This window comes from Natator depressus, chromosome 24, assembly GCF_965152275.1.
Source record: "Natator depressus isolate rNatDep1 chromosome 24, rNatDep2.hap1, whole genome shotgun sequence".
Lineage (NCBI taxonomy): Eukaryota > Metazoa > Chordata > Testudines > Cheloniidae > Natator > Natator depressus.
Window position 1 is genome coordinate 14,900,288 of NC_134257.1, and position 70,145 is coordinate 14,970,432.

At 59.3% G+C, this 70,145-nt stretch overlaps 2 protein-coding genes across 2 annotated transcripts; both read left to right on the top strand.

Moving 5' to 3' along the window:
- The first annotated feature begins 3,088 nt into the window (after window positions 1-3,088).
- FBL (fibrillarin) lies at window positions 3,089-6,944 on the top strand. The gene is made up of 9 exons (XM_074938165.1): window positions 3,089-3,148; window positions 3,645-3,701; window positions 4,023-4,202; window positions 4,564-4,658; window positions 4,890-5,060; window positions 5,271-5,403; window positions 5,836-5,948; window positions 6,451-6,596; window positions 6,791-6,944. The coding sequence occupies exons 1-9, from the start codon at window positions 3,139-3,141 to the stop codon at window positions 6,813-6,815; spliced, it is 930 nt and encodes a 309-aa protein (XP_074794266.1). The 5' UTR covers window positions 3,089-3,138; the 3' UTR covers window positions 6,816-6,944.
- A 2,303-nt stretch (window positions 6,945-9,247) lies between these two features.
- Window positions 9,248-55,414, top strand: LOC141977614 (dual specificity tyrosine-phosphorylation-regulated kinase 1B-like). Its single transcript, XM_074939147.1, is given in 12 exon segments — window positions 9,248-9,419; window positions 9,422-9,457; window positions 29,658-29,809; window positions 30,168-30,287; window positions 30,570-30,758; window positions 46,781-46,928; window positions 47,236-47,522; window positions 48,266-48,412; window positions 48,936-49,076; window positions 49,875-50,178; window positions 51,771-51,877; window positions 53,986-55,414. Coding segments are annotated over 12 exon segments (2,223 nt in total). The 3' UTR covers window positions 54,406-55,414.
- The last annotated feature ends 14,731 nt before the right edge of the window (window positions 55,415-70,145 follow it).

A 70,145-nucleotide genomic window follows, 5' to 3' on the forward strand; every position in this document is an offset into this window, starting at 1 on the left:
AAGCTTATACGAGTTCGTCAATTTAACAAAGAAATTGATATGTACCAGGCTTGTTATCCCAAGGGGAGTCTCTGACTCACTTCAAACCAAATGCACTGCTTCAGGTAGAATAAACAAACAAATTCATTAGCTACAAAAGAGATTTTAAGTGATTATAAGTCAAAGTACAACAAGTCGGATTTGGTCAAATGAAATAAAAGCAAAACGCATTCTAAGCTGATCTTAACACTTTCAGGGCCCTTACAAACTTAGATGCTTCTCACCACAGGCTGGCTGGTTGCCCTTCAGCCAGGCTCTCCCCTTTGATCAGCGCTTCAGTTGTTTGGTGGTGATGTCTGTAGATGGAGGTGGAAGAGAGAGGAAGAGCATGGCAAACTCTCTGCCTTTTATCATGTTCTTTCTTCCCTCTTGGCTTTGCTCCCCCTTTTCAGAGTCAGGTGAGCATTACCTCATCGCAGTCCCTAGCTGACCAAAGGAAGGGAGGTGACTCACTGGAGAGCCCAACAGATCCTTTGTTGCTGCCTAGGCCAGTGTCCTTTGTTCCTGTGAGGCTGGGCTGGGTTTGTCCCATCCATGCCCTGATGAGGTGTGAACTGCCCCTCTGCTTTTGGAGAGTTTTTGCCTGGGCTTGTTTTAAGCCTGAGGACACATTTTTAGCCTCATAACAATATACATGAAATTACAACCTATAACATTACTATAACAACAATGCTCAGTGCATCATGAGCCTTCTGAAGACACCCGACATGACAAACTTTGCATTGGATACCACACAATCATATTATAAGGATGAACATGGGGGTACAGGGTGTTCCCTTGAGGAACAGAATGTCACACATATGCCAAGACCTGCTTGACTGTGGTCTTTGGCTATTCCAGTCCTACCCTATTTGGATTAATGGAAGCGAAGCTGGAATTCCCTCCTGGCTATCATGCAATTTCTGGTAAATCTTTGGTATCCAAAAGTCATATACTCTGCCTGATTAATTACACCTCTGTGCCTGGACTCCCAATCAGTAACTCATCTCCATCTGCAAGGAGCATGGGAAGAGCAGATGAGCTGACCTGGCTTGGAGAGCACTGGGTTCTGTAGAAATGCTCTTAACGTCTTCCCTGTAGAGCTGGTCCGCTGATAGCTGCGCTTGTTTGGCTATTCCCACAGCCTGGAACCTGAGGCCCTTATGGTTTGCGACTTTCACTTGGCTGAGAACAGCTTTGTGCTTAGCAGTCAACTCTTCTAAGTGTTCTGAAATCCACTTGGTTTCCCAGATTGCTTTGAAATTTTGTATGCCTCAAGGGGACACCCGGTAGGGTTAGTGACCCAAATCTGGGGTCATTTGAACAAGGAGTTCCTGAAATCCAGCCCCCCCAGATAAAACAGATTTTCTTATGGTTGGCTGATTCTACCATTTTTTTTTTGCACAGACCTAGGATCAAACCAGTGTGGCCACATGGTCTGACATTATCCCCATTAGTGCATAGCACCTGCTGCCCCTTTAGGGGAAAAACAGGTAAAATGGTATTAGAAAAAGCATTTGAATCTATAGACAGGGCCGTGCTAACACTCACATGCCAAATGGATTGCACTGGACGTGCGTCTGGTACTCTCGGTCAATGGAGTGGAGAGGATGCTTATAAAATCTGCAGACACCAAGCTGGGAGGGGTTGCAAGCGTTTGGAGGACAGGATTGCTAAACATGCCCAGAGTTTTCACCTTTCCCCACAGGTCAGGTTTTCTAAACCTTTGATCATTTTTGTTGTTCTCCTTTGGACTCTGGCGAATTTGTCCATACCAGTCATACAGTGCAGCACTCAGAACTGGACTCAATACCCCAGCTGGGATCTCAACAGTGTCAAGCAGAGTGGGACCATTACCTCCTGTGTCTTACATACAACCCTCCTGTTAATACAGCCAAGAAGGATACTAGCCCTTTCTGCAACTGCGTTGCCTTCAATTTGTGATTCACTATCACCCCCAGACTCTTTTCAGCAGTGTGACCGCCGGGCCAGTCAGTCCCAGTTTTGTTGTTGTGCGTCTGATTTTCCCTTCCGAAGTTCAGTACTTTGCACTTGTCTTTCTGGAATTTCATCTTGTGGATTTCAGATGAATTCTCCAATTTGTCAGGGTCGTTTTGATTTTTTTAAAAGTAATTTTCCATGAGAAATTTTGGAATGTTTCATAGGAAATTTTGTTTTTTTACTTTTGTGGGAAATGTATTGCAGTAAAATTTTTGGAATATTTGTTTTGCAGAAATTAAAACAAATTCCATGGGACATGTTAGATGTTTTTAATGGGAAATATTGAATTTTTTTGGGGGGACTGTTTCCAGCAAGAAATTTAAAAATTTTTGTTTCACAGGAAATTTCAATTTTTTAATTTTTTTCATGACAATTTGACTTTCCTGTGGGGCAAAATCCCGGGGTTTATAGATTAATTAGAACATAAGAGCTGCCACATAGGTTCAACCAAGGGTCCATCTAGCTCGATATCCTGTCTCCGTCAGAGGCCCATACCACAGCTTCAGGGGCAGAACACAGCACAGGGCAATTTTGGAGTGAGCCATCCCTCCTTCCCTCCCCTTTTCTGGCAGTCAGAGGTTTAAGGTTGCCCAGAGCACAGGGTTGCATCCCTGGCCATCTTGGCTAATAGCCAAAGAACTTACCCAGGTCTTTTTTGAGCTCAGCTACACGTGCTGCAACCACAGTGGCAAGGAGTTCCACCCGTTAACAGACTCATTAACTCCACTTTTATCCCGCAGGGTGCCCCTACTTGCTCGATGTTTGGACTCCCCCCACCTTAGCAGCTCAGGGGCTGCACCCAGCCCTCACTACCCTTGCAGCCACCTGACCTCATCAGCCCTGAGGGGGAGGAGGGGTGGTGCCCCACACCGAGCCCCTGCCCTTGGGCAGGACACGGTGCGCACCGATGTTTGCACACACTCCCTGCGGCCTCTCGGAGTGGCTGCACGCATGCGCCGGCGGCGGAGACTACATTTCCCGTGGTGCCTCCTGCAGGCGGGGGTGTGTGTGAGCGAAGCTGTTGTGCGCATGCGCAGAGGTGGCTCTTCCGGAGCGGGGCTGCGCGTGCGCGGGTAGCTCTAGTGGCAGCGCGGCGGCTGGCGGCGCCGGTGGAGCAGCATGAGGCCGGGTGAGCGCGGGCGGCCCACGTGGGCGGCCGTGGGGGTCTCGGTGTCCCCGCAGAGGGGGCCGGTCGGGGGGCCCGTGAAGGGTGGCGGTCAGTGGGGGGGAATCACGTGGCGTGGGGGGGGGGGTTGAGGGGTCACTGTCCCTGGGAGATGGGGGTTGGGGGATGTTTGGGGGGTACCGCGGGGATCGTGTCTCCGAGGGGGAGGGGAGCGGCCGGGGGGCGCTGGAGAGATGCCGGGGGGCAGGGCGGCTGTGGAATGGCAGGTGGGTGGGATGGGGTCAGTGGGGTGTTGGGGTGGGAGCCCCATGTCCCTGGGATGGGGGGGGCGTACCCCTGGGAAGGGCGGTGATGGGGGGGAGCAATGGTGGGGAGCGGTGTTGGGCCGCAGGCCGATCTCTGTCCCCCCTCCCCCCCTCCGGTTTTGGAGGTGTGGGGGGGTGCTGGCGGGGGGGGGCGTGTGGGGGGTGCTGTCTGTAACTCTCTCTCCTGGTTACAGGTTTCAGCCCCCGCGGGGGGCGCGGAGGAGGCCGAGGGGGCTTCCGGGGAGGCCGAGGTAAGTGCCCCGTGTGCCCTAGTGGCATCACTTAAGTAGGGGGGAACTTTGTGGTCAGGGAGGAGTGCCTGACTGGGGAACATTGGCTCAGGGTGGACGTTGACTGCACGGACAGAGTGCATCCTACCCCAGCTCCATCGGGGTGCCCTGGCCAAACCCCTGCCTGAGTTATTTCCCCCCTTGCGATCTCAGGGGGATGCTGGTCCCCTTCACATCCCGTCCCAAAGAGTGCAGATGCTGTGCCCTTCCCCTTTCCGCGCAGGGCGGGGGCACTGGTGCAGGGGGACATTCCTGTTACTCCATCTCCTCTCTCCCTTGTAGGTGGTGGGTTTAAATCTCCTGGCGGAAGCGATGGAGGCTTCCGAGGAGGAAGAGGAGGAGGCGGTGGTTTCCGAGGAAGAGGTGGGCCAGGCCGGGGTGGCCGTGGAGGTGGAGGTCGGGGCGGCCGAGGAGGGTTTAAAGGAGGCAAGAAGGTGACGGTGGAACCCCATAGGCATGAAGGTAACCAGCCAGGCAGTGGGTGCTGGAGTGGCATGGGACGCAGCAGTTTTGCCTTCTCGGAGCAGTGGGGGCCGTGTGGCCAAGGTGGTCTGTCCAAAGGGGAGCGGGGTGGCACTGGGGTTCTTGACCAGATGCTGGGTTGTGCTTGATTGGGGCACAGCTGGGGCGGAGCACTGTCCAGCGTTTCCGATATTGCTATTGGGAGGTTGTACGGCTGATCCATGGCTCGGCTGCCCAGCTGAGATCCCCTCATGATTCTCAGGAGTGTTCGACTACTTCCCGTAGCTGGACATGTTCCCCCAGCTCAGGGAAGGGGCTCCCCCTGCTCTGATGGCTTCCCATCTTTTTCCCCCCACCCCAGGTGTCTTCATCTGCAGGGGGAAGGAAGATGCGCTCGTGACGAAGAATCTGGTGCCAGGCGAGTCTGTGTACGGGGAGAAGAGGATCTCAGTGGAGGTAGGTGGCCTTGCTGGGCGGTGGTTGGAAGAGGTTCAGGGAAGCGCTGGCTGCGCCAGGACTTGGGGGTGGGATGGTGCCAGCCAGCCTGGGCAGCTCCAGTGTGACCGGAGCTGGTGCTGTCACAGGAGGGAGGGCGTTGGAGGGTGGGGGAGGATGCCGCTATTGAGCATGCTTACAGCCAGCTGGAAGCCCCCCAGCTCCGCTCTGACCCCACTGCTCTCTCTGCAGGACGGTGAGCTGAAGGTGGAGTACCGCGCCTGGAACCCCTTCCGCTCCAAGCTGGCGGCGGCCATCCTGGGCGGCATTGATCAAATCCACATCAAGCCGGGAGCCAAGGTCCTGTACCTGGGAGCTGCCTCTGGGACCACTGTCTCGCACGTCTCTGACATTGTGGGGCCGGTAAGGAGCCTTTCCCTCCAGAGCCACTGCTGGGCCCAGGTCTGTAACGGGGCGGGGAGGAGGACATCTAGAGGGTCTGACTCAGCTGTGCTGAAAGAGGACAGTGCCTGGTTGCCTTGCAGTGGCGGCGTGGGGTGGCAGGGAGAATGGGAAGAGAGGCTGCTCTGCTCTTGCGGGAGATGGCTGACCTCGGCTCTTTGCTGCACCCAGGAAGGTCTGGTGTACGCCGTGGAGTTCTCCCATCGCTCGGGCCGTGACCTCATCAACGTGGCGAAGAAACGCACCAACATCATCCCTGTCATCGAGGACGCACGGCACCCGCACAAGTACCGCATGCTGATCGGTGAGGGCTGCGGGGCCCTGGGCTTCCCTGGCAGGGGGGCAGGCTACAGAATTAGGATCCCCCGTCACACACAAAATCCAGTAACTCCCCACCCCTGCTGATAGAAATGGCTTTCTTAGCAAGCGGGGGCTTCAGAGTGAGATCCGTCCCATCATGCCCAGGGTCCTGTAACCCCCACAGAACAGTTTCCCCAGCTGTGGGGGGAGCTACCAAGAGAGGTTCTCTGCCATGCACAGAGGCTGGGCTGATGCTTTCCACTTGCACCGGGGGACAATGGGGTTCCCTCTCTCCAGCCGCTGTCTTGGGTGTCTTCTGAGCAGCAGGCTCATGCTTGGGCTGGATTGCACTACATTGAGGGGATGGGCCTGGCTCCACCCCCTGGCTGGTGGGATAGCAAAGGCAGACATCTAAACCACCCTCTTCTCCCTGCAGGGATGGTGGACGTGATCTTTGCTGACGTGGCCCAGCCTGACCAGTCGCGCATTGTGGCCCTAAACGCTCACAACTTCCTGAAGAACGGAGGGCACTTCGTCATCTCCATCAAGGTAACGGCAGTGGGGCCTGGCTGCTGCCCCTCCCAGTGCCCTGGGGTGGGACCCGTGGGCTGTCTAATATTTGGGCTCAGTGGGGAGCTTCCTGGTCACTTGTTGCTAGTTATTCCAGTAGTCCCCAAGGATCAGGGGGGTTTGGTGCGCAAGGTGCTGCACAAGCACAGGGTAACTCCCCTGTGCTGCAGTCCTGTGCATTGGGACCTTTTTGGGGGGTCCTGTGGGCCGTCTCCTCTGGCCCATGCTGGATCCCCTGGGCTGCAGGCACCATGTGCAGGCGTTGTCTCTTGTGGAGGTCTGCTGGATCTCCTGGGCCAGAGCTGGTCCCTCCAAGCCCTTGACTGTAGGCTCCTCTGTGTCCCTGGAGGAGGGGGCTCAGTTGTGGGGCAGGTTCAGGGATGGCAGGAAGGCAACTTTCGGCATTGGGAGGGGATACCCAGTGACAGGATCGCTCACAGAGAAGGGGAAAGCTGCTTAGCTGCTCACTGCTTCCTTCTAGGCCAACTGCATCGACTCCACAGCTGCGCCCGAGGCCGTCTTCGCCTCCGAGGTGAAGAAGATGCAGCAGGAGAACATGAAACCCCAAGAGCAGCTGACGCTGGAGCCCTACGAGCGAGACCATGCTGTGGTGGTGGGGATTTACAGGTACAGCTGCGCCGATGTGAGAGGTGGGGTTGGGGAGGAGAGAATGGCTGGGTTTGCCCAGCAGAGGGATTGGGGGTATCCATGTACCCCCTAATGGGAACATGCATGCAGGTGTGGTGGGTAAAGGCTTGCCCTGTGGGGCTGGGAGGCAGCTCTGCTTGGAGGTGGATCTAACCCTTGTCTTTCTCTTCCAGACCTGCCCCCAAACAGAAGAAGTAGTGTCTCCTTGAAGCTCCTTGTCACTGGGCCCCCAGGCCGGATCCCTTCGTCTGCTGGCATGGGGCCTGGGTGTGGGGTTGTCTCGCTGCCCACCCTCCCTCTCCCCCGGGACTCATTTCTATTCTGCTTTGTGGCTTTTTTTTTTCCAAGATGTATTTTTATTAAAATATGGGAAAATGGTAGTGGCAGGTTTGTGTGTGCTAGGCAGGCAGTTCACACGCATGAGTAGTGACCCTATCTTCAGTGGCTTCCACTTGGGCCATTTGCCCTACTCCCCCCCCCCCCCAACCCTGAGGGTGACTGTTGGCCTGGGGAAGCTCAGTGCCTGCTGGGGACGGGTTGGGGTTTGGCCTGGTGGGGAGGGGACTCCCCCCAGCCCTGGGGGGAGTGTCTCTGGAGGAAGACAGGGGCCTGTTCCTTGATTTTTTCCAAAGCGGGGGAAGGAGTTTGTCAAGGTACCTGGAGAGGGTTAGGGTTGCCAACCCTCCTGGTTTCACCGGGAGTCTCCAAGAATCAGGCTTGATCTCCGGGAGGCTACTGAAGCCAATTTGGGAGATTTTAGGCTGCTAAGAGTCTGGCTGCCCAGCTGGGCTGAGGCAGGCTCTCTGGCTCCATGCCGCTCCCGGAAGTGGTGGCATGTCCCTACAAGCCCTAGGCCAGTGGTTTTCAAACTGTGGGTCTGGGTCGTGGAATGTAAAGCACTGGGTCACAGCGGCTCTGGTCAGCACCACCGACCGGGCCATTAAAAGTCTTGGCGATGGTGCTGTTGCCTGGCTAAGGCAGGCTAGTCCTTAGCTGTTCTGACATCGCACTGCGCCCCGGAAGTGGCCAGCAGCGGGTCCGGCTTCTAGGCAGGGGGGCCACGGGGCTCTGTCTGCTACCCCTGCCCCAAGGACCAGCCGGTGGGAGCTGCGGGGAGGCAATGCCTGCGGGCAAGAGCTACGTGGAGCCGCTTGTGTGCCTCTGCCTAGGTAGCAGCAGGTTTGTCTGCTTCTGGGGTGCAGTGCGATGGGCGGTGCTAAGACAAGCAGGAAGCCTGCTTTAGCATCCCGCTGCGCTGCTGACTGGGAGCCACCTGAGGTAAGCCTGTGCCCCCAGCCCGGAGCCCCTTCCTGCACTCCAAAGCCCTCAGCCCCCGCCCCCAAAGCCTGCACCCCTAGCTCAGAGCGGTGACCCCCTGCCCCGGCCCAGAGCTCCCTCCCAAACCCCTCATCCCCAACTCCGTTGGGTTGCAGGCATCAACAAATTTCTTCAATGGGGTTGCCAGAGAAAAAGTTTGAAAACCATTGCTCTAGGTGCAGGGGGGGCGAGGGGATCTCTGCACCCTGCCCCGAGTGCCAACTCATCAGCTCCCATGGGTCGGGAATGGGGAACTGGGGCCAACGGGACCTGCGGGGGCGGTGTCTGCAGGCAGGGGCAGAGCTGCCTGCACCTAGGAGCTGATGCTGGATATGTTGATGCTTGCGGCAGCCACCTGCAATAAGCACCTCCCGGCCGGAGCCTGCCCCCTGAACCCCCTCCTGCACCCCAAGCCCCTGCCCCAGTCCCCTCCTGCAGCCAAACTCCCTCCCAGAGCCCGCACCCCAAGCCCCTGCCCCAGGCTCTGCCTGGAGCCCCCTCCCACACTTGGAACCCCGTGGCCCTGGCCAGAGCCCACCCCAGCCCCCTGAAAGTCCGTGAGGGTGGGGGCGAGAGAGAGACACTGAGGGAGTGGGGGCGTGGCCCCAGAGAAGGGGCGTGGCAGGTCTGTGGGCGTGGCGGAGGGGGCGGGGTAAGGGGTTGGGACAGTTGGCAACCCGGGGGGGGGGCCTCCGGCCCTGGGCGATCCCCAAGGGCGGGGGGGGGGCAGGTAGCGGGCCGGGTTAAGGGGAGGAATTGGGCCGGGGCCAGCGGGGGCAGGTCACCGAGGGGCGGGGCCTAGTCTGGTCCGAATGGGCGGGAGCCTCGTGCGGAGGAGGAAACGCCCTTGCCCAGCCCCCTCCGAACGGCGAGGACAGAAGCCCTTCAGAGAAGGGTTGGAGCTGCCCAAGGAATCCCCTGATTGGATGGGGGTGCGCACGCGCAGTTCGTGGCTTCCCCGCCGGCGCCTGTGGCTTGCGTTCGGGAGAGAGAAAGGTCACGTGCTGGCGCGTGCCCTGTGCGGGGGGGGGAAGGGGGAGCGTCTGCGCACCGCCAGGAGCGGTCACGTGGTACGTCAGCGCCAATGAGGCGGTACCGTCGGCGATAATTTATGACACCATCAAGCGGCTCCTCAGTCACTTGTCAGGGCCATTCCACTTGCGCATTTCGCCCCGTTGATTTTGGTCACGCGCCCCTTCCGTAACACGCGTGCGTAGATTCGTTCTGGTCAGTCTCATCACGTGGGCTGCCGGCCGCACGCCTGCGCACGCCCCGCTGGCTGGCCCGGATCACGTGGGCGGCCGGCGCGGCGCATGCGCGGTGCCCCGGCGGCGGCGGCGGTTTGTTGTGGTCGCCATTTTTTGTTGCATTACTGGGAAATCCCGGGGCGCGCGCAGGAGCCGCCCGACCGGACCGGGACCCGCCGCCGGGGGGCGCCGCCCGCAGCGGGACGGGACCGGGACCCGCCTCCGCCCGCGCCGGGCCGGCCCGCCCGAGACCCTCCGCCAGGGCCGCTGCCGCAGGTGAGACCGGCCGCGACCCCCCGCCCGGGACCGGCCCCGACCCTGGGACCGGCCCAGTCCCGGATCGTATGCCCCGCCCAGCTCAGACCGGCCCTTCCCCGCCCGGGACCCGCCCCATCCCCTCTCCCCGCCCCCGGGATCGGAACCGGCTCCGGGACCCGACCTCGCCCGGGACGGGCCCTCCCCCTGCCTCCGGGACCCGTCTCGGCCCCTCCCGCGTCCTTCTGGGATCTGACCCGGTGTCCCCGCCCCCGAGATCCGACCGGGCCCCTCGCCGCCCGGGACCAGCTTCCTCCCTCCCTCCCATCCCCGTGACCGGCCTGTGCCCCCGTGCCTGGCATCTCCAACGTCCTCCTTTCTTCGCCTGGGGTCCTCCCCATCCCGCCCATCTCTCTTCTCACTAGGGCAGCTGCCCCCAGGAACCCCAACGGGAAACTGCCCCCCCCCCGACGACTTCTTCTCTGTATGTCCCCACCCCGAATCTCCCTTTCCTGCCAGGGCGGCTGCCACAGGGGAGATAGGCCTGGCACCAGCCCTTGGCTGGAGACCCACTTCCCAGACCGCCATGCCAAAATCCCCTCCCTCTTTTGCCTGAGACCTGACCCTCTTCCCCCCTGTACCCCTGCCTGGCCCAGAATCGATTCTTTCCCCTGGCCCTGCCAGAAACCCCAGCTATCTGCTAGGGCCACTGCCATGGGTGGCCCACCTCCACCCCCAATTTCCCACCTGTCCTGCTCCCCTCCCCTGGCAGGGATGCTGCCACAGATGAGACCAGCCAGGGTCCCTGCTCCCTGCCTGGAGCCTCATCTGTCTGGAACCAGTCTGCTGTACCTAGCATAAATCCTCTCCTCCTGGGAAATGATTCCTTCCTCCTGCCCGTCTGTATGTACCCTGGATGTTGCACTTGAAAGCCTTGCCTGCCCTGAAACTACCCTTCTGTATCTGGTCTGGATCTTCCTCCTGGGAGCTGACCCCCCAAGATTTAACCTTTCTCTGAAACTGATCCATCCCTGACCTGCTCTACCTGCCCTGGAACCCACCATAAAGAAAGTGAGCCCTTGCGTCTTGCCTCAGAGCCCCTGGCCCCCTGTATTTGTAACCGGCCCTGGATCCCATCACCCAGGAAGCGACGCTCTGTTGCCCCACTAGAATCATAGAATATCCGGGTTGGAAGGGACCTCAGGAGGTCATTTAGTCCAACCCCCTGCTCAAAGCAGGACCTGCCCTGGAACTCACTGCCCAGAAAGTAACTTCCCCTTCTCCATAGCCCTCTGCCTGCTGTAGCTGCTCCTGAATCGGCCACTTGGCAACCCCCCATGACCTCTGGGAACACCCTGTACTTCACCCGGGAACTCCAGCCCCACCTCCTCTCACAAAGCATTGTTCTCACTGAATGTCAACTGAAAAATCCCCTACGGGAATTCCACCCCCAGGCACCTGCCTGGAACTGTCTTGCCCACACCCGGGAGCCACCTGGGATCGCTACCCATTGCAGTGCCCTGCCCCCCCACCCCCATATTTCCCTGCACATGCCCCATGAGAACCTTGATCCCACATGGGTATCCCTGATGTCTGGACCCTGGGAACCCTGTTACATTTGTCACCCCACAAAAGCACATGGAAACTCCTTTCTCTTCTGGTACTGCCTGGAAACTGCCCCCTCCTTCCTCCACACTGGTACCACTTGAAAACTCTATCCTGATGCTATCTGTGGACCGTCAATTTTTCCCCCCTTAGGTACCATCACTATGTTTCCCTCCCCTTCTGCTTGGGTGGCTCTCTTGATCTTCTGTGGCACCCCTGAGAAATTTGCTCCTACATGCTGCTTATGGCCTTGTCCCAATCCATGCCCCCCCCACCCCAAAACTGTGCAGCCCATTCCTGTTCCACTCCAAGGAAGCTGGCCCCCTTCCCACTTCTGGGAACCTGGAATCCCTTTCACCTCACTTCCCTATCTAATCCTAACAACACTTTACTGCCGTGGCCCTGCACCATCCCAGGTATCACCCCCTAGCCCTACCTGCCCCACTTTCACTCTCTTCCCAAGCTTTGAGAGGTGATGGGGTGATCTTGGTCTGGGTGGAGTTTTTGCAATTGGGGTGTGTGTGTCTGGGGTGAGGTCTGCACTCTACAGGGGTATCTGCATCTGTGCAGGGGGGGGTTGCGCCTGATGCTTTGTGGGGATATTTGCATTGGAGTGCTGCAGATCTGGGATGGGGTGAATCCGAGTTTGAACAGGGACTGTGTGGTATGGATCTAGGATGGAGGGGGTCTGGGAAGGGCTGGTGCAGGTGTGGGATGGAGGGGATCCGGTTTGGACAGGGCCGGTGAGATGGAGGGATCTGTACGGAGGGGCGTAGCTGCAGCATTTTAAGTGTAGTCCTGCCCTCGGTTTCCCTTACTGAGGGCAAGTCTATGCTACAAAATTAAGTCGACCTAAGTTATGTCCATGTACAGCCACTGCAGTAATTGAATTGGTTTTACGTGTTGACACTATGCGTCTTGTGTTGGCGGTGTGTGTCCTCACTAGATGCACTTGCATCGATTTAACTGCCAGTGTGGGGCATTGCTGGATGGTTTGTGAAAGGCAGCAACATTAGATGTAAGCAATGCCACCTCTATCTAACTAAATTGACCTAAGCGCTACTCCTCTTGCAGAGGTGGAGATGAATCGGTGTAGTGGGCGAGTTACGTTGGTGGGAGCTACATTTTAGTGTAGACACTTAACAGAGTTAGTTCGACATAAGCTGCCTTCTGTCAACCTAACTCTAATGTAGACCAGGCTTGATTGTCTGTGCAGTCACACACCAGCCAGTTCTCCGGTTGTCCATAGAGTCTCCCAGTAGAAATGAGTGGTGAAGACCCATTTCCCAGAGTCAAACAGAAATATGGTTGTGGGGGTGGTGGGCCCCATTCCGGCTGCACAGATGCTGGAAGAGGCCGCGGCCATTCGTGCTTTTTGCAGGGCATCTTTACATGCACATATGAGTGCAGTCATTCCGGTTTGTTTCCTAGCAGAGTTTGGAGAGTGTTGCTCCCAGGGGAGTGGGGAGAGCAAAAGACTGTGTTTGGTTCATTCTGATCTGTCTGGGCTCCTTGACTCTGGGGTGCTGCCTGTGGGAGGGCAGCCGTGTGGGTCTGGAGTTCTGGCACCACTGGAGGGCCTTCGTCTCGCGGCTGGTCTCTGGCCTCAGGGTGTCTCCCTTCCCCAGGGTCTGCTGGGTTTGCCATTATTCTGGTGGACTGATCAGGTCTTAGCTACTCCAGAACTTGTGGCCTTGATGTAAGCTTGAGTGTTAATTTCCCTCCCCTCCTCATGGGCCAGCCCCTTGTGAGTTTCTCTCTCCCCCCTGCCCCAGTCCGTGTGCCTGTCCTCTGCCATTTCCTCTCCTCCCCCTCCCACCCAGAGGGTCTATCCCCATCTCTCCTACCGGTTCCCACAGTGGGCTCGCCTCTATCTCCTGACTGTCTCCCTTTCCGTGTTTCCCTGGCAGTAGAAGGAAGGGACTCCTGGAACAACAGTGGCTGTCTGTTCGCGTTAAGGCTTAGTTGGAAGGGGATCTTTCTGCCTCAGTGGGGGAAGTGGCGGTCAGGGGCTCTCCTGGCTTAATGACTGGGGAGTTCCTAGAGTCGCCAGCTCTGAGAGGGCAGCCATCCCAGTTCTTAGAGCACTAGCCGAGGACTTGGGAGACCCAGGTTCAGTTCCCTGCTCCACCCCAGTCTCCCTGCGTGGCTTTGGGCAAGTCATTTAGCTGCGTTGTGCCTCAGTTTCCCCATCTGTATCAGGTGGATAATGGCCTCCTGCGGCATTAAAGAGTGTGAGGCACTCAGATTCTGTTGTGGTGCGAGCCATGTAAGTACATAAGATAGAGAGAGACCCCTTCAAAGTGCTGTAGATTAGCCACATGGACAACCCATACTGTGGTGTTTGGTAGTGCCCTGAGCCATGGCCTCATCCTGCTCTGGCTGGAGTGGAGCCCGTCCCTGAGAGTGCCAGTGCCATTAGCTGGGCCAGGAGGAGGTGATGGTGGGTGTCTGAACCCATCCCAGATGGCAGATGCATGCTGGGGCCACCCAAAGCATTTTAACTCTGCCCACATGGGCTGCCCTGGGAGAACCATGTCTGTCCATCACGGAGGGGGTAATGCTTCCAAATGAAATGAGCCCGTGTGATGGATGGGTACCCAGGAACTGATTGGAAGCAGTTTGGGGCAGGGACTCTCCGCTGAATCTGTGTCTCTACAGCACCTAGCACAAGGAAGATCTGGTTCATGACTGGGGCAGTTAGACCCTACCATAATACACTTAAACCCTACCGTAATACATCTAACAAAACAATAACATACAGCTCCTGGCCCAGTGGTGTCCTAGTCTGTTAGTAGGGCTCTTAGGTGTATTACAGTACCATCTAATAAATAATGTGCCGCACCCAGCACAGTGAGGTCCTGACCCATGACTGGGGGCTCCCAAGCACTGCCGTAATACACCTAATAAATACTAATATACAGCCCCTAGCGCAGTGGGAGCCTTGTCTGTGCTGGGGGTTCCTAGGCACTACCCTAATATACCTAATAATAATGTACAGCACCTAGCACAGTGGGAGCCTTGTCCATGCTGGGAGTTTGTAGGCATAGGCACTACCATAATACACCTAATAAATAATAATACACAGTGCCTAGCACAGTGGGGCCTGGACTGTGACTTGGCCTTCTAGCGCTACCACAATAATAAGTGCAGTGCTGAACCAGGAAAGGATCCTGCCTCCTAACCCCCAGGGAGGGAGGTTTATGTCCCAAAACAGCAGATTTTATATCCCTCATTTTTAAAAAATCCCATGTAATATAATGCTGATGTTTTAATTATTCATCCCCATTCCTAATCCCTTTCTCAGTCCTGGCCCCGCTCTTATGGTGGTGAGTTCTGCAGGTGAACAGCATTGTGTGTACAAAAACAACTTTTCCTTTAATTGGGTTGCTGTATCTTTTGCCACTCCAGCAATAATATGAAGAATCCACACAGGCCCGGCTGGGTCTCAAATAACCCTGGTTATTAAACGCACACACGCTTGCAAAGCCTACCTAACATATGTACTGCTGCTCTGGCTGGCTTCTGGCATGCAACACGGTGAGCACCGCTAGAAGGCTCACAAACTACTTAAAGAGTCACTACATGGTTTTAAAGCAGTTGCCTTTTAACCAGATTGGTTGTGTGAAAGGTGAAGGGGGGCGTACCCACTCTTTATACCGCTCTGGTGCGTATCTCTAACCTTCTCTCATAAATCTTTGCTCCTGAACACACCTGTCATTCTAGTTTTATACTGCAGCCCATCATCATGGTACCTGAGCACCTTCCGCAAAATTAATAGCAATAGTATGTTCTCTTCTGATGGCCCCAGCCCTCTGAGCAGGTGCTTTGGAGGAGTCAGCCACGGTGACCCCTGGAGCTGTTCCCTCACCCAGTTACTTTTGATTTATGAGGAGGGTAAAAGTTTCTGGTGGTGCTCGGTTTCAGATGGGGGCAGAGTTAAGGTGCCCTGCCTGCCCCTACAGTGTGTGTGGAGGCCGCCACCCTGGGGGTTTGAACTGGGGGCCTCCAGAACTAGAAGCATGAGCAGCTAGAGCAGAGCTAGAGCCAGGGCTCCTTAGGTTGTCGCAGACTTGGCTTCTCTGTGGATTGAGTGCAGAGATGGAGCTGTAATACCCACTCGCCAGTGGGCATTTCTGAATCTTCCAGCAGCTTGGGGCTTTCTCTAAAGTGCAGGCTTGACTGGGAACTTGTAGGCTTCATGCTGTGTGAGTTAGATATGCCCTGGCACTGAGACTTTGTGGCCATGGTGGCGGGAGAGGGGGCTGACCGTGCCAGAGACTCTTGCTTCATGATCCTTTTTCCTGGGAAGAGACTAGGGCCTAGAACTGCCCACGGAGCCGGGACAGCACAATGACCATATCCTGTAAAGTGAGCGAGTGGCTGAGTTCTGCGCTCCTGAGTGCCCTGCAGCGCCGGGCGCTCAGACCTGGAGGTGGCAGGTGCCTGGGGTGCCATAGCAAGGTGCTGCCCTGGTTGTGAACATCTGGGAATGGCTGGGGATCCCCAGAATGGATCATGTGGTGGTGGGAGCTGGATTGCACCCCACCCCCTCCGGTGTGACATATGAGTGATGGGGGCACTTGAGGGAAGTTGGGCAGTGCCAACTCCAGGCTCCAGGGCTGCCCTGTGTGAACTGCTTCATGGTGGCATGTGGGAGGGAGAGGTGGTGCTGTCATCCTGTGCCTCGCCCCCACTGCTCTTCCCTGCTTGTGCCTGGGTGGCGCTGCGCTCCCGGAGGAGCGGGCACTGCCTTGATCCCTCCGTGGCACAGTGCCAACGGCCCGGGCCCCGCTGTCTCTGGGGCAGCCGGCTGAGTGGGGAGCGGGTTATTTATAGCCCTGTGTTCCTGGAAGGAGATCTGGCTCTTCCCAGGCGGGTATTTTTGGAGCCTCTCTGTCCTGCTCCTGTTTCACGCTTTGTTTGGGCATAATCGTCCCCGCTGCATCCCAGAGAGCCTAGCAACACGGGCTGCTTCCCCATTGGCTCCCGGGGATTCCGGCTGGCCAATGGGGAGCCTGTTGCCATGGCAGAGGACTGTTGCACGGAGGCAACTCAGAGGCAGGCGTTCCCTAGATCTGCTGTCAGGGCATCCGGGTTGCAGCCGCCCGGTTCCAGCGAGTGGCAGGTGTCCCTCAAGCTTGGGCTTCAGGGGCCCAGAGCGGGGATCTGCTCTTTGGGCAGCGGGGCTTCATCATGCTCCTAAGTGCCCATCCTGCCCTGCCAATGGCCAGGTTTTACTTCGCAGCCTCTGGCCTAGAAGCAAAGTGCAGACGTGGCCCTTTGCCAGGAGATCCAGGCGCTGTGCCTTGCCAGGGTGGGTTGAAGTGCCTTGCAAGAGACACACAGTAAAACTGTCCTTTTCCCCTCCTGTCCTGGGTCACAGCTCGTCAGAGGATTGCAAATGGTGACATTACATTTCCACCTTTCCAGTGGACCCCTGACCATGCGTCATTTCCCCCTCGTTGCTGCACAGGGGGTGTTCAAACTCATGAAATCCCCCCCCGTGTGAGAGGGACTTTTTATATCCTGTGGGGATGCGATTTAACCTATTACAATTATCCCCCAGTTTCAGGTACTTTCTAATCCAGGGAAATGCCACTGATTCCTGCAGATTCTAAGCTTTCAGGAAAATAGTTTCTAGCCCTTGTGATTGGGAAGTTAAACCTTCCAGTGGTGAAGCTGACAATGCAATGCTGTCTTTCTGCATCTGCAGGCAGGCAGCCACGCCCGGGTGCCTCTGCTGCTGCTTATAGCTCTGCCAGGCTGCCACAGAACCAAAGGAGCCAGAATCACCCAGATGGTTGGTCAGCTGTGAAACTGACAAGATTTGGGTCCGTTTCATTCTGCTTATGTTGGCAAAAGTCTGAGCAGCAGCAGAGGCAGGCTGCTCCCATCCTGCAGCCAGAGACTATCGTTTTGGTAGTGATGGGAGCTAATGTATTGGATAACTACTATCTAGAGGCTGGCATAAATACTCAGACTGTAACCCTGTATGGTGTATGCAGCACCTGGTGTGGTGGGGGCCTGGTCTGTGACTAAGGCAGGACAGATAATTGAGTCTTTAAATCGCGATTTGAGGACTTCAGTAACTCATGCAGAGGTTATGAGTCTGTTACAGGAGTGGAGTGGGTGGGCGAGGTTCTGTGACCTGCAATGTGCAGGAGGTCAGACTAGATAATCGTGATAGTCCCTTAAAGTCTCTGATATACTCTGTTACAAGCATCAGCAGCCTGGGAGTGTTGCTTGGCCTTCTCTCTTCTCCCTGTGTATCATTTTTCTCCATGGCTCTGGGACCCTCCTGCTCCAGCCCGAGCTCAGAAATCTACAAACCAGTGAAACAGGTGCGCAGCCCAAGCCCCATGAGCCTGAGTGAGCTGGCGCAGGGCTGGCTGTGGGTTTGTCTTTGCTGTGTAGACATAGCCTTAGCTTCTCTGTCCTTCAGTTCCCCCCATGTACAAAGGGGGTGATAGTGCTGTCCTAGCACGTGTATGTTGTGAGATAAATACATTAAAGATTGTGACGTGCACAGATACAGCGGTGATGAGAGGGAATATAAGCATATAAGATACTTCCCTCCTTGTGCCTCTAAGTGAGCGGGTGGCTGAGTTCTGTGCTCCTGAGTGCCCTGCAGCGCCGGGCGCTCAGACCTGGAGATGGCAGGTGCCTGGGGTGCAATAGCAAGGCGCTGTCCTGGTTGTGAACATTTGGGAATGGCTGGGAATCCCCAGAATGGATCGTGTGGTGGGAGCTGGATTGCACCCCACCCCCTCCGGTGTGACATGTGAGTGATGGGGGCACTTGAGGGAAGTTGGGCAGTGCCAACTTCTCTGTGAAAAGGGGATAATGATACTGGTTTGTGAAGTGCTTTGAGGTCTATGGACGGAAAGAGCTAGCTATGAGCTAGCTATCTAGATAGAAAGGGATTAGTCATTATTGTGACTAACAAGAATAGCCAGAGCTGTTATAATCAATACTGTGACCCCCTAAAACAATCCAAGAGTTCTGGGAGAGGGATATAATCCTCCAACTCAGACCTCTAACTGAGGAGGGAGCTTCTGGAGTCAGGTTATCCCATTCCTGCCAGCAGTGGGGTGTTTCATGCCATTTCCTCTGAAGCCTCTGGTGCGGATCACTTTTTGGAGACAGGATACCAGGTTAGATGGACCCCCTAAGGTCCTGACAAGATACCGAACTTGACAGGTCCCCTGGGTCTGATCCAGGCTGGTGGCTTCTGTGGTTTGCTCTTTAATCAAACTCCCTTGCAGAGTTTTGATGTTGTTTGTAAAACACCCTCTTTGCATTCAGATAAATAAGCATTGAAAAATGACTCCATTAGAGGTGCAAACCTTGCTCTGTGACTGCTGCCTTACGAGCAGCACATGCTTCTCCACCCATCAGAAGATTGGTACAGAAGATTGACTCCTGTGAATGGGCAGTAGAAAATAACTGTCTGTCAGCCTGTGCTGACTTTAAACTTTAAAGCTGTTGGACCCACAAATCAAGCCAGGTTTGGGCGGGTCTGTCTCCAGTTTCCTTGAGTGCTCAGTGTTATGCAGTTCAGCCAATACAACCATGGCTGCATGTAACTTCCCCCACACTGAGGCTGTAATTTTCGCCCATGGCTTGATGTTTAGATCTTGCTGAGGTCTGCAAAGCAAGCCAAGTTTTACAGGACTCTTTGAGCGCACGGTGTTACTTTTGGCTACACGCATCTCCCCCAAGGCTGGGATTTTCAAAGGAGCGATGTGCCTGGTGTAGGCACAGTTTTTGTACTAATTGAACTATTTTGTGTGTGTCTGTGTGTGGGGAGAGTTATTTGCAACTGGTATCATTAGATGAGTACAGCCCCTAGCATGGATGTGGATATGTTGGTATAAATATGCCTGATAGTGGGGTAGGTATTTCCCCTTTCCCTGCATGAATGGACCTGGACAAATTGGAGAATTGATCTGAAATCAACAAGATGATATTCAGTAAAGACAAGTGCAACATACGCCACTTAGGAATTAAAAATCAAATGCACAACTACAAAATGGGGAATACCTTGGGAGGTGGTAATACTGCAGGAAAGGATCTGGGGGTTATAGTGGATCACAGATTGAATATAGGTCAGCAACGCGATGCCATTGTGAAAAAAGGCTACTGTGGTTCGTTCTGGGGTATTTTGACAGAAGTGTCGTACGTGAGATGTGGAAGGTAATTGTCCTACTCTACTCGGCACTGATGAGGCCTCAGCTGGAGTACTGTCCAATTCTGGCTGTAGGACAGATGTGGAAAAATTGGAAACAGTCCACAGGAGAGCAACAAAAATGAGCAGTTTAGGAAACCTGACCTCTGAGGAAAGATTAAAATAACTGGGCATGTTTTGTCTTGAGAAGAGAAGACTGAATAGGGACCTGATAACAGTCTTCAAACATGTGAAGGGCTGTTTATAAAGAGGATGGGGGTCAGTTGTTCTGAGTGTCCACTGAAGGCAGGACAAGCAGTAATGGGCTCAATCTGCATTAAGGGAGATTTAGGTTAGGTATTTGGAAAAAATTCCTAACTCTCAGGGGAGTTAAGCTCTGGAATCGGCTTCCAAGGGAGGTTGTGGAAGCCCCATCATTGGAGGTTTTTAAGAACAGGTTGGACTAACGCCTGTCAGGGATGGTCTAGATTTATTTGGTCCTACCACAGTACAGGGGGCTGGACTTTGACCTCTCGGGGTTCCTTCCAGCCCCACATTTCTATGATTCCAAGAATAGTTGTAGTGATACATGGCACCTTTGTACACCAGTATAATTGCATCCACACTACTATTATTATTTATTACTTGTATTGCCAGAGTGCCTAGGAGCCAGGACCCCATTGTGCTAGGCACTGGGCGAACGCCGGACAAAAAGATAGTCCTTGCATCAGGGAGCTGGCAATTTAAATACAGGGAGATTGTACTGCTTTAGCTAGATCAGGATAGTTAAAACGGTGCAACTTCTTGTGTGTAGACAAGGTATGAGGTGCGATTCACATTGCCGTTCAAAACTTCACTAAATACAGCCGGCTGCAGGGAAGCTATTTCGTGCTTGCCACAGACAGCAGAGCGCGCCAGCCTGCGAGGAAGGATGGGCCAGTGGCTAAGGCTCTTGCCTAGAACTTGGGAGAGTGGGGCTACATTCCCTGCTTCTGCCACCGAATTCCTGGGGGCAAGTCACGTAACCTGTCTGTAAAATGGGGTAACGCTGCCCTTCTTCCCAGGCTGTGAGGATGAATCCAGTGAAGATGGTGAGGTGCTCAGGTACTGCGGTAGCAGGATAGCACGATAGAGAGAGTCGTCTGGTCCTGCTTGCCTTCTGTGTTGCATTGATTGTGAGTTCAGTTTTATAAAACTTGGGAACTTTCCCCCGAGAGAGCTGGGTGAAACGAATCTTACGCTTGTACAATAAATTTATCGAGTCAGGCAGATTAAAGTTTGCTCCTTTTGCTTTTAACTCAGCTCCACTACATTCCTGTCAGCTTGAATTACCTAATCCCTGTGTTCTAGCATTCCTTTTCTGCCACAAGTTTAGATAGGGTTTTATATGTCTGTATCTGACAAAGTACCAATCTCATTTTCCTTAAGCAAGGTCCTGCAGATGTGCTTTAATAACGAGGTCAGCATGGATTTTTCCAATATACTTACAGACTGCAGCTCTCAGCTATGCTGTTTTAGCTCGCCTTGCTATCATATACTGTTGGGTGATGCTGTGAATTATTTAGCAGACTCGAAGTGCTTCTGCCTTGCTTTGTTGGGGCTTGGGAAAAAGGCACTTTTCACTTTGGTTAACTTGCGAAGTCGGACTTGGAGATTGGTTAAAGCCAGGGCTGTCTGAATTGGGTGGAGGCCTTTTGAGAATAGGTTTCAGAAGGCAAATCAGATTCACGAGTCACTAAATCAGCACAGCTCACGTGAGCGCTTAGAACAGCTGCACGCTCTGTGTACACTCCTGGGAAGCTCTGGCTGAGTTAAAATGCTATTTCATCTTCCCCTCATCCCAAACCTGACTCTCAAGCTTGTACCGCCATGCCCACGGGCAGGGCGTTGGCAACGGACCTGTACCTTGGACCACTGGATCTCAAAGCACACTCTACTGACTGAGCTAACAGACCCAACTCTGTTAGCTCATGGCCGCTAGCAAGCTCATCCACCTCTAGATGCGGCCCAGTCATCACTAGAGGGGGACAATGCCACAGGGAGTGGGCGAGGCTACACAGCCTGGTGGATAGAGTCCTGGACTGGGAGACTTGGGTTCTAGTCCCCACTCTGCTGCTGGATGGCCTTGGGCAAGTTGGGTCTCTGTGCCTCGGTTTCCCCATCCGTGGGGATAGTTTATAGACCCCAGAACCTGTTGTGAAGCCACTACCGAGCACATGTACGGGGTGACCAGCTTTAGCGCAGGGTGCTCCATTGGCGAAGGAGAAGGCTGATGGTGTGTCTAGCCTGTGTTCCCTGGAGGTACGCATGGCTGAGAGACCTCTGTGGACTAGAGCCAGTCCCTGGTCTCATGAATCTTTTCCCTTTTGGGCTTATGCTTCCCAGTCTTAGTCTCTCTGGAGAGTAAAATTCTACAGCAGATGATAATCCCTTGCTTTTACAGAACAGTTACCTTACCTCACTTGTCTGATTCCCTGCCATAGAATCATAGAAATGTGGGGCTGGAAGGGACCTTGAGAGGTCATCAAATCCAGTCCCCTGTGCTGTGTCAGGACCAAGTAAAAACTCATCCCTGATGGGGCTTGTCCAACCTGTCTTTTAAAAGCCTGTTCCAGAGCTGAACTCCCCTGAGAGTTAGAAAGTTTTTCCTAATATCTAACCTCAATCTCCCTTGCTGCAGATTAAGTCCATTCTGGCTTGTCCTACCTTTAGTGGACATGGAGAACAATCCATCTCTGTCCTCTTTGTAACAGTCCTTAAGAGCAAAAACAACGAGGAGTCCTTGTGGCACCTGAGAGACTAACAAATTTCTTTGGCCATAAGCTTTTGTGGGCTAAAACCCACTTCATCAGATGCATAGAGTGGAACATACAGTAGGGAGGTATAAATACACAGCATATGAAAGGATGGGAGTTGCCTTACCAAGTGGGAGGGGTCAGTGCTAATGAGCCAGTTCAATTAAGGTGGAAGTGGGCTCATCTCAACAGTTGACAAGAAGGGGTGGGAATCTCTCTTGTAGTTCTAATGAGGCCAATGTAAACAAGGTGGCCCATTTCAAACAGTTGACAAGAAGGTGTGAGTATCAGCAGGGGGAAATTAGTTTTTGTCATGACCCATCCACTCCCAGTCTTTATTCAGGCCTAATTTGACGGTGTCCAGTTTGCAAATTAATTCCAGTTCTGCGGTTTCTTGTTGGAGTCTATTTTTGAAGTTTTTTTGGTGAAGAATTGCCACTTTTAAGTCTGTTATTGAGTGTCCAGGGAGACTGAAGTGTTCTCCTACTGTTTTTTGAATGTTTTAATTCCTGATGTCAGATTTGTGTCCATTTATTCTTTTGCATAGAGACTGTCCGGTTTGGCCAATGTACATGGCAGAGGGGCATTGCTGGCACATGATGGCATATATCACATCAGTAGATGTGCAGGTCAATGAGCCCCTGTTGGTATGGCTGATGTGGTTAGGTCCTATGATGGTGTCCCTTGAATAGATATGCGCTACAAAAGTGATTTCTACCCCTTCTTGTCAACTGTTGAGAATAGCCCACTTCCACCTTAATGTAATTGGCTCGTTAGCACTGACCCCCCCTCCCCCGGTAAGGGAACACCCATCCTGGGACCCCACATTGCTCAGTGCTGTATGTTATTTATTGTCTGTGTCACCATAGCGCCTAGGACCTCTTTGCACTAGGTGCTGTATGTTGTTGTTTGTTGTCTGCGTTACCGTAGTGCCTAGGACCCCTTTGCGCTAGGTGCTGTACAGAACAAGATACTTCCCATCTGGGTTGCAGGCAGCCAGCACTGTGTGTGCTTCCCCATGCTCTGAGTTCCTCTCCTAAGCTACTTTGCACCTGTCAGGGTGATGCTCCTCCCGGGGCTGGCACTTCCCAGCAATGCCTCCTGGAGATTTCAGGTTGCACCCAAGCAGCCCTGCCAGTGGGGCCCATGTGTGGAGGAGGCCAGGACTCAGAGGGCTGGCCTGGTGTCCGTGCATCGAGGGGCTGTGCCCCAGAGCCAGGCGCCTTGTGTGCTCATTGTAGATGTGTCCTTGCTGTAGACTCCAGTTCCTTGGGATGCTGTGGCTGTGGGTTAGTCTGATCAGGACCCTCCTCTGTCTCCCAGCGGGAGTGATTGGGTGTCATTCCCTGGGGCAAATGGGCCTGTGGCTGGGTCATTAGGATGTTCCCAGGAAGCTGATCTAGCCAACAGCACCTGTCATAAAGTCAGCGAGAGATGAGCAGCTGAGCTCTGATGACTTAGTGCAAGGTGGCCACTACTGGGACCCAGACAAAAGGGTTTGATGTGGCTGTCACCCCCTTCAGGCGAGGCACTGTCTGCAGCAGTGTCACCCAGCCGTTCCCAGCCCCAGCTAAGCCTCCCACAGAGAGCTGTTCTCCTTTCCCAGCCAGCTCCCACCTGAGCTGGGCTCTCTCCTTTCACCCCTTCTCTCCACGCCTGACTCCTGCTACCAGTATAGCGGTAAAACCGCTTGCTAGCCCTTCCCTGGCCAGCGTGAGGTTTGTTCACCCCGTGCTGCCCAGGGAAGGATGGTGACGATTCTATCCCAATCAGGCAGCTATTCAGGGCCCTGTGACTAGAGCTTGGTTGGGAGGCATGTAGAGAAGCCCTGTCAAGGGGGATGCTGTGGCTGCCGCATGGGGGATGCTTGGGTTTCCCATGTTCCTTGCACCTTTGCAGTGTGTCCATGTGCCATTCCTCCCCCAGGTCTAATTGAAGGTGGCCTGGGGGCCGCCTCCGTCTCAGGGTAACGAACCTGGTCAGGACAGGACCGTGCCTCCCTGAGCCTTTCCACCTACCCTTTCTTTCTCTGCACACGGCCCCACCCCGGCCCGTGCTGCACAGCTCTCTGGAGTGTGCTGGTGGCATTGTGGTGTGAGGAGACCAATCTTGGCTGGTAGCAGGTGCAGATGGGTCTGGCTGCTCAGCAAATGGATTCTGGTGGAGCTAGGACCAAGCCTGGTCAGGACCTGCTGGTTAGGCAAAGTCTTCTACACCTGATTCCTTTGTTCGGATCTTTCAGGACTCTTCCCCACCCCTACTTTATTCCTGCAGTGTGTCTTAGCTCCATAGGCAGCCTCTCTGCAACCCAGCAAGTGCTTGTTAAGTGGCTGCTTCCACTGAGTCTCTCAGAAATAGTTAGCAATGTTGCTGGATTCTCTGTCATTGTTAGGGTCCAGAGTGAACACCACAAGAAAGGGGCTTTTCCACTCTAGCTTGGCCAGAAGCTGTAAGCCAAATGCAGGGATCCCTGCGGAAGGTTCCTTGGCCTGTGTTATAGAGAAGATTGAGCAGGATAGATCATTGTGGTCCCTTTTGGCTGCAACTCCTCTGAAGGGACCTGTTGGGGTCTCAGTTGGTGTGAGCAGACTCTGCTTGGGGTCAGTGTGTCTTTGCAAGGGGCTCACGTTTGGTGGGAAGCAGAATGCCTCATACAGCTGGATTTCCTTCCGAGAGGTAGCTGGAACTGGAGGCGGTGCGTTGGCGGTGGGGGACTAGCAGGCGGGCTCCTGTTGAGTGGCAGCACAGCCCTGCCCATGCAGGGCAGGCCGGGTTGCTCAATTGGTCACACTCCTGTCCAGCTTACTTTGGGGCTGTCGCTCAGCTGTTCATCTTGTCAGTTTCCTCTTTGCCATTTTGTTCAAACAGCTGCCTTGATCCCAGCCCCCCTTCCCCGCCGTCCTTCCCCGACCTCCTGTCTTGCCTGCGCACTGCAAGGACAGCTTCCCCGGGAGGGACAGGGAGCCGGGGCTAGCACCCTCCATTCGCTCCCCCACCTTCGCAGGCTCTGTGCCGGGAGCAGCTGCCCACGCCAGGGGCAACTGGACACTTTTCCCCATGGTGATACCCTCCAGCATTGAGGTGCCGCCGCCTCCCGCCATGCTGCTGGCACTGCAGACAGACTGGGGCAGGAGGGAGCCCGCGTGTTACCTGCCATCTTCCCGCTGCCACAGGCAGCCATCCACAGGTGGGCTCCGGCACTGGGCGGTGGGGGATCGTTGGTGCCTGCCTCATCCTTGCGTGATGTACATGGGGGCCAGGGTTTGTGTGGAAGGGATGGGAGAGTGAGTGCTCTGTGAAAAGGTGGCCAGCGGGTGCCTCGAGGTTGCACACTAGTCCCGTGTCATGAACTTCTCTCTGAACGATCTGGATGTGGGGGTGAGCACCCAAGTGACGAAATGGCTGGATGACTCAGTTATGGGGCTGAGACAGGGCCAGGGAGGGGTGCGAGGAGCTCCAGAGGGAGCTAACTAAGCTGGGTGAAAGGGTAGCTCGGTGGCAGACAGAATTCAAGTTTGCTGAATGCAAAGTGATGTGTCCAAAAGGGAAAAACTGAAACTGCTTGGACACCGGACAGGTGTGGAAATGACCCGCGAGCACTCATTGTGAGCAGCTTGGAGGAGAGTTCTGCCCAGTGCACAACCACAGCTAGAAAAGCCCCCGTCACGTCTGGGCACATAAGGGCTGAGATGGGGAATGTTTAATGAGGGAGACTTACATCTCTGCCCCCTCTTTGTAGAGCAGTGGTGCAGCCTCCGCTGGAAATAGTGTGTGCATTACTGGGCACCCCAGCTCTGAAAGGATACTGCAGAACTGGGGACGGGGAGGTGTCAGAGAAAGGGGATGAGAACGATCTAGAGCCTGGAAAAACTGGAGAGAGACGGGGATTGTTACTGTAGAGATCTGTAAAGTGATCGGTGGAATTGAGAAGGGGTATCGGGAGTGTCTGTTCTCCCAGCCTCGCAGCTCAAGGACTAGGGGGCGTGTGATGAAATTGAAAGATGGGGAAACCGAAAACCCATCTGAGGAAAGACTTTGTGATCAGCTGCTTGATTGGCCTGTGGAATTGCCTGCCACTGGATGGTGATAAAGGGACAACTAAGGGGGGATCTGATCGAGCTCTACAAAGCATGACTGGTGTGGAGAAAGGAAATAAGGAAGTGTTATTTACTCGTTCTCATAACACAAGAACCCAGGGTTACCCGATGAAATTAATAGGCAGCATTTTAACAATTGCAACACTAAAACAAACATAAGGAAGTATTTGTTCACACAACACACAGTCAACCTGTGGAACTTGTTGCCAGGAGTGGGGATGTTGTGAAGGCCAAAACTATAATTGAGTTAAAAAAAGAACTATGTAAGTTCCTGGAGGATAGGTTCATTAATGGCTATTAGCCAGAATGGGCAGGGATGGTGACCCTAGCCTCTGTTTGCCAGAACCTGGGATTGGACACCAGGGGATAGATCACTTGATGATTACCTGTTCTGTTCATTCCCTCTGGGGCACCTGGCATTGGCCACTGTTGAAAGACAGGGTACTGGGCTAAATGGACCTTTGGTATGACTCAGTATGGCTGCTCTTATGTTCTTATGATAAGTCCAAGAGCTCAGCAAGATACAAAGAGGGAATGGGCATTTCTAGGGCTAATGGTAATGGCTGGAGAACATAGTGGTACCAAAGTGGGGCAGGGATCTGAAATCAGCTGCTTTGTAGCTTCAGCCAAGCTCTCTGAGACTAGGGTGAGAGCTATTATGGGCACAGGTTATCCCCATCTGCTGCTGCAGGGCGTCTTCCACCTTCCTCTGAACAATCTGGTGCTATCAAAGGTGGGATACCAGGGTAGGTTACTCCTAAGGGCATTCTGCACCAAAAACATAAAAATTCTGCGCACAGTATTTTAAAATTCTGCAAATTTTATTTGTCAAATAACTGTGGAGGCTCCAGCATGGCACTGGGGAGTACAGACCACTGGCTGCACAGAGGTAGGAGATCACTCTGCAGCTACTCCCCAGGACATGGCTCAGTAGTGAGCCAAGTGTGCACCCAAGCCTGACACAGCACAAGGACTGAGCCTGCCCCAGAAACACCCCAGAGCCATGTTCCTCCGTGCCAGGTGCACCAGGTGTGGGCAGGCATGCTCAGCCCAGCAGGATCCAAGTGTTGGGGGGGATTCAGGTGTGGGTTGAGAGAGTTCTGTGTGGGGCAGTCTGGGTGTGGGAGGCGCTCTGGATGCACAGGGGCTTCTTGGGGGGTTCTGGGTGCGATGGTAATGGAACTCTGCAGGAGGTGAAGGTGGTTGGGGCTGAGCAGGGCAGGGTCCGCGTGTGACAGAGCTCGGCGGGGGGCTTGGGTGTTGGGGGCCCAGATGCTGGGGGAGTAGGGCTCAGTGAGGTGAGGATCCAGGTGCAGCTGGCTGGGGCTTGGTAGAGTGGGGATCCAGGTGTGGGTGGCTCTTTGGGGTGGTCCAGGTGAAGGGGGAGTGGCACTCGGCAGTGGTATTCTGGCCGTGGAGGTGTGTGTGGTGAGGCTCTGCGGGAGGGACTGAGTATGAGGGGGTCTGGGTGCATGGGGATTGGGAAGATGTGGGAGCAGTTCCCCGTACAGTGATACCTCCCCCTGCAGCTGAGGAGCGACGGGTGAGGAGTTTGCAGAGCTTCCTGCAGCCTGGAGAGAAATCTGGGGGTGGGTCTGACCTGGCCCCGGATGTTGTGCAGGGGAAGAGGAAGTCTCGTCCTTCCAAGCCCAGCCGGAACTAGGAGCTGAGCCCGGCACAGGGTAGGAGCTACCAGCTGGGTCTTCCCCAGTCCTGCCCCACAGTGATTTACCTCTGCCAGCTGCCTTGGGCACCCAAAACATACAGCTAGGGAGGGTCGCATGCTGCTCTTGGGGCTTCCCTTTACTTCCCTGTCAGAAAGTCATTTTTCTGCGGGGAAGCAAAGAAATCTGCAGGGGGTCATGAATTCTGCACATGAACAGTGGCGCAGAATTTCCCCAGGAATAGTAGACTGGTCTTGGGGCTGATCAACTCTGGCTGCTTCTATATTCCTATGGCTTTTTTGGGCTGTGGGTCAGATGGGGAGAGGAGCTGCTGTTGCTGGGCCATGGAGCTGGGGTTGGGTCCAGATTTGTCTGGGGTAGGGGGTCCAGGTCTCTGTTGACCGACCCACACGGTGGCCTCAAGGCATATCTTGGGGTGTAGAGGCTGGCAGGGAGGAAGGGGCTTGAAGTGGATGTTGTAGGAGTGTCATAGGTAGCCCATCACCCCCCTAGCGGACCAGGGTTGGGCTGGGACTGGCCCTGTCTGTCCTTTGTGTTGGGTTATCCCAGAGCCGGTGGCCCAGACATGCCCTGGCACCCTGCTCCTGTGCTGTGTATGGAGATCCCGGAGCCGGGGGCCCTGGCACCCTGCCCCTGTACTGTGTATGGGAGGATCCCAGAGCGGGGGGCTCCATCTTTCCATAGCAATTGGCTCTACTTCCTCCCCACCGCCCCAATCAGCTGCAAGGATTGCCTTGCTCCCTGGGGGTTAAAAATAATCCCAGCAGCTGTGCTGCTTGGGACCCCACCCAGCCTCCCAGCTGGCTCACCGATGGCCCTCAGCCAAGTGCTGGAACGAGTCGCAGGCCTCCTCCCCAGTCCTGGCACACAAGCTCCTCAGCTGGCGCTGGGGCAGTGCAGGATGCAGGGCCCCGATCCCCGGGCGTGAGCTCCTTGGCTGGTGCCCAGATGCATTACAGGGCCCCGATCCCTGGAAGTGAGCCCTTCAGCTGGTGCCAGGGCGGGTCACAGGGCCCTGATCCCGGGGCATGAGCTCCTCAGTCAGTGCCCAGGCTGGTCGGAGGGCCCCGATCCCGGTTCGCCAGCTCCTCGGGTAGTGGTCAGCGGGTCGTGAGGCCCCAGTCCAGGCGTGCAGGATCCTGGCCCACGGTTGCCTCAGCAGGCATGAGGATAGTGTGCAGGCTGCATGCCCCAGCCCTGCTCTCTGCCCAGGGGCCTTGATTGCTCTGGTGGGTGGGTGGGAGAGCGCTGGGGCCCTGCTGGCCCTCAGGGTTTTGACTCTGGTTCCTTTGAGCAATTTAGCGTATTTTTAAAAAACAAAACCAAGATGGGAAAACACCCCAAAATGAACAAAAGTCCAGATGAACTTTGTTTGGGGTTGACCAAAACATTTCCTTCCAAGCTAATTTGTTTCGTTTGGCGAGAAAACTCGACAAAGCTTCGGTTTGGCTTGGAACGGAACCGAATTCATTTTATTTTTTTCAGTTTTTGCAGCCCCCGAACCGGCCTGGCTGGGACTAGGTCTCCGCAACTCCCAGTCCCGGCACCCCCAAACTAGGGCGCGCTGTTGCTTCAGGCTAGGTGGCTCCTGGTGGGGCATAGCCCCACAGTGGCCTTTGGCACCACATGTGCACGAGCTGATTTGCAGCTAATTTGCACGTGGCCGTCAGTTGGGCGGGTGGGGGGCGTGGAGCGGCATCAAAGCTGGCAGCTGGGTGTGGAGGGGGAGGGCTGCTGGGCTGTGTATCGGGGGGTGATACTGAGTTGGGGACCGCACCATCCAGCAGGAGGTGCAGGGGGATCTGGAGGGGTGGGCGGGCGGGTCGAGGACTCGCACTGACCCAATCTCCCTCTCTCTCTGCCCCTCAGGTGGCAGCAGCAGCAGCAGCGCAGGATGCCAGCTGCTGCCCGCCAGCCAGCCTGCCTCTCTGGGCGTCTCGCTTGCCACTGAGCCAAACATGTCGAGCCAGCACGGTCATGCCCCCTTCTCCAGCATCCAGTCCATGGCTGACCACCCGCAGGTACCGGCTCTCCCCGCCTCCTCCCGCCTGGGCACCTAGACGGGATCAGGAGGCTGTGCAAGGAGCCAGCTCTGGCAGCAGGGATTCTAGATGCACAGGGCATGGGCTGGCCCTTGCCACGGGACGGACAAACAGCCGAGGAGCCCTGGAAGGGGCTGGAGATCCTCCTGGCCTCAGTGGGGATACGTCCGGCAGAGGGGCTTAGGGCTGGACGCAGGGTCCCTGCTGACCTGGCACAGCCTGGCTGGTGTCATGGGAGGGCACCGTTCCAAGTGGGGTAGCTACAGGTGAGGGAGGGCAGGGGGTGTGCCTGGGGGCACCCATCCCTCGCCATGACCGCCCATCCGTGTCTCTGCAGACCCTGCCAGAGCTGAGCGTCCTGCAGCGGCGAATCCCCCTGACCTTCCGCGACTCGGCCACGGCACCGCTGCGCAAGCTCTCCGTCGACCTCATCAAAACATACAAGCACATCAACGAGGTGAGCTTCTGGAGGAGGGGGGGCGTGCGTTGGCATCAACGAGGGGTCTCGCTTCGGGGCAGCACTGCCGCCCCCCCCCCCCCGAGTGCACTGTGATGCCACGCAGATTATGGGCTGGCCTAGAGCACTGGGAACGGGCAAAGCATGGGAAGTCAGCTCCCTGGAGGGGGGCCCCCTGGCCTGGGATGCTGGTTCCCTGGGGGTTGGCGTGGGCAGGCTCCCAGGCCTGTGGAGCCGGCTCCCCCTGTGCCAGAAGGCTGGTGCTGACTCTTCCCCCCCCAGGTGTACTATGCCAAGAAGAAGCGGCGGGCGCAGCAGGTGCCCCCTGAGGACTCGAGCACCAAGAAGGAGCGCAAGGTGTACAACGAAGGCTACGACGACGACAACTACGACTACATCGTCAAGAGCGGGGAGCGCTGGCTGGAGCGCTACGAGATCGACTCACTCATCGGCAAGGGCTCCTTCGGCCAGGTCAGCCCCCCAAAACCCCGCCGTACCCCCAAAACCCCGCCGTACCCCCAAAACCCCGCCGTACCCCCACACTGCCCCCACGTCCCTAACCCCCCGCTACGAGATCGACTCACTCATCGGCAAGGGCTCCTTCGGCCAGGTCAGCCCCCCAAAACCCTGCCGTACCCCCAAAACCCCGCCGTACCCCCACACTGCCCCCACGTCCCTAACCCCCCGCTACGAGATCGACTCACTCATCGGCAAGGGCTCCTTCGGCCAGGTCAGCCCCCCAACCCCGCCGTACCCCAAAACCCCGCCGTACCCCCACACTGCCCCCACGTCCCTAACCCCCCGCTACGAGATCGACTCACTCATCGGCAAGGGCTCCTTCGGCCAGGTCAGCCCCCCAAACCCGCCGTACCCCCAAAACCCCGCCGTACCCCCAAAACCCCGCCGTACCCCCACACTGCCCCCACGTCCCTAACCCCCCGCTACGAGATCGACTCACTCATCGGCAAGGGCTCCTTCGGCCAGGTCAGCCCCCCAAAACCCTGCCGTACCCCCAAAACCCCGCCGTACCCCCAAAACCCCGCCGTACCCCCACACTGCCCCCACGTCCCTAACCCCCCGCTACGAGATCGACTCACTCATCGGCAAGGGCTCCTTCGGCCAGGTCAGCCCCCCAAAACCCTGCCGTACCCCCAAAACCCCGCCGTACCCCCACACTGCCCCCACGTCCCTAACCCCCCGCTACGAGATCGACTCACTCATCGGCAAGGGCTCCTTCGGCCAGGTCAGCCCCCCAACCCCGCCGTACCCCAAAACCCCGCCGTACCCCCACACTGCCCCCACGTCCCTAACCCCCCGCTACGAGATCGACTCACTCATCGGCAAGGGCTCCTTCGGCCAGGTCAGCCCCCCAAACCCCGCCGTACCCCCAAAACCCCGCCGTAGCCCCACACTGCCCCCACGTCCCTAACCCCCCGCTACGAGATCGACTCACTCATCGGCAAGGGCTCCTTCGGCCAGGTCAGCCCCCCAAACCCGCCGTATCCCCAAAACCCCGCCGTACCCCCACACTGACCCACGTCCCTAACCCCCCGCTACGAGATCGACTCACTCATCGGCAAGGGCTCCTTCGGCCAGGTCAGCCCCCCAAAACCCTGCCGTACCCCCAAAACCCCGCCGTACCCCCACACTGCCCCCACGTCCCTAACCCCCCGCTACGAGATCGACTCACTCATCGGCAAGGGCTCCTTCGGCCAGGTCAGCCCCCCAAAACCCCGCCGTACCCCCAAAACCCCGCCGTACCCCCACACTGCCCCCACGTCCCTAACCCCCCGCTACGAGATCGACTCACTCATCGGCAAGGGCTCCTTCGGCCAGGTCAGCCCCCCAACCCCGCCGTACCCCAAAACCCCGCCGTACCCCCACACTGCCCCCACGTCCCTAACCCCCCGCTACGAGATCGACTCACTCATCGGCAAGGGCTCCTTCGGCCAGGTCAGCCCCCCAAAACCCTGCCGTACCCCCAAAACCCCGCCGTACCCCCACACTGCCCCCACGTCCCTAACCCCCCGCTACGAGATCGACTCACTCATCGGCAAGGGCTCCTTCGGCCAGGTCAGCCCCCCAACCCCGCCGTACCCCAAAACCCCGCCGTACCCCCACACTGCCCCCACGTCCCTAACCCCCCGCTACGAGATCGACTCACTCATCGGCAAGGGCTCCTTCGGCCAGGTCAGCCCCCCAAAACCCTGCCGTACCCCCAAAACCCCGCCGTACCCCCACACTGCCCCCACGTCCCTAACCCCCCGCTACGAGATCGACTCACTCATCGGCAAGGGCTCCTTCGGCCAGGTCAGCCCCCCAACCCCGCCGTACCCCAAAACCCCGCCGTACCCCCACACTGCCCCCACGTCCCTAACCCCCCGCTACGAGATCGACTCACTCATCGGCAAGGGCTCCTTCGGCCAGGTCAGCCCCCCAAACCCCGCCGTACCCCCAAAACCCCGCCGTACCCCCACACTGCCCCCACGTCCCTAACCCCCCGCTACGAGATCGACTCACTCATCGGCAAGGGCTCCTTCGGCCAGGTCAGCCCCCCAAACCCGCCGTATCCCCAAAACCCCGCCGTACCCCCACACTGACCCACGTCCCTAACCCCCCGCTACGAGATCGACTCACTCATCGGCAAGGGCTCCTTCGGCCAGGTCAGCCCCCCAAAACCCTGCCGTACCCCCAAAACCCCGCCGTACCCCCACACTGCCCCCACGTCCCTAACCCCCCGCTACGAGATCGACTCACTCATCGGCAAGGGCTCCTTCGGCCAGGTCAGCCCCCCAAAACCCCGCCGTACCCCCAAAACCCCGCCGTACCCCCACACTGCCCCCACGTCCCTAACCCCCCGCTACGAGATCGACTCACTCATCGGCAAGGGCTCCTTCGGCCAGGTCAGCCCCCCAACCCCGCCGTACCCCAAAACCCCGCCGTACCCCCACACTGCCCCCACGTCCCTAACCCCCCGCTACGAGATCGACTCACTCATCGGCAAGGGCTCCTTCGGCCAGGTCAGCCCCCCAAAACCCTGCCGTACCCCCAAAACCCCGCCGTACCCCCACACTGCCCCCACGTCCCTAACCCCCCGCTACGAGATCGACTCACTCATCGGCAAGGGCTCCTTCGGCCAGGTCAGCCCCCCAACCCCGCCGTACCCCAAAACCCCGCCGTACCCCCACACTGCCCCCACGTCCCTAACCCCCCGCTACGAGATCGACTCACTCATCGGCAAGGGCTCCTTCGGCCAGGTCAGCCCCCCAAACCCCGCCGTACCCCCAAAACCCCGCCGTACCCCCACACTGCCCCCACGTCCCTAACCCCCCGCTACGAGATCGACTCACTCATCGGCAAGGGCTCCTTCGGCCAGGTCAGCCCCCCAAACCCGCCGTATCCCCAAAACCCCGCCGTACCCCCACACTGACCCACGTCCCTAACCCCCCGCTACGAGATCGACTCACTCATCGGCAAGGGCTCCTTCGGCCAGGTCAGCCCCCCAAAACCCTGCCGTACCCCCAAAACCCCGCCGTACCCCCACACTGCCCCCACGTCCCTAACCCCCCGCTACGAGATCGACTCACTCATCGGCAAGGGCTCCTTCGGCCAGGTCAGCCCCCCAACCCCGCCGTACCCCAAAACCCCGCCGTACCCCCACACTGCCCCCACGTCCCTAACCCCCCGCTACGAGATCGACTCACTCATCGGCAAGGGCTCCTTCGGCCAGGTCAGCCCCCCAAACCCCGCCGTACCCCCAAAACCCCGCCGTACCCCCACACTGCCCCCACGTCCCTAACCCCCCGCTACGAGATCGACTCACTCATCGGCAAGGGCTCCTTCGGCCAGGTCAGCCCCCCAAACCCGCCGTATCCCCAAAACCCCGCCGTACCCCCACACTGACCCACGTCCCTAACCCCCCGCTACGAGATCGACTCACTCATCGGCAAGGGCTCCTTCGGCCAGGTCAGCCCCCCAAAACCCTGCCGTACCCCCAAAACCCCGCCGTACCCCCACACTGCCCCCACGTCCCTAACCCCCCGCTACGAGATCGACTCACTCATCGGCAAGGGCTCCTTCGGCCAGGTCAGCCCCCCAAAACCCCGCCGTACCCCCAAAACCCCGCCGTACCCCCACACTGCCCCCACGTCCCTAACCCCCCGCTACGAGATCGACTCACTCATCGGCAAGGGCTCCTTCGGCCAGGTCAGCCCCCCAAAACCCTGCCGTACCCCCAAAACCCCGCCGTACCCCCACACTGCCCCCACGTCCCTAACCCCCCGCTACGAGATCGACTCACTCATCGGCAAGGGCTCCTTCGGCCAGGTCAGCCCCCCAAACCCGCCGTACCCCCAAAACCCCGCCGTACCCCCACACTGCCCCCACGTCCCTAACCCCCCGCTACGAGATCGACTCACTCATCGGCAAGGGCTCCTTCGGCCAGGTCAGCCCCCCAAACCCGCCGTACCCCCAAAACCCCGCCGTACCCCCACACTGCCCCCACGTCCCTAACCCCCCGCTACGAGATCGACTCACTCATCGGCAAGGGCTCCTTCGGCCAGGTCAGCCCCCCAAACCCGCCGTACCCCCAAAACCCCGCCGTACCCCCACACTGCCCCCACGTCCCTAACCCCCCGCTACGAGATCGACTCACTCATCGGCAAGGGCTCCTTCGGCCAGGTCAGCCCCCCAAACCCGCCGTACCCCCAAAACCCCGCCGTACCCCCACACTGCCCCCACGTCCCTAACCCCCCGCTACGAGATCGACTCACTCATCGGCAAGGGCTCCTTCGGCCAGGTCAGCCCCCAAAACCCCGCCGTACCCCCACACTGCCCCCACGTCCCTAACCCCCCGCTACGAGATCGACTCACTCATCGGCAAGGGCTCCTTCGGCCAGGTCAGCCCCCCAAACCCGCCGTACCCCCACACTGCCCCCACGTCCCTAACCCCCCGCTACGAGATCGACTCACTCATCGGCAAGGGCTCCTTCGGCCAGGTCAGCCCCCCAAACCCGCCGTACCCCCAAAACCCCGCCGTACCCCCACACTGCCCCCATGTCCCTAACCCCCCGCTACGAGATCGACTCACTCATCGGCAAGGGCTCCTTCGGCCAGGTCAGCCCCCCAACCCCGCCGTACCCCCAAAACCCTGCCGTACCCCCACACTGCCCCCATGTCCCTAACCCCCCGCTACGAGATCGACTCACTCATCGGCAAGGGCTCCTTCGGCCAGGTCAGCCCCCCAAACCCTGCCGTACCCCCACACTGCCCCCACGTCCCTAACCCCCCGCTACGAGATCGACTCACTCATCGGCAAGGGCTCCTTCGGCCAGGTCAGCCCCCCAAAACCCTGCCGTACCCCCACACTGCCCCCACGTCCCTAACCCCCCGCTACGAGATCGACTCACTCATCGGCAAGGGCTCCTTCGGCCAGGTCAGCCCGCCAAACCCGCCGTACCCCCAAAACCCTGCCGTACCCCCACACTGCCCCCACGTCCCTAACCCCCCGCTACGAGATCGACTCACTCATCGGCAAGGGCTCCTTCGGCCAGGTCAGCCCCCCAACCCCGCCGTACCCCCAAAACCCTGCCGTACCCCCACACTGCCCCCATGTCCCTAACCCCCCGCTACGAGATCGACTCACTCATCGGCAAGGGCTCCTTCGGCCAGGTCAGCCCCCCAAAACCCTGCCGTACCCCCACACTGCCCCCACGTCCCTAACCCCCCGCTACGAGATCGACTCACTCATCGGCAAGGGCTCCTTCGGCCAGGTCAGCCCCCCAAAACCCTGCCGTACCCCCACACTGCCCCCACGTCCCTAACCCCCCGCTACGAGATCGACTCACTCATCGGCAAGGGCTCCTTCGGCCAGGTCAGCCCCCCAACCCCGCCGTACCCCCAAAACCCTGCCGTACCCCCACACTGCCCCCATGTCCCTAACCCCCCGCTACGAGATCGACTCACTCATCGGCAAGGGCTCCTTCGGCCAGGTCAGCCCCCCAAACCCGCCGTACCCCCAAAACCCCGCCGTACCCCCACACTGCCCCCACGTCCCTAACCCCCCGCTACGAGATCGACTCACTCATCGGCAAGGGCTCCTTCGGCCAGGTCAGCCCCCCAAAACCCCGCCGTACCCCCAAAACCCTGCCGTACCCCCACACTGCCCCCATGTCCCTAACCCCCCGCTACGAGATCGACTCACTCATCGGCAAGGGCTCCTTCGGCCAGGTCAGCCCCCCAAACCCGCCGTACCCCCAAAACCCTGCCGTACCCCCACACTGCCCCCATGTCCCTAACCCCCCGCTACGAGATCGACTCACTCATCGGCAAGGGCTCCTTCGGCCAGGTCAGCCCCCCAAAACCCTGCCGTACCCCCACACTGCCCCCACGTCCCTAACCCCCCGCTACGAGATCGACTCACTCATCGGCAAGGGCTCCTTCGGCCAGGTCAGCCCCCCAACCCCGCCGTACCCCCAAAACCCCGCCGTACCCCACACTGCCCCCACGTCCCTAACCCCCCGCTACGAGATCGACTCACTCATCGGCAAGGGCTCCTTCGGCCAGGTCAGCCCCCCAAACCCGCCGTATCCCCAAAACCCCGCCGTACCCCCACACTGCCCCCACGTCCCTAACCCCCCGCTACGAGATCGACTCACTCATCGGCAAGGGCTCCTTCGGCCAGGTCAGCCCCCCAAAACCCCGCCGTACCCCCAAAACCCCGCCGTACCCCCACACTGCCCCCACGTCCCTAACCCCCCGCTACGAGATCGACTCACTCATCGGCAAGGGCTCCTTCGGCCAGGTCAGCCCCCCAAACCCGCCGTACCCCCAAAACCCTGCCGTACCCCCACACTGCCCCCACGTCCCTAACCCCCCGCTACGAGATCGACTCACTCATCGGCAAGGGCTCCTTCGGCCAGGTCAGCCCCCCAAACCCGCCGTACCCCCAAAACCCTGCCGTACCCCCACACTGCCCCCACGTCCCTAACCCCCCGCTACGAGATCGACTCACTCATCGGCAAGGGCTCCTTCGGCCAGGTCAGCCCCCCAAACCCGCCGTACCCCCAAAACCCCGCCGTAGCCCCACACTGCCCCCACGTCCCTAACCCCCCGCTACGAGATCGACTCACTCATCGGCAAGGGCTCCTTCGGCCAGGTCAGCCCCCCAAACCCCGCCGTACCCCCAAAACCCTGCCGTACCCCCACACTGCCCCCACGTCCCTAACCCCCCGCTACGAGATCGACTCACTCATCGGCAAGGGCTCCTTCGGCCAGGTCAGCCCCCCAAACCCGCCGTACCCCCAAAACCCCGCCGTACCCCCACACTGCCCCCACGTCCCTAACCCCCCGCTACGAGATCGACTCACTCATCGGCAAGGGCTCCTTCGGCCAGGTCAGCCCCCCAAACCCCGCCGTACCCCCACACTGCCCCCACGTCCCTAACCCCCCGCTACGAGATCGACTCACTCATCGGCAAGGGCTCCTTCGGCCAGGTCAGCCCACCAAACCCCGCCGTACCCCCACACTGCCCCCACGTCCCTAACCCCCCGCTACGAGATCGACTCACTCATCGGCAAGGGCTCCTTCGGCCAGGTCAGCCCCCCAAACCCGCCGTACCCCCAAAACCCCGCCGTACCCCCACACTGCCCCCACGTCCCTAACCCCCCGCTACGAGATCGACTCACTCATCGGCAAGGGCTCCTTCGGCCAGGTCAGCCCCCCAAAACCCCGCCGTACCCCCAAAACCCTGCCGTACCCCCACACTGCCCCCATGTCCCTAACCCCCCGCTACGAGATCGACTCACTCATCGGCAAGGGCTCCTTCGGCCAGGTCAGCCCCCCAAAACCCCGCCGTACCCCCAAAACCCTGCCGTACCCCCACACTGCCCCCATGTCCCTAACCCCCCGCTACGAGATCGACTCACTCATCGGCAAGGGCTCCTTCGGCCAGGTCAGCCCCCCAAAACCCTGCCGTACCCCCACACTGCCCCCACGTCCCTAACCCCCCGCTACGAGATCGACTCACTCATCGGCAAGGGCTCCTTCGGCCAGGTCAGCCCCCCAAACCCGCCGTACCCCCAAAACCCTGCCGTACCCCCACACTGCCCCCATGTCCCTAACCCCCCGCTACGAGATCGACTCACTCATCGGCAAGGGCTCCTTCGGCCAGGTCAGCCCCCCAAAACCCTGCCGTACCCCCACACTGCCCCCACGTCCCTAACCCCCCGCTACGAGATCGACTCACTCATCGGCAAGGGCTCCTTCGGCCAGGTCAGCCCCCCAACCCCGCCGTACCCCCAAAACCCCGCCGTACCCCCACACTGCCCCCACGTCCCTAACCCCCCGCTACGAGATCGACTCACTCATCGGCAAGGGCTCCTTCGGCCAGGTCAGCCCCCCAAACCCGCCGTACCCCCAAAACCCTGCCGTACCCCCACACTGCCCCCACGTCCCTAACCCCCCGCTACGAGATCGACTCACTCATCGGCAAGGGCTCCTTCGACCAGGTCAGCCCCCCAAACCCGCCGTACCCCCAAAACCCTGCCGTACCCCCACACTGCCCCCACGTCCCTAACCCCCCGCTACGAGATCGACTCACTCATCGGCAAGGGCTCCTTCGGCCAGGTCAGCCCCCCAAACCCGCCGTACCCCTAAAACCCCGCCGTAGCCCCACACTGCCCCCATGTCCCTAACCCCCCGCTACGAGATCGACTCACTCATCGGCAAGGGCTCCTTCGGCCAGGTCAGCCCCCCCAAACCCCGCCGTACCCCCAAAACCCTGCCGTACCCCCACACTGCCCCCACATCCCTAACCCCCCGCTACGAGATCGACTCACTCATCGGCAAGGGCTCCTTCGGCCAGGTCAGCCCCCCAAACCCGCCGTACCCCCAAAACCCCGCCGTACCCCCACACTGCCCCCACGTCCCTAACCCCCCGCTACGAGATCGACTCACTCATCGGCAAGGGCTCCTTCGGCCAGGTCAGCCCCCCAAACCCCGCCGTACCCCCACACTGCCCCCACGTCCCTAACCCCCCGCTACGAGATCGACTCACTCATCGGCAAGGGCTCCTTCGGCCAGGTCAGCCCCCCAAACCCGCCGTACCCCCAAAACCCCGCCGTACCCCCACGCTGCCCCCACGTCACTAACCCCCCGCTACGAGATCGACTCACTCATCGGCAAGGGCTCCTTCGGCCAGGTCAGCCCCCCAAACCCGCCGTACCCCCAAAACCCCACCGTACCCCCACACTGCCCCCACGTCCCTAACCCCCCGCTACGAGATCGACTCACTCATCGGCAAGGGCTCCTTCGGCCAGGTCAGCCCCCCAAAACCCCGCCGTACCCCCAAAACCCTGCCGTACCCCCACACTGCCCCCATGTCCCTAACCCCCCGCTACGAGATCGACTCACTCATCGGCAAGGGCTCCTTCGGCCAGGTCAGCCCCCCAAAACCCCGCCGTACCCCCACACCCCTGCCGTACCCCCACACTGCCCCCATGTCCCTAACCCCCCGCTACGAGATCGACTCACTCATCGGCAAGGGCTCCTTCGGCCAGGTCAGCCCCCCAAAACCCTGCCGTACCCCCACACTGCCCCCACGTCCCTAACCCCCCGCTACGAGATCGACTCACTCATCGGCAAGGGCTCCTTCGGCCAGGTCAGCCCCCCAAACCCGCCGTACCCCCAAAACCCTGCCGTACCCCCACACTGCCCCCATGTCCCTAACCCCCCGCTACGAGATCGACTCACTCATCGGCAAGGGCTCCTTCGGCCAGGTCAGCCCCCCAAAACCCTGCCGTACCCCCACACTGCCCCCACGTCCCTAACCCCCCGCTACGAGATCGACTCACTCATCGGCAAGGGCTCCTTCGGCCAGGTCAGCCCCCCAACCCCGCCGTACCCCCAAAACCCCGCCGTACCCCCACACTGCCCCCACGTCCCTAACCCCCCGCTACGAGATCGACTCACTCATCGGCAAGGGCTCCTTCGGCCAGGTCAGCCCCCCAAAACCCCGCCGTACCCCCAAAACCCCGCCGTACCCCCACACTGCCCCCACGTCCCTAACCCCCCGCTACGAGATCGACTCACTCATCGGCAAGGGCTCCTTCGGCCAGGTCAGCCCCCCAAACCCGCCGTACCCCCAAAACCCTGCCGTACCCCCACACTGCCCCCACGTCCCTAACCCCCCGCTACGAGATCGACTCACTCATCGGCAAGGGCTCCTTCGACCAGGTCAGCCCCCCAAACCCGCCGTACCCCCAAAACCCTGCCGTACCCCCACACTGCCCCCACGTCCCTAACCCCCCGCTACGAGATCGACTCACTCATCGGCAAGGGCTCCTTCGGCCAGGTCAGCCCCCCAAACCCGCCGTATCCCCAAAACCCCGCCGTAGCCCCACACTGCCCCCACGTCCCTAACCCCCCGCTACGAGATCGACTCACTCATCGGCAAGGGCTCCTTCGGCCAGGTCAGCCCCCCCAAACCCCGCCGTACCCCCAAAACCCTGCCGTACCCCCACACTGCCCCCACATCCCTAACCCCCCGCTACGAGATCGACTCACTCATCGGCAAGGGCTCCTTCGGCCAGGTCAGCCCCCCAAACCCGCCGTACCCCCAAAACCCCGCCGTACCCCCACACTGCCCCCACGTCCCTAACCCCCCGCTACGAGATCGACTCACTCATCGGCAAGGGCTCCTTCGGCCAGGTCAGCCCCCCAAACCCCGCCGTACCCCCACACTGCCCCCACGTCCCTAACCCCCCGCTACGAGATCGACTCACTCATCGGCAAGGGCTCCTTCGGCCAGGTCAGCCCCCCAAACCCGCCGTACCCCCAAAACCCCGCCGTACCCCCACACTGCCCCCACGTCCCTAACCCCCCGCTACGAGATCGACTCACTCATCGGCAAGGGCTCCTTCGGCCAGGTCAGCCCCCCAAACCCGCCGTACCCCCAAAACCCCACCGTACCCCCACACTGCCCCCACGTCCCTAACCCCCCGCTACGAGATCGACTCACTCATCGGCAAGGGCTCCTTCGGCCAGGTCAGCCCCCCAAAACCCCGCCGTACCCCCAAAACCCTGCCGTACCCCCACACTGCCCCCATGTCCCTAACCCCCCGCTACGAGATCGACTCACTCATCGGCAAGGGCTCCTTCGGCCAGGTCAGCCCCCCAAAACCCCGCCGTACCCCCAAAACCGTGCCGTACCCCCACACTGCCCCCATGTCCCTAACCCCCCGCTACGAGATCGACTCACTCATCGGCAAGGGCTCCTTCGGCCAGGTCAGCCCCCCAAAACCCTGCCGTACCCCCACACTGCCCCCACGTCCCTAACCCCCCGCTACGAGATCGACTCACTCATCGGCAAGGGCTCCTTCGGCCAGGTCAGCCCCCCAAACCCGCCGTACCCCCAAAACCCTGCCGTACCCCCACACTGCCCCCATGTCCCTAACCCCCCGCTACGAGATCGACTCACTCATCGGCAAGGGCTCCTTCGGCCAGGTCAGCCCCCCAAAACCCTGCCGTACCCCCACACTGCCCCCATGTGCCTAGCCCCCCGCTACGAGATCGACTCACTCATCGGCAAGGGCTCCTTCGGCCAGGTCAGCCCCCCAACCCCGCCGTACCCCCAAAACCCCGCCGTACCCCCACACTGCCCCCACGTCCCTAACCCCCCGCTACGAGATCGACTCACTCATCGGCAAGGGCTCCTTCGGCCAGGTCAGCCCCCCAAACCCGCCGTATCCCCAAAACCCCGCCGTACCCCCACACTGCCCCCACGTCCCTAACCCCCCGCTACGAGATCGACTCACTCATCGGCAAGGGCTCCTTCGGCCAGGTCAGCCCCCCAAAACCCCGCCGTACCCCCAAAACCCCGCCGTACCCCCACACTGCCCCCACGTCCCTAACCCCCCGCTACGAGATCGACTCACTCATCGGCAAGGGCTCCTTCGGCCAGGTCAGCCCCCCAAACCCGCCGTACCCCCAAAACCCTGCCGTACCCCCACACTGCCCCCACGTCCCTAACCCCCCGCTACGAGATCGACTCACTCATCGGCAAGGGCTCCTTCGGCCAGGTCAGCCCCCCAAACCCGCCGTACCCCCAAAACCCTGCCGTACCCCCACACTGCCCCCACGTCCCTAACCCCCCGCTACGAGATCGACTCACTCATCGGCAAGGGCTCCTTCGGCCAGGTCAGCCCCCCAACCCCGCCGTACCCCCAAAACCCCGCCGTACCCCCACACTGCCCCCACGTCCCTAACCCCCCGCTACGAGATCGACTCACTCATCGGCAAGGGCTCCTTCGGCCAGGTCAGCCCCCCCAAACCCCGCCGTACCCCCAAAACCCTGCCGTACCCCCACACTGCCCCCACGTCCCTAACCCCCCGCTACGAGATCGACTCACTCATCGGCAAGGGCTCCTTCGGCCAGGTCAGCCCCCCAAACCCGCCGTACCCCCAAAACCCCGCCGTACCCCCACACTGACCCACGTCCCTAACCCCCCGCTACGAGATCGACTCACTCATCGGCAAGGGCTCCTTCGGCCAGGTCAGCCCCCCAAACCCCGCCGTACCCCCACACTGCCCCCACGTCCCTAACCCCCCGCTACGAGATCGACTCACTCATCGGCAAGGGCTCCTTCGGCCAGGTCAGCCCCCCAAACCCGCCGTACCCCCAAAACCCCGCCGTACCCCCACACTGCCCCCACGTCCCTAACCCCCCGCTACGAGATCGACTCACTCATCGGCAAGGGCTCCTTCGGCCAGGTCAGCCCCCCAAACCCGCCGTACCCCCAAAACCCCGCCGTACCCCCACACTGCCCCCACGTCCCTAACCCCCCGCTACGAGATCGACTCACTCATCGGCAAGGGCTCCTTCGGCCAGGTCAGCCCCCCAAACCCGCCGTACCCCCAAAACCCCGCCGTAGCCCCACACTGCCCCCACGTCCCTAACCCCCCGCTACGAGATCGACTCACTCATCGGCAAGGGCTCCTTCGGCCAGGTCAGCCCCCCAAACCCGCCGTACCCCCAAAACCCCGCCGTAGCCCCACACTGCCCCCACGTCCCTAACCCCCCGCTACGAGATCGACTCACTCATCGGCAAGGGCTCCTTCGGCCAGGTCAGCCCCCCAAACCCGCCGTACCCCCAAAACCCCGCCGTAGCCCCACACTGCCCCCACGTCCCTAACCCCCCGCTACGAGATCGACTCACTCATCGGCAAGGGCTCCTTCGGCCAGGTCAGCCCCCCAAACCCGCCGTACCCCCAAAACCCCGCCGTACCCCCACACTGCCCCCACGTCCCTAACCCCCCGCTACGAGATCGACTCACTCATCGGCAAGGGCTCCTTCGGCCAGGTCAGCCCCCCAAACCCGCCGTACCCCCAAAACCCCGCCGTACCCCCACACTGCCCCCACGTCCCTAACCCCCCGCTACGAGATCGACTCACTCATCGGCAAGGGCTCCTTCGGCCAGGTCAGCCCCCCAAACCCGCCGTACCCCCAAAACCCCGCCGTACCCCCACACTGCCCCCACGTCCCTAACCCCCCGCTACGAGATCGACTCACTCATCGGCAAGGGCTCCTTCGGCCAGGTCAGCCCCCCAAACCCCGCCGTACCCCCAAAACCCTGCCGTGCCCCACACTGCCCCCATGTCCCTAACCCCCCGCTACGAGATCGACTCACTCATCGGCAAGGGCTCCTTCGGCCAGGTCAGCCCCCCAAAACCCCGCCGTACCCCCAAAACCCCGCCGTACCCCCACACTGCCCCCACGTCCCTAACCCCCCGCTACGAGATCGACTCACTCATCGGCAAGGGCTCCTTCGGCCAGGTCAGCCCCCCAAACCCCGCCGTACCCCCAAAACCCTGCCGTGCCCCACACTGCCCCCATGTCCCTAACCCCCCGCTACGAGATCGACTCACTCATCGGCAAGGGCTCCTTCGGCCAGGTCAGCCCCCCAAACCCGCCGTACCCCCAAAACCCCGCCGTACCCCCACACTGCCCCCACGTCCCTAACCCCCCGCTACGAGATCGACTCACTCATCGGCAAGGGCTCCTTCGGCCAGGTCAGCCCCCCAAAACCCCGCCGTACCCCCAAAACCCCGCCGTACCCCCACACTGCCCCCACGTCCCTAACCCCCCGCTACGAGATCGACTCACTCATCGGCAAGGGCTCCTTCGGCCAGGTCAGCCCCCCAAACCCCGCCGTACCCCCAAAACCCTGCCGTGCCCCACACTGCCCCCATGTCCCTAACCCCCCGCTACGAGATCGACTCACTCATCGGCAAGGGCTCCTTCGGCCAGGTCAGCCCCCCAAACCCGCCGTACCCCCAAAACCCCGCCGTACCCCCACACTGCCCCCACGTCCCTAACCCCCCGCTACGAGATCGACTCACTCATCGGCAAGGGCTCCTTCGGCCAGGTCAGCCCCCCAAAACCCCGCCGTACCCCCAAAACCCCGCCGTACCCCCACACTGCCCCCACGTCCCTAACCCCCCGCTACGAGATCGACTCACTCATCGGCAAGGGCTCCTTCGGCCAGGTCAGCCCCCCAAAACCCCGCCGTACCCCCACACTGCCCCCACGTTCCTAACCCCCCGCTACGAGATCGACTCACTCATCGGCAAGGGCTCCTTCGGCCAGGTCAGCCCCCCAAAACCCCGCCGTACCCCCACACTGCCCCCACGTCCCTAACCCCCCGCTACGAGATCGACTCACTCATCGGCAAGGGCTCCTTCGGCCAGGTCAGCCCCCCAAAACCCCGCCGTACCCCCACACTGCCCCCACGTCCCTAACCCCCCGCTACGAGATCGACTCACTCATCGGCAAGGGCTCCTTCGGCCAGGTCAGCCCCCCAAACCCGCCGTACCCCCAAAACCCCGCCGTACCCCCACACTGCCCCCACGTCCCTAACCCCCCGCTACGAGATCGACTCACTCATCGGCAAGGGCTCCTTCGGCCAGGTCAGCCCCCCAAAACCCCGCCGTACCCCCAAAACCCCGCCGTACCCCCACACTGCCCCCACGTCCCTAACCCCCCGCTACGAGATCGACTCACTCATCGGCAAGGGCTCCTTCGGCCAGGTCAGCCCCCCAAACCCCGCCGTACCCCCAAAACCCTGCCGTACCCCCACACTGCCCCCATGTCCCTAACCCCCCGCTATGAGATCGACTCACTCATCGGCAAGGGCTCCTTCGGCCAGGTCAGCCCCCCAAACCCGCCGTACCCCCAAAACCCCGCCGTACCCCCACACTGCCCCCACGTCCCTAACCCCCCGCTACGAGATCGACTCACTCATCGGCAAGGGCTCCTTCGGCCAGGTCAGCCCCCCAAAACCCCGCCGTACCCCCAAAACCCCGCCGTACCCCCACACTGCCCCCACGTCCCTAACCCCCTGCTACGAGATCGACTCACTCATCGGCAAGGGCTCCTTCGGCCAGGTCAGCCCCCCAAACCCCGCCGTACCCCCAAAACCCTGCCGTACCCCCACACTGCCCCCATGTCCCTAACCCCCCGCTATGAGATCGACTCACTCATCGGCAAGGGCTCCTTCGGCCAGGTCAGCCCCCCAAACCCGCCGTACCCCCAAAACCCCGCCGTACCCCCACACTGCCCCCACGTCCCTAACCCCCCGCTACGAGATCGACTCACTCATCGGCAAGGGCTCCTTCGGCCAGGTCAGCCCCCCAAAACCCCGCCGTACCCCCAAAACCCCGCCGTACCCCCACACTGCCCCCACGTCCCTAACCCCCCGCTACGAGATCGACTCACTCATCGGCAAGGGCTCCTTCGGCCAGGTCAGCCCCCCAAACCCCGCCGTACCCCCAAAACCCTGCCGTACCCCCACACTGCCCCCATGTCCCTAACCCCCCGCTATGAGATCGACTCACTCATCGGCAAGGGCTCCTTCGGCCAGGTCAGCCCCCCAAACCCGCCGTACCCCCAAAACCCCGCCGTACCCCCACACTGCCCCCACGTCCCTAACCCCCCGCTACGAGATCGACTCACTCATCGGCAAGGGCTCCTTCGGCCAGGTCAGCCCCCCAAGCCCCGCCGTAGCCCCACACTGCCCCCATGTCCCTAACCCCCCGCTACAAGATCAACTCGCTTATCAGCAAGGGCTCCTTCGACCCGCTAAGCTCCCAAACCCTGCCGTACCCCCAAAACCCCGCCAGACCCTCAGACTACCCCCACATCCCTAGCCCCCCACTACAAGATCGACTCACTCATTGGCAAGGGCTCTTTCGGCCAGCTTAGCCCTTGGCCCCCCCTGAATCTCCACTGTACCCCTAAACCCCCAGTCCCCGCCATACCCTCTTCTCCCCCTTCCTAATTCCCTGATATGAAATAAACTCATTGCTCATCAAGGCCTCCTTCACACAGCTGAGAGCTACTTGCACCTGTCACATCCACCACGAGCCTTGGTATGGCCCCTCCCCCTCCCCCACCCTGAGTCAGGCCGTGCCCCCGACAGCGCTCTGTCCCCCCCAGGTGGTGAAGGCGTACGACCACCACGACCAGGAGTGGGTGGCCATTAAGATCATCAAGAACAAGAAGGCGTTTCTGAACCAGGCCCAGATCGAGCTGCGGCTGCTGGAGCTCATGAACCAGCATGACACCGAGATGAAGTACTACATTGGTGAGTGGGGAGGGAGTTGGGGGGCTGGGGGAACAATGGGGAGGGCGGGGACGTTGTGGGGGCCGGGTTGTACGTTGAGGAGTTGGGGGGGAGGTCCAGTATCGGGGGGGCTGGGATGTATATTGAGGAGTGGGGGGATGTTGCAGGGCCGGGGTAAATGTTGGGGGGGGCTGGGGAGGTTATACTGAGGACTGCTCCTCTTCTCGCCGTGCCGTGCAGGGGGAGCTCAGTGTGGGGTCAGGGGGTTGCGGTGGAGGGGAAGCACTCCCCCCCCCCGGCTGTCCTTCACACTCCCTTGCCCACCCAGTGCACCTGAAGCGCCATTTCATGTTCCGGAGCCACCTGTGCCTGGTGTTTGAGCTGCTCTCCTACAACCTGTACGACCTTCTGCGTAACACCAACTTCCGCGGCGTCTCGCTCAACCTCACCCGCAAGTTCGCCCAGCAGCTGTGCACGGCGCTGCTCTTCCTGGCCACCCCCGAGCTCAGCATCATCCACTGCGACCTCAAGCCCGAGAACATCCTACTCTGCAACCCCAAGCGCAGCGCCATCAAGATCGTCGACTTCGGCAGCTCCTGCCAGCTGGGCCAGCGGGTGAGTGCCTTGCCCCCGCCCCCAAGCCCCGCCCCCCTGTTCCATAGCCCCGCCCCCTATGCAACGGCCCCGCCGCCGCATGTCCTGCTCTGCAGTCCCAAGCGCAGCCCCAAGATCGTCGGCTTCAGTCACTCCTGCCAGTGGGTGAGTGCGCGGGTCCCACCCCCTGAGCTGCAGCCTCAACCCCTGAGCCCCATTTCTGCCCCACGCCCTATGTAACGGCCTTGCCTGTAGCCCCTCTCCCTGCTCTGCAACCCCAAGCACAGTGCCGTCAAGTTCGTCGACTTTGGTAGCTCCTGCTAGCTGGGCCAGTGGGTGAATGTGATAGCCCTGTGCCATGGCCCCACCCCTGCACTTGTCCCCTGCAAGTGCAGCACCCTCAAGTTTGTCGACTTGCTCACAAGGGAGTGTGCTTAGCCCTGCCTCACCCGTCCCCTAGCCCCACTCTGGGGGGACAGACTGAGAGACAGACTGTCCCACCTCTACCTCATCCCCACTGCCAGGTCTGTGCTGCCCTGCTTTAGTGGTTACAGCAGGAGAGGCTGGGAGCCAGGACGTGGGTTTTCCCTCAGCTCAGGGAGGGGAGGGGGGTTTAGTTAGAGCAGAGAGGGGCTGGGAGCCAGGACTCCTGGGTTCTATCCCTGCTCTGGGATGTGTTTCTGGTCCTGGCCAGTCTGTGCCCCCATGTGGGCTTCCTCCCTGCTCCCGTCAGGGGCTCATCACGCTGACCCTCATCTCCCCAGATCTACCAGTACATCCAGAGCCGCTTCTACCGCTCGCCAGAGGTGCTGCTGGGCATGCCCTATGACCTGGCCATCGACATGTGGTCTCTGGGCTGCATCCTGGTGGAGATGCACACGGGGGAGCCTCTCTTCAGCGGCTCCAATGAGGTGAGGGATGGGAGGGGGAATTGCCGCTGGGGCTGTGCCCTTGGGCAGAGACCAAGGGCCACAACCCTTCTCTGGGTGGGAGGGGGGAAAAAGGCCCTATCGGAGGCGAGGGGAGGCCCATGGTGCATCATGGGGGCTTTTGTTTGGGTGCCTTGGGCCAAGCTCCCTGACTGGACTACATCTCCCAGGATGCACCACAGTAATGTGACTCCAATGATGCTCCTCAAACCTTCATCAGAGAGGAGCATCATGGGACATGTAGTCTAGCCAGGGAGCTCAGAGTAGGGAAACGTTCTGGCAAAATGTAAACTTTTGCTCCCGGGGAAATTTTCAGTTTTTGAAGGAACCATGTTTCCGCAGAGAAATCCTCTGCGTGGAAAATTCCCGACTGGTGGCAATCAGGATGTCACCCCTTTCTGGGGTGAGAGGCTGGGCGCGGCTGCCCCAATAACGGGAGGGAGTGGGGCTGGGTGGGGGCAAGGCTGGCAAGGGCGCCCCATGACGCGTCCCTTCCTCCCTGCAGGCAGACCAGATGAACAGGATTGTGGAGGTGCTGGGGCTGCCGCCCCCACACATGCTGGAGCAGGCGCCGAAGGCCCGGAAATATTTCGACAAGCTGCCCGAGGGGGGCTGGGCCCTCAAGAAGAACAAGGAGGTCAAAAAGGTAATGGGGGCCCTTGGGGTCCTCATCCCATGCTTCTGATTCCCCGCCCCCGGTTTCCCCCACAGGATCCCTGTTCTCCCCATGCACCTCTTCCCGCCATGCTGGCCCTGATGCCAAGCCCTCCCCCATGCTGCTGGGATCCCTGTGTCTCCCATGCTGCCACCACCCCTTGGAGCCACCCTATATCCTGCACTGCTCCCTAGCACCTGCTGCCAGGAACCCCGCTCCCCCGTGGCACCAGCTACCTGTGCATTGCCCTCCATCTGCATTTCCCCCACTTTCCCTGCGCTGACGGGGCCACGACGTTGCCCCCCGATTGCTGAGATTCCCATGTCCCCACTGCTGTCCCTCACTGCCTGTCCCACTCCCCACCCTATCCCCGCCCTGCCGGGATCCCTGCGTCTCCTGCATGCTATGCCCCCTGGTCTGCTGGGATCCCCTCGACCCCTCCCTGCCCTGCCAGGATCCCCATGTCATTCCCCACCCCCCCACCCCACTTGTGTCTTCTGTGCTCCCCACTGCCCTGCTGGGATCCCCACATCTTCTGCATGCCCCTCTGATCCCTGCCCTACCCCGCTGTCTGTCCCCCCCCCCCCCGCCACCCCCACACTGTATCTCCTGTAGTCCTCCCCACCCTGCTGGGATCCCGGTGCCTCCCGCCACCTGCCTGGATACCTACATCTCCACCCTGGCTGGATCCCTGCGTCTCTCCTCTCCCGCTGCCTTGCAGGACCCCTGCCTCTCTTCCCCCACCATGATCCCTGCCAGGCCGCCCTGCTGAACATGTTTCCCTTGCAGGAATACAAGGTGCCGGGCACACGGCGGCTGCACGAGGTGCTGGGGGTGGAGAGCGGGGGACCCGGGGGGCGCCGGGCGGGCGAGCAAGGCCACTCGCCCTCGGACTACCTGAAGTTCAAGGACCTGGTGCTGCGCATGCTGGACTACGAGCCGCGCAGCCGCATCACGCCCTTCTACGCCCTGCAGCACAACTTCTTCAAGAAGACCAGCGATGAGGGCACCAACACCAGCAACAGCAACTCCACCAGCCCGGCCATGGAGCACAGCCACAGCACCAGTACCACCAGCTCCGTCTCCAGCTCGGGTACGGCCCCGATCCCCTGTCCCGGCCCCCGAGTCCCCAGCACCGGTACCACCAGCTCCGTCTCCGGCTCGGGTACGGCCCTGATCCCCTGTCCCGGCCCCCGAGTCCCCAGCACCGGTACCACCAGCTCCGTCTCCGGCTCGGGTACGGCCCCGATCCCCTGTCCCGGCCCCCGAGTCCCCAGCACCGGTACCACCAGCTCCGTCTCCGGCTCGGGTACGGCCCCTACGTCTGTCCTGTGTTCCCCCAGCACCAGTGTGACAGGATTCCCGGGGTGCAGACTGGCCTGTGGGACTGCTGTGCCCCCTTAACTCTCTCCAGCCTGGGCTGTCTCTCACAATGCTTTGCTAGTGACAAGCAGCAAATCCCTCCAGGCGCTGTGATCACTCAGTACAACAGCATGTGGAGCCCCACACCCAGCTTGCCTGAATGCTCCCAGAGCCACTCATGAATCACACAGAGAAAGGCACCCGCCAAATCCCCCCAGCTCCCAGTCTTGTACCTCAGGAATATACCGTCCTGCACTGCTCAAGACGAGCAGTGCAATTTTATTAATTGGTTCACCACTTCATCGGGGAAAGTGGCTATACACCAGCCTTTGCACATCTGAGCAGATTCACCAAACACTTCAGGCAAACTCAGTGGTAAAGATAAACAGTAAAACAAGTTTATTGACTACAGAAGAGAGATTTTAAGTGATAAGTGAGAGGCAAAAAGTCAGAGTTAGTTACCAAAGAGAACAAAATAAGCACACAATCTGATCTGAAACCCATAAGACACTAGGCAGTATTTAGATCAAGCAGTTTTCTCAACCCACTGGATGTTAGTTCATAATACACAGGTTTCACCCTTGAAACCTGGGCCAGTCTCCTCTGCTGGAGTCTTCATTCTTCTGAGCATCCTTGTTGCTTGCAGTGTAGGGGGGTCAGGAGAAAGGCCCAGCGCGGGGGCCCCTGGGTTCTGTTTTATACCCTCAGTCCCATGTGCTTGGAGCACACAAGTCCAGGCATGTCTGGGGGGCATTGCTGAGTCCCCAGGCAAGGCTGAGCAATTCCCCCGCTGTGGCCTCATGCAGATGAGTCATTGCATCCTAGCTCCCTTGCTGGACAGTGGCTGTTAATGGTGGTGTGACACCTGCCTGTGTGTTGGTTATCCCCCAGGTGTTGTCTCAGGGGAGCTTGGGCGCTTCCCAAACCCACAGCATATTTGAGTGAGAATCCTACAACACAATTCGCAGAACTTCATACGCATTAATGATAGAAGAGTGGGGTTTCAGCAAATCAGAACCTGTCCCATGGTGCCTTACAAAGCATGCGTTATATGCAATATCACGATTGTATACAAATGTTGAATGTGGGGGCTGCAGGGCGCACCCCAGGGTGCAGAGCGTCACAGCCAGAACCATCAGCTCCGTCTCCAGCGTGGGTATGGCCCCAACTCCCTGCCCCAGCCCTGGTAGGGCTCCTGACCCACCAACACTGCCAGCTTCATCTCGTGCTCCGGTACGGCCTCCACATCCTCCAGCCCCACCGTGGGGCTGAGCCCTGGCACCAGCCCCGCCCCATCCTGACTGCCTCGTTCTTCCCCCACAGGCGGCTCCAGCGGCTCTTCCAATGACAACCGCAGCTACCGCTACAGCAACCGCTACTACGCCAGCACGGTCGCCGCCCACACCGACTGCGAGATGCAGAGCCCCCAGGTACGCCCCCCCGCCCCCCCCCGCCGCCCACACCGACTGCGAGACGCAGAGCCCCCAGGTACGCCCGCCCCCCCCCGCCGCTCACACCGACTGCGAGATGCAGAGCCCCCAGGTACGCCCCCCCGCCCCCCCCCGCCGCCCACACCGACTGCGAGACGCAGAGCCCCCAGGTACGCCCGCCCCCCCCCGCCGCCCACACCGACTGCGAGATGCAGAGCCCCCAGGTACGCCCCCCCGCCCCCCCCCGCCGCCCACACCGACTGCGAGATGCAGAGCCCCCAGGTACGCCCCCCCGCCCCCCCCCGCCGCCCACACCGACTGCGAGACGCAGAGCCCCCAGGTACGCCCCCCCGCCCCCCCCCGCCGCCCACACCGACTGCGAGATGCAGAGCCCCCAGGTACGCCCCCGCCGCCCACACCGACTGCGAGACGCAGAGCCCCCAGGTACGCCCGCCCCCCCCCCCGCCGCCCACACCGACTGCGAGACGCAGAGCCCCCAGGTACGCCCCCCCGCCCCCCCCCGCCGCTCACACCGACTGCGAGACGCAGAGCCCCCAGGTACGCCCCCCCGCCCCCCCCCGCCGCCCACACCGACTGCGAGACGCAGAGCCCCCAGGTACGCCCGCCCCCCCCCCCGCCGCCCACACCGACTGCGAGATGCAGAGCCCCCAGGTACGCCCGCCCCGCCCCTCCCCGCCGCCCACACCGACTGTGAGATGCAGAGCCCCCAGGTACGCCCGCCCCTCCCCGCCGCCCACACCGACTGTGAGATGCAGAGCCCCCAGGTACGTACGCCCGCCCCCCCTCCCCGCCGCCCACACCGACTGCGAGACACAGAGCCCCCAGGTACGCCCCCCCACCGCCCACACCGACTGCGAGACGCAGAGCCCCCAGGTACGCCCGCCCCCCCCCCACCGCCCACACCGACTGCGAGACGCAGAGCCCCCAGGTACGCCCCCCCCGCTCCCCCCGCCGCCCACACCGACTGCGAGACGCAGAGCCCCCAGGTACGCCCCCCCACCGCCCACACCGACTGCGAGACGCAGAGCCCCCAGGTACGCCCGCCCCCCCCCACCGCCCACACCGACTGCGAGATGCAGAGCCCCCAGGTACGCCCGCCCCCCCCCGCCACCCACACCGACTGCGAGATGCAGAGCCCCCAGGTACGCCCGCCCCGCCCCTCCCCGCCGCCCACACCGACTGTGAGATGCAGAGCCCCCAGGTACGTACGCCCGCCCCCCCTCCCCGCTGCCCACACCGACTGCGAGACACAGAGCCCCCAGGTACGCCCCCACACCGACTGCGAGACGCAGAGCCCCCAGGTACGCCCGCCCCCCCCCCACCGCCCACACCGACTGCGAGACGCAGAGCCCCCAGGTACGCCCCCCCGCTCCCCCCGCCGCCCACACCGACTGCGAGACGCAGAGCCCCCAGGTACGCCCCCCGCCACCCCCCCCCCGCCGCCCACACCGACTGCGAGAGGCAGAGCCCACAGGTACGCCCCCCCCGCCGCCCACACCGACTGCAAGATGCAGAGCCCCCAGGTACGTCCGCCCCCCCCCCCGTCGCCCACACCGACTGCGAGCTGCAGAGCCCCCAGGTACGCCCGCCCCCCCCCCCCCATACCGACTGCGAGATGCAGAGGTACGCCCGCCCCCCCCCGCCGCCCACACCGACTGCGAGCTGCAGAGCCCCCAGGTACGCCCGGCCACCCCCGCCGCCCACACCGACTGCGAGCTGCAGAGCCCCCAGGTTCGTCCGCCCCCCCCCCGTCGCCCACACCGACTGCGAGCTGCAGAGCCCCCAGGTACGCCCGCCCCCCCCCCCGCCCACACCGACTGTGAGATGCAGAGGTACGCCCGCCCCCCCCCGCCGCCCACACCTACTGCGAGATGCAGAGCCCCCAGGTACGCCCCCCCGCCGCCCACACCGACTGCGAGATGCAGAGCTCCCAGGTACGCCCCCCCGCCGCCCACACTGACTGTAAGATGCAGAGCCCCCAGGTATCTCTCCCCCCCCCGACACCCCCTGCTTTTCCCCTCCCAACCCCTTTAGCCCGTCCCCAGCCCTGCTCCCCTCACCGCTAGCATCTGTCTCTCTTTCCACAGGCTCCTCCCCAGCAGCAGCAGCCGCGCCTCTGGGCTGGAGGGGATGTCCCGGCGCCGCCCAGCGATGGCTACCCGCCGATCTTACCTCACAAGCCCACGCCCAGCCAGCCGGCGGCACCGCACTTCCATGGGGCGGGCCCGCACCCGCTCTTCCAGCCGGCCGGGCGCACCCACTACCACCGCCCGCCCGTCTCGCCCCACGGCCCCGAGTGCATGGAGCTGGGCCCGGGCCCCCGGCACCTGGACTGCGCCCCTTTTGGCTCGTCAGCGTTCCGGACTAGAGCGGCGGTGGGGGGGCGGGCGGGCGAGGGGGGGCTGCCGCTGGCCTACCCCCCCCACCTGCGCAGCCGGGCGGAGCCCGAGGACTCGGCGCCCATGCTGGGCGTGTGCGTCCCGCAGAGCACGGCAGCCAGCTCTTGATGACTCCTCAAGCCATAACGCTCTTAGGATGCGCCGCCCGGCGGGGGGCGGGCACAGTGCCCACGGATCTTTACAGCCCCGAAAGCTGGCGCTGCCCGCCAACCCCCCCTCCATCCCGGGAGCCGGTGCTGCCCGCGGCCCCCCTGCCTCGGAGCCAGTGCCGCGCCTCCTCTGGGAGCTGGCTCTGCCCACCACAACCCCCAGGGGGTGGCAACACTCATGGCACCCTGTCCTGCCCCGGAGCCAGCACTGCCCACGTTCCTCGCCCCGCCCACCTCCGAGCCACTGCGGCCTTTGCTCTCCCATAGAGCTAGCCCCACGCCTACTACACCCCCCATGCCAGTGCCCCCCCCGCTGCCCCACTGCTTAGCCAGCAGAGCCAGCGCCCCCTGTGGTTGCCTGGAGCTGGCACTGCCCTTGCCCCCCCAGACTCCTCACGGTCCGGAGCTGGCACTGCCCCTACCCTGTGTCCGTGTGGTTCCTACTGTAAATGGTTCCTCGTTAACACTGGCTCCCTGGGCCGGGTGGGCGCCGGGGGGGGCCGCCGGCTGGACAGAGGGACCCTCTGCACTTCACGGACTGATGGCCGGGCTGCCCGCCCCACTGTCCAACTGGAATTGCTGCTAAAACTGCCCCCTGCCCCGGGCAGCAGGGCCCTAGCCAATATTTATAGACACCGGCCCCTCCCACTGTGGAGAAGGAGCGCCCTGATCCCCCTTCCCCCCATGTCCTGGGAGAGCCCCGTGGCCCTCTTGCCCTGCCCCACCCTCCTCCCCCTCCAGGATGGTGTGAGCCTCCTCCTCTTCTTGCCCTGCCCTGCCCGCCCCTCCCCACCCCCCGCGTGTGTGGGAACACCCCTGGGGATGAGCCCCGTGGTCTGACAACCTGGCACTGGCGTGGCAGTGAGCTGGGCTGGCCGTTTGGCCCCAGCGTGGCCGTGGTGGCGCCGTGTCTGCCGGCTGCCCCCTCTCCGTGGCTCGTGCTGTACTGTTTGTCTTTAATTTATTGTACCAAAGACGGTGCGCGGCTTCCCCTGGAGAGGCCGGAGGGGCTGCCCCGTCGTGCCCTCCCGGCACGGCCCCTGCGCTCGCCGCTGGACCCGGGGCCTCTGCTTTGGAGGGGGTGGTGAATAAAATAGTGACAGCAGCTCCGCCGGCTCCCGGTCCCTCTGCTGGCGTCCTCCGCCCGCGGGCAGCCTGGAGACCTGCCTGCTGCTGCCGACACAGCTGCTGGCTCTGGGGGGGAACCGTGGGATTGCTAGACCGGGGATGGGGTGGGGGTGGGAGCAGTGGAAAGGGGAGAGGGTGACCTCCATTTATCTGCCTGGGCTGGTTAGACTGTGAGCTCCTTGGGGCAGGGACTGGCCCAGTGGGGCCCTGATCTCAGCTGGGGCAGGGCCTGTCTCTCTCTGTATCTGGGCAGCGCCCAGCACAATGGGGCCCCAGTCTTAGCTGAGGCATGGACTGTCTCTCGCTGTTTGTCTGGGCAGCGCCTGGCACGACAGGGCCCTGAAGTTGGTGCCTTTTGTCCCCCTGTAACAATCCCTAATGCTAACGAGTCTGGGAGGAGAAAGGGCAGGACCGTGGGGTAGTTTGGAGACATTGCTATGGGACAGTAGAAGCCAAATGTAAAACTGTCTCCCTGTGCCAGGGGCGCCTTTGGCAGTTCCTCCCCACCCCCCACCAAACTGTGGGCAGCTGATGGCTTGGCGACCCTGATGTCAGACAGGGCACCAACTTTCTGCGCTTGCCAATGAGCTGGGGAAGCCCTGGAGCTTGGAGCCTGTTCTCAGGGAGGATCTATTTTGCCCCAAGGGGAGTCTTGTCCCTTGTGGGGCACAGTGTCTTGCTGGTGGCTGGGGTCCACACTGTGGGGCAGGGGACTCAGGCCTGTGCTGGAGACTGGAGGTGATTCATGGTGACTGGTGGATCCCAAACTGCCCCCCCATGTGGCAGCTGGACATGCATGCACATTGCCAGGGGCTTGCTCTGTGTGTGTCGTCCTGCGATGCCCATAGAGAGCAGCCACCAAGCCCCAGAGCAGGTAGGTCCTTCTGGCGCAACCCTCCTGGAGCTGGGCAAGTTCAGGTCCCCGCTCCAGCCAGCCCGGGGTGCTGGACAAGGTGTCTGACATTTGGAGCCATGGGTCCCATGTCGCTAGAAAGGGCAGGGGCCAGCCCTTGGGGCTGCTCTGAAATTGGCCAGCCAAGGTGAGTCTGGCAGGAGAAGTGGGCTTGCCTCACCTGTGGAGATCTGGGCTGGTTTGGTGAAGTGCTGCTACTGTGGTGCATCCTGGGAGCTGTAGTTCATTCTGTTCTCTATGGGCTGGACTACATCTTCAATGATGCACTGCAGTCATGCCTCTTGGTTAGTGCATTGTGGGAGATGTAGTTTGGCTGGCTCGTGCTCACTTTCTCTAATGGAGTATACTCCACATTGGTAGTATATCAGACTACAACTCTCAAGATGCACTGTGGTGGCAGAGTGAGAGGGGTGCATCATGGGAAATATAGTGCAACAAAGCCCAGCTCATGGTGGGGTGTGAGGCAGCTGAACTACAAGTCCCATGATGCACTGGGGCTGAGCCAGAGAGGAGAGAGGTGCATCATGAGAGATGTAGTTTGAATGGCTCATCCCCCATTTTCCTCCTAGGGGAAGTATTTTCGGTAAATAGTCTATTGCCCATGATGCACTCCAGCCTCTCTGCAAGAGGGGAGATAACTCCAGTGGCAGAGCCAGAGGGGAGACTGGTGCATCGTGGGATGTAGTCCAGCTAAAGTGCCCAGCCCAGAGAGGAGAATGGGAGCGGTGATGCACCTGAACCAGATGTCTTATGTGGCACCATGATGTGCCATTTCTGAACCATTTTTGGCCAAACAAAAAACCCAAAAGAAAGGAATTCTGTAGGGAACATGCACCCCGCCCTGCACGTTGGGGCGGCTCTGGTGCCAGCTGCACCCAGTGGAGGCACTGCTGCAAGCTGGACTCCCTGCTGTTTGTTCTTTGTCTGGAGAAAGGGCAGGGGTGGTGTTTCCAGCCCCACTTGTTGGGGGGGTGGAAGCCTTGGGGGACTTGAGCTTATGACTGAGCTGCAGCCGTAAGAACAGCCAGAGTGGGTGAGACCAAAGGTTCACTGAACCCAGTGTCCTGTCGTCCGACAATGGCCAGTGCTAGGTGCTCCAGAGGGAATGAACAGAACAGGGAATCATCAAGTGCTCCATCCCCTCGCCCATTCCCAGCTTCTGGCAAACAGGCTAGGGACGCTATCCCTGCCCATCCTGGCTAATAGCCATTGATGGACCTATCCTCCAGGAACTTGTCTATTTCTTTTTTTAACACTGTTATTGTGTTGGCCTTCACAATATCCTCTGGCAAAGAGTTCCACAGGTTGACAGCCAGCCGAGAGAATTGGGAGCAGATGCCATAGGCAGCTGGTTGGAGTTTGCCAGCAGCTGAAGCCTTCCTAGCCAGCAGGGAGTCGGTGGCTTCAACCTGTCGGGGAGGGGGGCAGGTTTCTCTGGGGGCCAGGGGCTACACACCAGGCTGGAACAAAGAGGCTAGGATTCTGGCAGGCTGCAACACCCCTGTTCCCAGCACCCATGTGGGGTTCCAGCCCAGCTAGCGTGGGGCAGCACCTGCCCTAGTATCCTGCTGCTGGCTGAGCCAGTAGTCACTTTGTGCTGGGGTGAGTGCAGGCCGCAGTCCCTGAGGTTGGCAGTATTTGGTTCCCAGGCAGGGATCAGGGCCCTGCCCAGCCGCTGCCTACTGCTTGGGCTCATGGGATCCTTAGCCGGAGGCAGCAGGCATGGGTTCAGATCTATGGCTGATGGTCATCTGCCCCTTGATCACCCCGGTGCTGGAGCCCCGCCAGGCCAGGCCCTGTATAACTCCTGAGCCAGAGACATGCCAGAGATCTGTATAACCTCACCTGGCTCCCTGAGACATGCCAAGGCCCCTTACAAACCCCCACCTCCCCCCACCTGCCAATGTATGTACACCAGAGGTAAACCAGGGCCCTGTATATCCCCTGTCCCCCTCCCAGACACTTCAGTCCCTGGGTAGCCTCTCTCCCCTTGCACATGCTCCAGGGCCCCATATAACCCCCATCACCCCAGAGATTCCCCATATACCCCCTTCCCCCATGAGGTACATCAGGGACCCATAAATCCTCCTTTGCTCACATGCGAAGGAGAACATTAGCAAGCAGACACAGATTTTCCCCAGTGCAGGTGAGTAACCATTGGAACAAACTCCCCAGGTCAGTGGTGGAGTCTCCAACCCTTGGCGTCTTCCAATCCAGACAGAGGGCCCTGCTGGAAGATGCTTCAATCAAACCTGCATCATGGGAGGCAATCCAGGGGTAACGAGATTCTCCAGCCTGGGATACACAGGAGGGCAGACTGGATGATCAAATGGCCCCTTCTGACCTTGGAACTCCTGGATCTATGGAAGCAGTTGTGTTTCCATCCCACTGGCACACGGGAGCCAGTGGGGCATTGAATTTAAAGTGAACTGGGGATGGAGCTGAACAAAGGCTAAGGTCAAGGGAACTGGGGATGGAGCTGAGCGTTGGCCAAGATCCGTCAACTCAACATCCCCATCCTGGCCATGTCTTGGCTCTAAACCTTCCTGATGAGGAATCTGCCAGAGGGGATGTGTGTTGAGTCTGGAATGGCTACGGAGAAGGTGGAAGTGTGGTTTCCATCGGCAAGGCAGGGGTGCTTGAGGAAGGCATCTGTGGTTGACCTGGATTCCTCCATGGATGAGCCCGTTTCCCCCAGGTGACTGTTCCAGCACAGGCAGGGCAGTTGGGGGGGTGGTTTAATCCCCCCACCCCATCCTGGTCCTTCCCAGATGTTCCTCTCGTCCAATATTCCCTGCAGGGGAAGCCCTGAATCATAGAATATCAGGATTGGAAGGGACCTCAGGAGGTCATCTAGTCCAACCCCCTGCTCAAAGCAGGACCAATCCCCAACTAAATCATCCCAGCCAGGGCTTTGTCAAGCCTGACCTTAAAAACTTCTAAGGAAGGAGATTCCACCACCTCCCTAGGTAACGCATTCCAGTGTTTCACAACCCTCCTAGTGAAAAAGTTTTTCCTAATATCCAACCTAAACCTCCCCCACTGCAACTTGAGACCATTACTCCTCATTCTGTCATCTGCCCCCACTGAGAACAGTCTAGATCCATCCTCTTTGGAGCCCCCTTTCAGGTAGTTGAAAGCAGCTATCAAATCCCCCCTCGCTCTTCTCTTCCGTAGACTAAACAATCCCAGTTCCCTCAGCCTCTCCTCATAACTCGTGTTCCAGTCCCCTAATCATTTTTGTTGCCCTCCGCTGGATGTTTTCCAATTTTTCCACATCCTTCTTGTAGCGTGGGTCCCCAAACTGGACACAGTACTCCAGATGACGCCTCACCAATGTCAAATAGAGGGGAACGATCACGGCCCTCCATCTGCTGGCAATGCCCCTTACTTAGACATCCCAAAATGCCATTGGCCTTGGCAACAAGGGCACACTGTTGACTCATATCCAGCTTCTCATCCACTGTAACCCCGAGGTCCTTTTCTGCAGAATTGCTGCTGAGCCATTCGGTCCCTAGTCTGTAGCAAGGCATGGGATTCTTCCGTCCTAAGTGCAGGACTCTGCACTTGTCCTTGTTGAACCTCATCAGATTTCTTTTGGCCCAATCCTCCAATTTGTCTAGGGCCCTCTGTATCCTATCCCTACCCTCCAGCGTATCTACCTCTCCTCCCAGTTTAGAGTCATCTGCAAACTTGCTGAGGGTGCAATCCACACCATCCTCCAGATCATTAATGAAGATATTGAACAAAACTGGCCCCAGGACTGACCCTTGGGGCACTCTGCTTGATACTGGCTGCCCACTAGACATGGAGCCATTGATCACTGCCCGTTGAGCCCGACAATCTAGCCAGCTTTCTATCCGCCTTATAGTCCATTCATCCAACCCATACTTCTTTAACTTGCTGGCAAGAATACTGTGGGAGACCGTGTCAAAACCTTTGCTAAAGTCAAGGAACAAAACGTCCACTGCTTTCCCCTCATCCACAGAGCCAGTTATCTCGTCATAGAAGGCAATTAGATTAGTCAGGCATGACTTGCCCTTGGTGAATCCATGCTGACTTTTCCTGATCACTTTCCTCTCCTCTAAGTGCTTCAGAATTGATTCCTTGAGGACCTGCTCCGTGATTTTTCCAGGGACTGAGGTGAGGCTGACTGGCCTGTAGTTCCCAGGATCCTCCTCCTTCCCTTTTTTAAAGATGGGCACTACATTAGCCTGTTTCCAGTTGTCCGGGACCTCCCCCGATCGCCATGAGTTTTCAAAGATAATGGCCAATAGCTCTGCAATCACATCCACCAACTCCTTTAGCACTCTTGGACGCAGTGCATCCGGCCCCATGGACTTGTGCTCATCCAGCTTTTCTGAATAGTCCCGAACCACTTCTTTCTCCACAGAGGGCTGGTCACCTCCTCCCCATGCTGTGCTGCCCAGTGCAGTAGTCTGGGAGCTGACCTTGTTCGTGAAGACAGAGGCAAAAAAAGCATTGAATACATTAGCTTTTTCCACATCCTCTGTCACTAGGTTGCCTCCCTCATTCAGTAAGGGGCCCACACTTTCCTTGACTTTCTTCTTGTTGCTAACATACCTGAAGAAACCCTTCTTGTTACTCTTAACATCTCTTGCTAGCTGCAACTCCAGGTGTGATTTGACCTTCCTGATTTCACTCCTGCATGCCTGAGCAATGTTTTTATACTCCTCCCTGGTCATTTGTCCAATCTTCCATTTCTTGTAAGCTTCTTTTTTGTGTTCAAGATCAGCAAGGATTTCACTGTTAAGCCAAGCTGGTCGCCTGCCATATTTACTATTCTTTCTACACATCAGGATGGTTTGTCCCTGTAACCTCAATAAGGATTCTTTAAAATACAGCCAGCTCTCCTGGACTCCTTTCCCCTTCATGTTATTCTCCCAGGGGATCTTGCCCATCAGTTCCCTGAGGGAGTCAAAGTCTGCTTTTCTGAAGTCCAGGGTCCGTATTCTGCTGCTCTCCTTTCCTCCTTGTGTCAGGATCCTGAACTCGACCATCTCATGGTCACTGCCTCCCAGGTTCCCATCCACTTTTGCTTCCCCTACTAATTCTTCCCGGTTTGTGAGCAGCAGGTCAAGAAGAGCTCTGCCCCTAGGTGGTTCCTCCAGCACTTGCACCAGGAAATTGTCCCCTACACTTCCCAAAAAAGTTCCTGGATTGTCTGTGCACCGCTGTATTGCTCTCCCAGCAAATATCAGGGTGATTGAAGTCTCCCATGAGAACCAGGGCCTGCGATCTAGTGACTTCCGTGAGTTGCCGGAAGAAAGCCTCGTCCACCTCATCCCCCTGGTCCGGTGGTCTCTAGTAGACTCCCACCATGACATCACCCTTGTTGCTCACACTTCTAAACTTAATCCAGAGACTCTCAGGTTTTTCTGCAGTTTCATACCGGAGCTCTGAGCAGTCATACTGCTCCCTTACATACAATGCAACTCCCCCACCTTTTCTGCCCTGCCTGTCCTTCCTGAACAGTTTATATCCATCCATGACAGTACTCCAGTCATGTGAGTTATCCCACCAAGTCTCTGTTATTCCAATCACATCATAATTCCTTGACTTTGCCAGGACTTCCAGTTCTCCCTGCTTGTTTCCCAGGCTTCTTGCATTTGTGTATAGGCACTTGAGATAACTTGCTGTTTGTCCTGCTTTCTTAGTGTGAGGCAGGAGCCCTCCCCTCTCCCGCTCTCCTGCTCGTGCTTCCTCCTGGTATCCCACTTACCTCCGGGGTAGGTTCCCCGGTGAACCTAGTTTAAAGCCCTCCTCACTAGGTTAGCCAGCCTGCTTCCGAAGATGCTGTTCCCCCTCTTCATTAGGTGCAGCCTGTTAGAGAGCTTATTCCTTCACTCTCCCACTTTCCTGGTCCTTCTCGCATGAACAGAGAGCAACAATACCCAAAGTCCAAAGGTGCAGACAATTCGATGTTTATTGGGGTGAACTTCCAGCAAGCTTAAATCCAAGTTCCTTTTTCCTTATTTTCAAATCCCAACTTCCTTCCTGTTTGCCCCTCATTTATGTAGTAATATTCTTAGCTATACCTTAACCATTCTACTGAAATTTACCTAACCAATCCTAACGTATTGTAACATGATTAGCTAACCAATTATATCCCACCACCTTAATTAGTTTACACCCAGCAACATTAATTATACAGCAGACAGAAACAATCACAGAACCAGACAGAGACCATGCAAATAAACAATAACAAAGTGGGAACTATAATGACAAAACAATACAGAAGTGAGAGTTTCACAACTACATCTATAAAGACATAAGGGTTTCCCAGATGTGTCTATTGATTAGTGAGTTCTTAGCTGACAGAAAAATATCAAACTAAATTTCCTTTTACATATTCTAGGCTCTTCCCTTTCTCTGGAGGTGATAGATTGGATCACCTTCCTAACAGCCCCATATCGATTAGTTTGGGATGATAGGATGTGACCGGTCGCTTCCCAGCTTATGGCTGCCTCTGCTGCTTAGCCAAAGGCTTTGGCCTAAGAACTGGGCCTCAGACTGTCACAGTGAGAGAAGGCCCTTACACAGATTCTTTCTTGTATACCTCTATTACTAGCTAAATGATAAACATATACCTACATTCTTAAAGTATAGGCCTTTACAGGCAGGCCTGAATATCTATATCATAACAGAGCCTGTCTCTGCCTAGCACTCCTCCTTCTTGGAACACCATCCCATGGTCAAAGAATCCAAAGCCTTCTCTCCGACACCACCTGCGTAGCCATTCGTTGACTTCCACGATTCAATGGGTCTCTACCCGGGCCTTTTCCTTCCACGGGGAGGATGGACGAGAACACCACTTGCGCCTCAAACTCCTTTATCCTTCTTCCCAGAGCCACGTAGTCTGCAGTGATCCGCTCAAGGTCATTCTTGGCAGTATCATTGGTGCCCACGTGGAGAAGCAGGAAGGGGTAGCGATCCGAGGGCTTGATGAGTCTCGGCAGTCTCTCCGTCACATCGTGAATCTTAGCTCCTGGCAAGCAGCAGACTTCTCGGTTTTCCTGGTCGGGGCGGCAGATAGATGACTCAGTCCCCCTGAGGAGAGAGTCCCCGACCACCACCACCCGCCTCCTCCTCTTGGGAGCGGTGGTCGTGGAACCCCCATCCCTAGGACAGTGCATCTCATGCCTTCCAATCGGCGGAGTCTCCTTCTGCTCCCTTCCCTCAGACGTATCATCTGGTCCACTCTCCGCCTTAGTACCTGTGGAGAGAACATGAAAACAGTTACTTACATGTATCTGCGCTGCTGGTACATGGACACTCCCCTTTCTTCTTCTGGAGGTCACGTGCTGCCAAATTTCTTCACCGTCCTCCTGTCCCCGCAGTGCAGCCTGCTCTGAATCTTCAAACGTCGTGCGTGTAGAAGCATATCCTGACGTCTGTCCAGGAAATCTTCAGTTTCTCTTATGCAACGCAGGGTCGATACCTGTTGCTCCAGACCCTGAACCTTCTCTTCCAATATGGAGACCAGCTTGCACTTTGTACAGACAAAGTCGCTTCTGTCCTGTGGAAGAAAGACAAACATGGCACATCCAGTGCAGGTCACAACAGCTGAACACTCCCCATTCATATTACCTTCCTTCTACGAGCTTCCTCAGGAGTTGTAGTAACTACTCAGAGAAGGCGGCAAGATGTAAGCCTCAGTGGGCTCTCCCTCTGTTAGCCTCTCTGCTGTTCGCCGCTCACAGAGATGTCCAGTTGCATTGGGAGGAATCAGTCCCGCATGATGCAAATCTCCAGGATTCAGTAGGGGATTGCTGATTGGACCCTGCCGTAAAGCTCCCATGTAGATTCCAGTCACCTCCACCCTGCTCCCAGCCTGCATTGGGTGAAGTTTGTTTCACTCCCATCGTACACTGATATTAGCTTATCTGCATCTCAACATGCATTGCAATGACTTTGTCCTGCTCCCATCATGCATTGTGATTAGCGTATTCAGCTCCCTTAATGCATTGCAATTAGTTTCTCCTGCTCCCCTCATGCACTTCAGTCTTGATTCTCACAGGGATCAAGAAACTCGTCCCTGTCCCACAGGTGGAGCTAAACCCTGCCTGACTCTGGGCAGATTCTCACCCCTTGGGCTCTGCCCCTGGTTGGGGTTTGTCTGGGCTTCTCTCCCTGAAGCCCTGAGGGAGGTGCCCCCCATGGGTGGGTGCCATAGAGGATGCTCTAGGTACCCAGGGCTGGTGTGGGTACCTAGCAGAGATGGGGAAGGATTGGGACTACCCCATGGCTGAGTCTCCTGGGAAAGCCCAAGTATGACAGCAGGCAACCCCTGGGCTAGGGATGGGGCCCCATGGGCTTGGGCATGAGTTGGCAGGGCGTATGTGTGTGTGCGTGTGTCTTGGTTTGCAAGGAGGGGATGCAGGAGCCAGATGGATGCCTCCACTTTATTTCCATGCCATTCCTCCCCCGTGGCGCCCCCTAGGGGCCGGGTAAATAGACTGTTTTCCTGTGGGAATCCAGACGCCGCCGCACGGTGACCATAACGGGGATGGCTTCCTTTGCACGAGGCACTGTGGCAAACTGCAACGGAGAGGAGATGGGTCAGGGGGGAGGGTACCCTGAGGGGCTGAGCCTGGGCACCCAGCTCCCCTCAGGACACCCAGCCCCCCCATCTCCTCATTGCACCCGGCTCCCCCATACACCCAACCCCCGCATCTCATTGCACCCATTCACCCAACCCTGCCATTGTACCGAACTCCCCATGCACCCAGCTCCCCCATCTCTTCACTGCACCCGGTTCTCCACATGCACCCAGCCCTACGTCCCTCCAATGCACCCAACTCCCCATGCATCGAGACTCCGATCCCTCCAGTGCACCCAGTCCCAATGCTCCCAGCCTCCCCGCTCCCTGCACACCCAGCCCCCCCGTGCACCCAACCTCCAGTCCTGATGCCCCCCTACCCCCACTCACTGTGTAGGGGGGGCTCCAGGGCCCAGGCCCCGCCGCGTTGAGGGCCCGCACGCGGATTCGATACTGGGTCCCAGGGCTCAGGTTCTGCAGCCGCTCGGGTGCCTGGGCACAGAACCACTGGCTGCGGGTCCCGCTGGGCTCCTGCAGACGCAGCTCGTAGAGCGACACCCAGTCACTCCCGCGTCTGGTGACCCACCACAGCTGGGGGCAGAGGGCGGAGATGAGAACTAGGCACAGAGACCCCCTAATCCAGCCCCCCTGACTGGGCACAGACCAGAGACCCCTGATCCCAGGCCCCCACAACCAGGCACAGACCAGAGACCCCCAACTTCAGCCCCCCCCCCCCAACTGGGCACAGACCAGAGACCCTTGACCCCAGCCTCCCTGACTGGGCAGACCAGAGACCCCCAACCTCAGCCCCAGCAACTGGGCACAGACCAGAGACCCCCGATCCAAGTTCCCCCCCCCACTGGGCACAGACCAGTGACCCCTGATCACAGCCTCCCTTACTGTGCAGACCAGAGACTCCCAACCCAAACTCTGTTCAGCAAAGGTTTGATCAAACTTGTGTCCAAGCACCCAGCCCAAGTGATTTACACCAGAAACACGAAGGGTGGAGATGCACCTGCTGGTGGATGCTTAAAAACGTTTTCCAGTCACCTCTGCAATATTTCTTGTGTAAATGTATACAATAAAATTGTTGAATTAAAAACAAAAACAAAAAACCCAAGCTCCCTGACCAGGCATGGACCAGAGACCCCTGACCTTAACCCCCCCGGATGGGGCACAGACCATAGACTCCTTTAAAGCCAGTGCCCACCAAGCCCAATGCCCCCTTTGAGCCCAGGGCTCCCAATCCCTGGAACCCCTTTGACCCCCCAGGACCCCTAATCCCAGCAGCCCCTTGGTCCCAGCACCCCCCAATCCCAGCCCCCCACCTGTGCGGTGGCAGCGCCGGCGACATGCTGGCAGAGGACGGGCGCCCGTGGGGGCTCCATGCAGATGGGTGACTCGGCCCCGCTGTCAGAGGTGTCACCTTCGCTGCCCTCCGGGCCCAGGGGGGCAGGAGGGGGGCACCGGCAGGGGCGGCTGCCCCGTGGCTTGGCCTCCCGGCTCCCCCTCAACTCCCGGCGGGCCAGCAGCTCCTCCAGGCTGCAGTGCAGACTGCTGGCCCCCACTGGCCCAGCCCTGGCCCCCCAGGCTCTGCCCCCCAGCGTGCTGGAGCTGGCGCTGTCCGTGTCCCAGGGCAGAGAGGGGTCCTCGGTGGGATCCATGAGGCTGGGGGGAGCAAGGTCACAGTCAGGGCCCCCCCAGATCAATGGGGACCCCAGCGCCACTCCCACCCTCAGCCTCTTCTCACTGACCGAGACTGCCCCCCCAGTGCCAGCTGTGACCCAAAACCCGTACCCCCCAGACCTCCCAGCCATGCCCCAAATCCTGACCCCCTCCACAACCCTAACTGTGACCCCCTACACTGACCCCCACAACCTCAGTGGTGACCCCACACAACCCCACCCCAGCTTCCCCCCTCCAATACCCAAAGCCCTCCACCCATGTCCCTCACCTGTGACCCCAAATCCTGAGCCCTCTGAACCCTCCACCAACCCCCCTTCCCAAACCTAAGCCCCCCATTGACCCCCAACCCCCACCAACCTCAACTGTGATCCCAAATACACCCCAACCCCCAACACCTGATGCCACCCCACACCTGCCCCACTCCCATGCTACTGTGACCCCTCCCATTCAGCACCACCGTGACCCCTTATGCCGACTCAGGCCCTGCCGTCCCTCACTGCTCAACCCCTCTGATCTCATATCTGCCCCACCCCAACCTGACTGGAATGACCCCAACCCCTGTCAACCCCTAACCGCCCCCCAGGAAGGGAGCCTGGCCAGCCCAGCTCTGTCACCACTGCAAGGGGGCAGTCAGTGTCAGCTACAATCGCAGCAGGGCAGGATCCAGTGGGGTGTGGGGAGAGGGGAGTTTCTGCAGCTGAGGGCAGGGCCAGGCGGGTGCTGTTTTAGCCCCATTGTGACTCTTGTTGGCCTGGCCCCACTGTGACCTGCTGGGTGACCCTGGCGAATCACCATCCCATTTGGGGCCTCAGTTTACCCACCACCATACCGTGTCTATTCAGACAAGCTGTGGGGCAGGGCAGCACCTGGTTCAACAGGGCCCTGATCTCAGCTGGGGTCTCCCGGCACTGCCCTAACCACGTAACAGCAGCAGTAATGACGGGTGCAGAGCAAATCTGTCAAATGCGGCCCAAGTGTAACCCGCGCAGTGAGGCCTGCCTGAGTCTGCAGAAAGCCTCCCCTCCTCCCACCCCAGACTTTCCCACAATCCCCTAGGGCTCCTGTCCATAGCTCCGGGAATAAACCCATTTGGTTTTCATTCCTCAGGGTCTAGGGCCCCCATGTGGCCCCCTACGTGCTCCATTCCCTTGTTCCCAAAAGACAGAAATGTTCCAGCTGACGTAGAGGCCAAGTTTGCCTTAAATTCACCTGCCTCTTCCCCCCCACCCCGAAATAAGACAGAAAGTCACCCCAGGGAAGACGTCGCAGAAACACCTCCCAAAGCTGCAGCCCCCACCAAGGGTGCACCTCGATCCCAACCCACAGCCCCCCATTTCAGACCACGAGCCTCAGCCCCCAAGGCCGCAGTCTCCCCCAGTGATGCACCTCAATCCCGACCCGCAGCCCCCCATTTCAGACCACGAGCCTCAGCCCCCAAAGCCGCAGTCTCCCCCCGTGATGCACCTCAATCCTGACCTGCAGCCCCCCCATTTCAGACCAGGAGCCTCAGCCCCCAAAGCCGCAGTCTCCCCCGTGATGCACCTCAATCCCGACCCGCAGCCCCCCATTTCAGACCAGGAGCCTCAGCCCCCAAAGCCGCAGTCTCCCCCCGTGATGCACCTCAATCCCGACCCGCAGCCCCCCATTTCAGACCAGGAGCCTCAGCCCCCAAAGCCGCAGTCTCCCCCCGTGATGCACCTCAATCCCGACCCGCAGCCCCCCATTTCAGACCAGGAGCCTCAGCCCCCAAAGCCGCAGTCTCCCCCCGTGATGCACCTCAATCCCGACCCGCAGCCCCCCATTTCAGACCAGGAGCCTCAGCCCCCAAAGCCGCAGTCTCCCCCCGTGATGCACCTCAATGCCGACCCGCAGCCCCCTGGTCCCATTTCTGATGATGGTTGAGTGTGGAGCTTTTTAAGGCACTTTTCTCATTGGGGCTGCGTGGTAGGGCCCTGGCCTGCTGGTCCCTGGCTCCCCAGAGAGCTGTGTTCGAATCCTACTTCCATCCGCTCTGAGCTTTGTTTTCCTGAATCAGTTTCCTCCCAGGCACTGCACACAAACCTCCAATGGCTCAGCCCAGGGCAGGTTTCTAACTAAGGCCTGTCAGGGCCCAGGGCTGGGGAATTGCAAGGTGTTAGGGGGCTTATTCCTTCACCCACTTACTTCCCTGGTCCTTCTCGCATGAACAGAGAGCAACAATACCCAAAGTCCAAAGGTGCAAACAATTCGATGTTTATTGGGGTGAACTTCCAGCAAGCATGATTCCAGTTTCCTTCCTTAGTGTCACCCTTCCCAGCTCTGACACCACAGAGCCTTACACCTGTGTCCCTGTTCCCATTCCTGCCCTTAGCCAAACATGATTCCAATTTCCCCACCCCCATTCCCTGTTCCCATTTCCCCCCCCCACCCACTTCCTGACTGACTGCAGACTATATAGTAAAACTTGAGTTCTGCTTAGCTATACCGTAACCAATCATTTTCCTGAAATTTATCTAACCAATCCTAACATATTGTAACATGATTATGTAACCAATTATATCCCACCACCTTAATTAGTTTACACCCAGCAACATTAATTATACAGCAGACAGGAACAATCACAGAACCAGACAGAGATTATACAGACAAAGAATAGCAAAGTGGGAACTATAATGACAAAACAATACAGAAGCGAGGATTTCACATCCCAGCTATTGATAAGTGAGTTCTTGCCAGACAGGATGCTATCAAACTAAGTTTCCTTTTACATTTTCCAGGCACTTCCCTTTCTCTGGAGGTGATAGGCACTATCAGGACAGGAGTGTACTCCTGACAGCCCCATAGCACCTTCTTTCAATGGGACTAGTTTGGAATGTGAGGAGGTGACCGGCCGCTTCCCAGCTTATGGCTGCCCCTGTTGCTTAGCCAAAGGCCTTAGCCTAAGAACAGGGCCTCAGACTGTCACAGTGAGAAAAGGCCCTATACAGGCAGACAGTGATTTTGATTCTTTCTTTTATACCTCTAGAACTAGCCAAGTGATAAGAATACACCTCAATTCTTAGAGTACAGGCCTTTACCGACAGGCCTGAATACCTATATCCTAACACCAGGTAGCTGGTGATTGGACAGTAAATGACGATGACGGGCCCCAGTCTGATTTCACCCCCTTCCGCCCCCCGCAACGCCTAGATTGCCTCCTCTGCAGTGTAGACAGCACCAGCGCCTCCCACTGCCGGGCCTGCCACCGTCTCGGTGCCCGAGGAACCGGCTAGTCTGTGGAAGGGCAGAGTCAGGGAAGGGAAAATGTGATGGAATTCTGGGCGGTTCACCAGCGTTAAGGGAGATAAGGGGTGTGTCAGGGGGTGGATGGAGGGTGGACAAATACAGGGTGTGTCTGGGGATGGACAAATAGAGGGGATGGGGTGTATTA

What these genes read in the sequence shown, in the direction of transcription:
- FBL (XM_074938165.1), top strand. An exon ending in GGAACCCCATAGGCATGAAG is followed by an intron (nt 4,203 to 4,563) that starts GTAACCAGCCAG and finishes CCCCCACCCCAG; the next exon opens with GTGTCTTCATCTGCAGGGGG. An exon ending in GTGGTGGTGGGGATTTACAG is followed by an intron (nt 6,597 to 6,790) that starts GTACAGCTGCGC and finishes TTTCTCTTCCAG; the next exon opens with ACCTGCCCCCAAACAGAAGA.